The 72,089-nt window shown below is 41.0% G+C and overlaps 1 protein-coding gene across 2 annotated transcripts; it reads right to left on the bottom strand.

The window, feature by feature from the left end:
• Positions 1 to 20,558: 20,558 nt before the first annotated feature.
• Positions 20,559 to 61,597, bottom strand: ankrd50 (ankyrin repeat domain 50). 2 transcript variants are annotated; one of them, XM_080035780.1, is made up of 6 exons: positions 61,376 to 61,597; positions 58,860 to 59,991; positions 45,252 to 45,484; positions 23,239 to 26,468; positions 22,936 to 23,118; positions 20,559 to 22,282 (listed from the first exon to the last, which is right to left on the bottom strand). In XM_080035780.1, the coding sequence occupies exons 2-5, from the start codon at positions 59,366 to 59,368 to the stop codon at positions 22,939 to 22,941; spliced, it is 4,152 nt and encodes a 1,383-aa protein (XP_079891906.1). In that variant the 5' UTR covers positions 59,369 to 59,991; positions 61,376 to 61,597; the 3' UTR covers positions 20,559 to 22,282; positions 22,936 to 22,938. The 2 variants fall into 2 exon arrangements, with proteins under 2 accessions (XP_079891906.1, XP_079891905.1); XM_080035779.1 differs by having other exon boundaries at positions 22,936 to 26,468.
• Positions 61,598 to 72,089: the final 10,492 nt, after the last annotated feature.

The raw sequence follows: 72,089 nt of genomic DNA, 5'->3' as shown, positions 1-72,089 counted from the left end.
GACTTGTAGGTTTGAATGAGCAGCAATAGCCAGCAGGCAGAAAAAGCTAGAGCCAGCCTGTAGCTTTTTCTTAACAATAGCCACCATGGCCAAAAATTGTTATTACACATAGAATTGGTCCTTCATCCACGGTTATCTTACAATTATTTACTTGAATGACACTATCAGTAGACGACCTGGCAGCAAGGAGGAAGAGGGTTGTCTTCAAAATCATTCTTTTTTTACTATACAGTGCACTGCATTTACTGTCCACCATTCAATTTGAGTGTCGACATTTTGGGTGTGTAAATGTGTCCACTAAAAGATTTCACAATGGAAAAGAGTTGTGTTGATGCATTCACTACGTTTTGCTTACAAATTTGCTTAGACATTTTATAGATGTGAAAAGTACAGTTGTTCAACAGCTGTCAGTGAGGATGCAACATGATGATACATGTCATGTAAATATGAATGTCTTGCTCACTTTTGAGTTATTGTTCAAACATTAGGCTTCTTGCTGGTGCAAACATGTGTATTCTAAGCCAAACCTTAAAGTGCCTTTGTCAGCAAACTATGGCTTAGCAAACATATATTTTCCAGATGTTTTTCCCATGGCAAGTAAGATTCAAACACGTATTCAGACACTTTGCAATGTACTGCCATATCCAATATTTTACTGCAGGACAGTGACTCACTAGAGTACTGTATTATATACTGCTGTTCAATTTCATATCGACTGTTCAAAAGAAAGCTATTTGAAAAATGCTTGACATTTGCAGTAAGGAATGTTGCGGTCAGTGTTTTGTAGTGACTAATGCCATAGAAATCTGTTGTTTCACAGACACAGCTTGAATGGGAGTCCATCCCAGAGTAATGCTGGGAGCCCTCACTCACTGTGGGGCAGCTATGAAAGGTTACAGTGGACATGGCTCCACAGCATGAGTCACAACGAAAAGGGAAGCGTTCTTTAGGAAGTAGAAGATAATGTTGTAAATGTCTTTCTCTCTCTCTCTCTCTCTCTCTCTCTCTCTCTTGTCATTCCTCCAGCATGGGGGCCCATCCTTCCTAACCCCCTGTAAACACCCTGTAAACAGGCCACACTAGATCCAGTACTCTTCTGTTTATGACCAGACCTACAACAAAATGTGTGCTGTTTGTATCATGGGTTATGAAATAAATAGCTTAATTAAAAAGGGTTGAAAGGGGCTTTTTATTTGTTAACCTCTGGTGCTGCAATTCTACAACTTTTCAGACTTAAAGACAAAATGTTTTTAGTTTTTTTGTACGTCAGGATTAAATCACTGTGCATACTGTGAAAGTTGTCACTTGTAGTGACAAAACTAAGGAGAATTATCACTGCTCTACCAAACGTTTTAGCATCTTTCCACTCATTGGTTTTGCTATATGGCCTTTAATGTTACTGGTTTTGTTGATTCTCAATGGTCTTATCAACTCTGTTTCCAGCAGCAGACATTGTGCAGTGGCTGTTCCACTTGTCCTTACTGGCTCAGATGAATGAATTCCTCCTAGTGCAGTCAACTAAATGAACTTGGATAAGGTGTTGGAAGAAGATAGTCTCAAGTGTTGAATGCAAACACAATTTCCCACCTACAACTCACTTCTCACTTTTCTATTAAAATGTCACACTACTTTTCTACCTTGGATGACATTTCCAGTTTAAGAATTGATGAAATCTTGCATCAGCTTTCAAGACCAGATACAAGATTTTGGGGGCTTTGAGCAGCCTCCCTATAAATTGGTAAGAGTCTTTGATCTGTTTGATCAAGACAAACTCTGAGCTTAGCAGTTTAAGGCTAGGTATTCTTTTGTGAGGGCACCGATTTAAAAGATGAAATAAGATTAAGAGCAATGCTGCAAGTGCATACCTCTCATGGCATTCGTAATTTGTGTTTTCTTCTAAAAACTACAATTCCATACTACTATTTCATAAATCTCATCAGAAATGAATGTAATCTCATTCAACAATTTCCTTTTAATAAGTAATCTCCAGAATTTCAAGAAATTCCTTGGAACAATCAAAGGAAACAGTCAAAGACAATTTTAGAAATACATGGCCATGACGCTAAACTAAAAAAGGGTTTGCATGTTACATGGTATATTTTCTGCAGTGTCTGTCTTTTACTTCAGAGCACAACGTCGACGGCTGGGTGGGAACAGACGACAAAGCATTGCACCGGCTCCTAGCCAACAGCCTCGAGCACCCACTTCTCTCTCCCAACCCCCACCGCCATAATTGCAGGGCCCTTGCATCCATAAACCAAAATGGCTTCCATCCACAATGATGCTGTTTGATTACATGAAAGGGTTTAGTTGTATAAGCATTGAAGTAGTCAGGAAAAAGAGGAAGAAGAAGGAACAAAAGGGCAAGGGTACTCCTTTAAAACTGAGATGGATTGGCAAAACAGAAAGAATCTGATATAAGAAAGGATGGATATGCTATAGATAGACAGATCGGTAGACCAGGGATGGATAGATCGGTGGATAAAAAATGGATGCATGACTGGATGGATGAAATAATAGATATAAAGACAGAAAAATAGATGTTGGATGATAGATAGATAGATAGATAGATAGATAGATAGATAGATAGATAGATATATAGATAGATAGATAGATAGATAGATGGTCGTGTGCCTGTGTCCTCCTAACATGCACACCCACTGCAGACAGTTCATGTGCTTGCAGACAAAGAAGACAAATAGGAACCAGGAGCTCCCAGCAGCTCGGGGTGTAAGCTGTCCAGGCTCCCCTGCTGTGTGCCCCTCCTTCCTGTCCGGAGCTAACTGGCGCGGGGTGCTAACAAGTCAAGCCTCCCCTTTCATCTGGGTCTGAGAGGGAGGGAGTGAGGGGGGAAGGTGCTGATTGTGGGTGGATTTGTGTGTGTGTTAGAGAGAGAGAGGGTGTGTGTGTGTGTGTGTGTGTGTGTGTGTGTGTGTGTGTGTGTGTGTGTGTGTGTGTGTGTGTGAGTGATTGTGTGTGTGCATTGGTGGAGTGAGAGAGGTTTAGGCAGCCGGGCTTGCATCCGCTGATAGTCATGAAATATGTATAGACACCGTGCCCCAGCCGGCCCATAATTGATCAGAGGACGCCATTAACCGCGGCAAAGCCCAGTTCGGCTGCACCTGTGAACCCCCACCCCCCATCCTAGTGATCCTCCCCATCCTCAGCCCTGTCTTTAACGAGCTGTATGGCCATCAGACAGACAGACAGAGAATGAGGGAGATTAATGAACCCAACACGCCCACCCCCAGAAGCTCAGTCACAGCCAAAAGTAATCATTTTACTGTCAACCTAGCATTCTGTTATAAGCATACTGTTGTGTTGCTTTCATGCATGCAAGCTTGACACTTGCAAATATTTGCAGCAGGAGGGTAAACATTAAGTATACTATCATATTTATGACAGACAGCACTATCAATATTGAAACCATTAAGCCGTCAGTGAAACCTCAACTGCCACACCTGTTCCTTTAAGGATGGATTGCTCTTTAAGGACCTTTTCGGCTAACCTGTGATCGGTTACCTCACTAATGCTGGGTGAGGAAAATGTCCCTGGAAAAGAGCCATCTGGAACAGCTTCCATTTTAATTTACACCCAGCTGACACGTTCCACCCTAAAGCGACTCGCCGTACAAACACTGCAATGGTGGTGCTTCAGTGCTCTTTGCTAAGGGCCACTTCATCAGGCCATGTTGATATTTATGGACAGGTTGGTTGTTGATAGGCAAGAAGGACAGTTAGAGATAGCTTTAAAAAAAAAGAGAACTGGGGAATTGAACTGAGATTAATAGATAAAACACTCCCGGTTTTATCATTGCAGTAGCATAGATTACAGATAAAGCAATAAAAAAAGCAATGAACGCTATAAAAAACAATGAAAGGCTCTCGAAATGATTCATCCACCTCGTTGAAAATGACATACAGTATTGACATGTCGATGTTACATTATAGATTATTTCGCTAAATGATGGCAACAGTCTCCATGCACAGACATTACAGAAAAGTCACACGCTTCTCAGGAAATACTCAGGATAAGTAGATACCAATGATTAGTGGTGCTCACAGATGGGTTCTTTCTTTCAGTCAGCTCATCAGATATGAGATGTAATACCAGCTATTGAGGGAAATTCAATTTGCAAGTCCAGTGGAGAAATGTTTTCCCATCAAGCAAAACAGTGGACTACACTGAATAATATACTTGCACACTGCCCCATTGAAATGCTTAAAGTATTACTGTTCTCTGTGTATGACTAGTACAGTATTTTCATCAAAGTATTTTCATCGGCCAAAATGCTGCTGCACTTATCTGCAACATGAGTGTGTTTCCCTCCAAATTACCATGTGAAGTTACAATATTCGTAGTGTGTGTGTGTGTGTGTGTGTGTGTGTGTGTGTGTGTGCAGGACTAGTGGGGGATGGTAACTAAGGAAGCCTGTGCAACACGTTTGGACAGCCGCTGAAAGGATATTGATTGGCTAAGAAATTATTTAACCCCCGAGGTTCAGAAGAGGCTGTTGCTGTGCTCTATCCATTGATAACTAATGTAAAGAACAGGCATAACTAATGTGTGTGAAAAAAAAAACGTAGTTAACATTGCTTTCCTCGCACAGGAAACTGCTTTGGTAAAGGGTGCCTCTCGCTATTTTCCTTGTATTTTATACGTACGATGGCTGTCGAGCTCCAGTCCCTTCTTTTTGGAGACACTGATGAAATGTAATTTAAAGCTTGCACGTTCCTTTACCAGCAGTTTAGCCTACACAAGTTATTTAGTTTTCCACCACATTTCCTTTATATTTTCCATGTTAACAGATTGTTTGTGTGTGGCTGAATTGTTCAATGAATCCGTTATTATTTAAGAACGTATTCACTAAATAGAGATTAAAACTAATTTGTGCATTTGAGTTACCCCTGATACCTGTTGGCCTCCATACTGCTCTCAGGTGATAGTGCCACCATGTTACTCAGCTGCAGAGTTATATTTTTGACACTTGTTCTGATGATATGAGTGGGCCTACAGCTTCAATCAATATGTTTGTCTCTGTTTTAATTCACTGACAGTCATGTGTGAGCAAAGTGATCCTCTGGTTTTCTAAGTAAGGCTTTCAGATGTTGCTGTATACTCCATAGCCCTGTCCGATTGCAAGCTGAGTACAGGCTTCATATTGCTCCCTGTTTGTTTATTAGTATTCTGGAGATTAAAGGCCATCGCCCAGTGCATCTGTTCCTCTCATTCCGATTCCTCAGCCGTGAAATAAAACGTATTAACAGTATGAAGCCTGCATACAAACTGCGTCTTTTGGATGACAAATGTTGCGAGGTGTTTGGAGATCAGATCACTTAGAAAAAGTTTCATCCAGACCATGAGCATAGCTTATTTTAACTTATTGTATTCAAGGTGCCTGTCATCTGTCCCTTATGATATGCTATGCAGTGAGTTAAGTGCACTCCAAATGAGGGTTTAAGACATAATGTTAACCTAATTGTTGTGGACTTTAACTGCATTTAGTGTTATCTAACATAAAGAGAATGCCGGCTACACAATGTCCTTTAATGACTTCCTGTGGTAGTACAAGGCCAGTTGGATGTCATTGTTTTAACAAAGCATGTTGTACAGTATAACCTGCTCAACATGTTGTACTGTATGACCTATATTCTCTTGCACCCACTAGTGCCAAGTTCCCTCATGCCAGGAAACACAATGGCACTGGTGCAATTAATCAATCAAAAAGACATTGAGCGACAGACATGAAGCTTCGACACAGGTCATTGATTTGAATATAGGAAGTGAGCGAGTGATCACGGTCCAGTGTTTTTTTTCTTTGCACAGCACAGTGATTCTTAACATACACTACAAGCATGGATAAGCTGAATGAATGAGGTACTTTCTCTGTCCACCAGTTACCCTGCATTAACAACAACAACACAAAACTATTAACAATATAATAATTTGAATATCCACCCTAAATAACCTAAACCATACGAGTGGTGGTGTAGAAGCCATAGAAGCATACTGTAAACATTTCAATAAGAACACATCTCTTGACAACCACAAATGCAGATTGGACTTTAGTATGAAACAATAGAAGACACGGAACATAGAATAATGTAGGTGGTTTCATTTATTTCACATTTTCCCCCCAAATTTGTAGAGAATGAATCACAATTGCTGCCATTTAGAGCTGTATTTTCTCTATTCATCGTCCAGTTTTGACATTTCAATGACCCATGTCTCATTAAGAATTCTCTGATGCTCACTATTCATTCGCCCTCCGTGCGAGCTGAGCAGTAAATTGCTTCAGGGGTGTTGATGTGCAAGAAGAGCTGGCCGTCTTAATGGGGGACATGAGTGGGTGGTCAGCTCTCTGAGGGTCTTCTGCAACCCCCTACCTTGCTGTAATGACTCATTCGGTTCAGCTTTGCTGGTGTTTTGTATGGTATATTGAAACATGACCAGAACAGGTATCAGGTGTCTATTATATGCCCTTTAATCAAGAGCTGCAAAGTTGTTAATAACTATCAGCCAATGATATTACTACTATGTAGAAATTATGTTGCAGCTTTAATGCAAAATGACACCTGATTTTTGACGGAAGACGGATAGGTGTCATTAGGGCTGGGCGATATGGACCAAATCTTATATAACGATAGGTAATTTTATATCATGATATGGATATATATCACGATATAGTATTTTTCCTTAAAATTCAATGGATTACAATAACCGTAATGAACTTTAATCACATTAGATTATTTTCATATTTTGCTTGGAACTTAAATTTCCATACAAAATACCACACCAGTCTGGCTTTAGTCAGTCAGCGCAAAATAAAAATGACAGCATCAACCAAAGAGCCTACATTTTCCAATTGATAGTAGCCTATATCAAAATAATGAAAGACTTGAATTTTCCTGCAGTATTTGCTCATCTTCATTTAAAAAAGCTGTCAAAATTAACTAATGAGCAAATGTCTGGTAATACTTTAACTCCAGCTTCAACACAAATAATATTTTCAAGTTTGACATGTTTTAAAGTTACATAAAACCAGCCTTGCTGGCTGTCTCCAACAATAACAGCACGGGGGTGAAGCCCCGAGTAGGCTAAAGATGTAATTATTAGCCAGCTAGCTCACGAGAGCTAACCCATGTAGTTTGCGGCTTAAAACAAGCCAACTCTGCGTCACAACAACAGCACGCTGAAGCAGCAAGCAAGTTTCCTTTGCCCGATGACATTTTTGACCGTTAAAACCAGCTGCTCTGCCACCGTGACACGGAGTTGGTTTGTTAACTGTAGTCATGGCGTACCGGAGCTAGAGCTAGGCTGTGTTCGGAAAGCCATACTAACATCCTACTCATACTCATTTTGACTTCAATTTGAGTATGTGACGGTTGGGTATGCGAGTTTGGGTATGCGAGAAATTCCCGGATGAGTACTAACTTCCGGGAAGATTTTGGGTATGAATCGATTGTATACTTTTCCTACTCAACCGCCCCACAATGCACTGGGTCAATTCTACCCGCCCAGGAAAATGAAATATTTTCGAGCAAGTTGCTAGGCAACGACATTGTTTGGGGTCCGCGATCTGACAACTGTACGTGCAGTCATTCATAAACTCTTACAATAGATAAGAGATGAAGATAAATACCTAACAACATTAGAGTTACTAAGTGAAATGAGTGAAGTGAGTCTGATAGTGGAGAGAGATTAGAACAGATCGCTGTTCCACACACCGCGGCTCGTCCAGCTCAACTGACAGACAGCTGAGTGCTGTCTGATGAGCCGGACAGAGAGCGTCGGAGGGATCCTCCGCCTCAAAACATAATTATAAAACGAGGTCCAAAACACAGATGATGAACACAGGACTGTAAAAATCTAGTTCAATATCTAACCTGTAGAGGGCGGTTATACGCTAAACAGCGTCTAAACTGCCTGAATTTTACAAGAAGAAGAAGAAATTCTTCATTACTTGAGTATACTTCAACTGAAAACGTTTCGACGCACCTCGCATACACAATCGATCTTTGAGTAGACAGTATGCAGTATATAGATGGTGAGTAGGATGTAGGACGCTAGTATGGCTTTCCGAACACAGCCCTAGACAGCTAGAGCAACAGATGAGGCTTCTTCTGTTGCGGGTAGAGAAGCTGTATTGCAGCCCAGAACTCTGCTGCAGAGCCCCTGTGTGGCGCGGCGGTGTAACTGCAGTGTAACTATAGGGACTCGGAGGGACAGCTGCCTCCCGCTCCATCTATGCTCCCGCCACATGAACTTTTTTTCTCCGCGATATAAACGGTATGGCCAAATCTCTCCTGGTAGACACTTTCATATCGTCCACGATATGATATCGTCATATCGCCCAGCCCTAGGTGTCATATTTACTAAAGGTGAACTTTTCTGAGTCATTCCTGCCCTTTTGTAACGCATCCTTTTACTTTTGTCTATGGCAGTCCAATCCCTTCAGACATAAATATTTAAAAATGGGTCAAATGCGTAATTCTGTTGACTTTGAAAACGGCTTTTCATGTTGCAATTTTTTTGGAAACTTTACTCAACATGAAACAATGTTGTATTTGCAGCAGCGGCCACATTCACTGAATGAATATTATTATTTTTGCAACATTGCAAAGTATGTCGCACGGCTTCTGCCTTTGGCACTTCCAGACTACTGTCATTATTTTCAGCACCATAGGTTGCTTGGCAGGAAACATAAACATACAGTAGGTCAATTTATCTGTGAAAACAAATTGCTGCTTCAGGGCTTAAACAGCAGCAGTTTTAGCTGACAGTTAACTGTCTGTTCAGCAACTTTCAGTAATTACATAGAAACTGACAGTTAGACCGTTTACAAGGTTTGCACCTGAAAGTAATACAGACAGACACATGTATATTTATTATAGCTTGCAAATAAGGTGTTTCTCATTATGAATTGCTATTTTTATTACGACAAAACGTGATACCAATGCTCTTGTAAACATTGTTTACTCACACAAGTCTACTGAGGAAGATAACAACGGCTGTTTTAGTGTGACATGCAATTATACAGCTATTTTGTTGGATATGCTGGTTGGTCAGAAAAAACACAGGATTAAGCTAGGCTTTGCAGAGGACCAGTCAAAGAGTCATGTTTGGTTGAGGAATAGACGTGAGTTGGGAAGCTGCTTTTGGGGCACACTATTCAAAGTTGATTTTCACTCTAGAGTGTGTCCACATCATTCAATAATTTAATTGATTATGAAGCCATTAACTCAAAATCAAATTGTTTTTTAATATGTTTTATATTAAAAAAACTAGTACAATAACCTCTACCCGTTCGGTGAAGTCATTTATCTTTACCAAAAGAAAAATATATTTGGAAAGCCGACTTTTTCTCCATAAAGAAGATATTTAGATTTTAATATTTAACAACTGAGAAATGTTTTGGATACATTCATTCACCTCTCTCACTTGCATAATAAATTGAATGCTAAAACTCAGTCTCATAAAATGAACACCGGCAAACAAGAAATAAGAATTGAACAAATTTAATTATGTTACTGATTTGCATTGCAGTCTTAAAAACTACACAAGTGGCTACCTTTGCAAACAGAACATTTTCAGGCTATACATTTGTAGCATCCTTCAATTTCAGGACAATGTCCTCTACTATCAATGATATCGAGGCTTGACATCCATTCCAGGAGACAACTTGCTGTCTGCTCGTTCAAAAATCTCTGAGTGCATACATTGTAGTAAACAGAAAGGAAATGAAGGGCAGGATCTTTCCTGTAGTTTCATTTATATGGTAATCTGTTTTTGGACCTTGGTTAGAATTTGAGTGATTCCAGCATAAGGTTTGATAACGCATTCAGCTGGACATATCCTGATGGCAGTGGAAAGGCTATACATCCTTGTAACATAGCAGCAATCTATCAACTGGTTTGGCAGCATGTCGGCCCTCCAGTCTCCATAACCGTTCCATTTCTTAAGAAGACTACCTGTAAAATATGTGTTGAATATAGAGCAGTTGTGGTAAACCTTTATCATAAATCCGCAAGACAAAGTAGCTATTTGCCCGTGTAAGATTGACTCTTGCTTTCAATCCAGTAACTCACAAACTGTACTTGGCAAATGTGGGGGAAGGAAGGCTGGTAACAAAATGTTTCACAAGCTACTAATGCAAAACGCATGCTTGTTGCAAGCCGCATAAAGAGTGGCATGATGGATGGAAGCTATTGTCTGACAGCAAACAAGTAAAATGGCTTTGGATTGTGGTGTTTGCTGCTTTCGAAACATAGCATATTTAAAAATACAATCTGACATTGCCATTCCTAGAGCCTGCTGTGATAAAACCACCGTCTTTGGTTACATGAACAAAATTAAAAAAACGTGATAAATTGATATTTATAGTTCAGCCCCAATTACTTATAAGAGTAAAAGTCTATCCCGCATATTAAAGAATCCATCAGGGGAGGAACTCTTAGATGTCCTCCTCCTTCATTCTGCTGATAAGTCCATCTGGCTACATCACCAGCTCTCCTTCCCCACTCATCGACAGAGCCTCCCCTAGCTGCAGTAGTTCCTAATGAGGTCAGACTCCTGCCTGCTCGGCTGCCCCGATCAGCAATATGCGTGTCATTCTGTGTGAGTGTACGAGAGAAGAAGGGGTAAAGCACGTCGAACAAAGAGAGACTCACAATAAGACAGAGTGAGTGAGTGTGTGCGTGTGTGACTTTGAGGGAGAGAAAAGAAGGGGATAAAGCAAGTGTGTGAGAGTGTGTTTGTGTGTGTGTGTTTGTGTGTGTGTAGGGGGTGTTCTCTCTGACATACGGGTTAGTGTTAATGAGAAGAGGGTGACAGAGGGATGTGAGTGGAAGTGCAGGGCTGCCAGGTCAGGCCCTACTTCACATTTGGAGTGGAGGGGGGCAGTTTTGAAAAGTCATGCACTGGTTGTGCTGAATAGCAGCTACTTTCAGGTTTGGTGTCTCACACAAAAGCTAGTCCAGGGATTTGAATGGCGCTAAGTGAATGTCGGCTGGCGCCGAATACGTGCACACACTGAATGTTCGGATTTTCATGTAGGCTAAACACAATCAGCACACATCATTAGATTGTCCGTGCATGACGTTTTCACATGTTTTCTACAGCATGCATTCTCACCTTTATAATGAAGGCCTACGTTATGACAACACCCTACTTAATGTCATCCCGAGCAAGCGCAGAGCGCACGGCATGTCAGTAGTCGGCCTGGTGTGTTCTTCGCACTTCCATGTCGGGGAGAATGGAGCTGACTGAATCGGCAGACTCAATTTTCTGGCGACGGTCGGTAGGCGGCCCGGTGTGTCCTGGCCTTAACACCTACACGAGCTAGAGACTATGTAAGATGCAAAAATTCCCTTCTTTTAGGTTGCTAAAACATTTTTTAACCTGATTTGCCTATAAAGAATAGGCTTATATTATTTGCGCAGAAAAATATTTTAAAAAATACCATAAGTGACATTTACGAGTGATGACAGCCATTACAATGACTGTGTGACACCATAGGCTACCTCTGTTTCTGTGTCCCACTTTCATAGACGGGTTACATTTAAGCATGCATAAGTGTTCTGGACACCTTCTCCTAGTGGTGTTCGATAATAGTGCAGCCTGCTATAAAACAAGAAGTAGCCATTTTGCAGTGTCAGTCTATAGCCGTATCCCATTCGAGGGGCCGCAGCCTACGAAGGCTGCATTTGAAGACCGATTGCGTCATAGCGGCGCGCAAAGGCTTGTCCCATTTGGAAGGCTTGTCCCATTTGGAAGGCTCCTTCATATGCGGCCGAGAAATGCAGCCTTCGTTTCACGGTTTTGAAGGGTCCAACAGATGTATCCTTCGCGGCCCAACATATCCCAAGATTCATTGCGTTTTTTTCAGAGATGGCATAAAATAAAATAACAAATAACAAAACAGCAACGTGTTGCTCCATCTTCTTAACTTTTATCTTCCTTTCTTTTTTTCTTGTACTTTTTTTTCTTTTCGTCTGGTAGGCAACTTCTTTTTCTTTTTTCCTCCGTTGACAAGGCTGTCTCCGTTGGCAGCAATCAGGGTTGCTAGGCAGCACAGAAGCGGCGAGTCGTCACGCAAGGTACATTTCCTTTTATTCTTGTGTTACAGTTTTACAATATACAACTTCAGTAAACGCACTCAATACAGAATCCCGTTCTCCTCGAGTCATTTGAAGTTCATGTTTAACAGACTGGATAGCTGGATGTTCATCTAGTGAGAACTGTACAATAAGCTACATGCTTCCTACAGGCACTGTACCAGTTCAACCAATTAATCAAAAGTAACACAAAACATATTAAACATATCAATAACATGTTGCTATGCCAAGACCCTAGCAATGCAAGGTCAAAGGACGAATAGGGCCACACCACTTTATGAGGCTGCAATAAGGCCCAGTGCTTTGATATCAGCAGGCCATAAATGGCAACATGCCCCCCCCCCCCCCCCCCAGAATTTGATCCCTCAGTCTCAAACACTGTTGCGCTGTATCATATGAATTGTGAAAACTAATATCTGGTAAGATCTTGAGACTAACTGCCTAAAAACATCTGCTGCAGAAGTCAAATCAGGTCAAATCCGTTAAGCAATCGTGACAAAACACACATTTAAATACTGGCAGAAGCAAGACGGGAAAAACAGATCACAAAATTGAAGCCAAAGCTCAGAGACTGTGGCAATTTTTTTCCACACATTCATGCACAAAACACAGTTGAACAGCATCCAGTAATATCATGTGGCATCCTAGACTAAGCCTGCCTTGTCATTTGAATATTTCTCCCCTGCTCTGTGCATCAGTGGAACTCGGACTAAGTCTTTGTTTAGTCTTTACTGTTCTCCATCTGTCCCCGGGCCCCGATACACCCAAGACTTTGATTCGGTTGACTAACTGTGTGTGTGTGTGTGTGTGTGTGTGTGTGTGTGTGTGTGTGTGTGTGTGTGTGTGTGTGTGTGCGTGCGTGCGTGCGTGCGTGCGTGCGTGCGTGCGTGCGTGCGTGCGTGCGTGCGTGCGTGCGTGCGTGCGTGTGTGCAACAGAAACAGCGGCGCAGCAGGGTTTTGTCCTGAGATGAACTCTGCAGCAGTGGAGATGGCTGCTCGCTGCTGCCAGAGGGAAGAAACAGAGGGAGCCAGACCAAAGAGGCAGGGGAGGGCATAAAACAGACAAAGAAAAAAAGAGCGACAGAGAGGGCGGACATGATAAATAACAGTAAGGAGAGAAGTCTAAAAGAGACAGAGAGAGAGCAATAATGGAATAAACGGCAGTTGAGTGAGTGACATGGGGAGAGAGAATGAGCCACTTAGAGGCAGAGCAACAGGAAAAATATGAAGTGGCAAAATGAAAGACAGGAACATATGGATACAAGGGTTCAAAGGGAGCACAACAAAGCCAATAATAGAGACAGGGAAATGAAAAGCAAGCGGGGAAAAGGCAAACCGGCAAAACAATAAGAAACACTGAGGATAGAGTTTGTAACAGTCACAGTCATTGGAGGTAGCACCACTAGGTGGCGCCTCCCTTTGTTTAATGCAAAGTATAATGTTGGACATGAAGAAGAGTATATGCACCTCTGCTCCACCACGAGTGACGGTTTTATTGTGTACTAATTTGGTGTAGCAACCTCGGCCAATGTTCTTCAATGCAGTAACGCCGTAGAGAAATAGCTTGATATGGTTGATGTTTTAAATAAAAGTCCCTTGCGGAAAATCCCACGTATTGCCTGCCTAATCCTTCAGCTAACTGGTTGCTACTGCTACGACCAGCCATAACGTTCAACTACACCAGCCCACATTACAAGTTATGGAAAAAAGGAAAAAAAAGAGAATGACAGAATTAATCATATACATAAATACAGCGATGGAGCGTGAGAGAAAAATAAAAGACAGAGTGAAAAACTAAATCAGTGATCAGGGGGAGAAAGAAAGTGACGGGAAGAAAGATTGTAAGCAAGTCATACAATATATGAAAGAAAAACCAAGAAGCCAAGTATAGCGAAAAAGAGCCAGTGGTGAGAGGGAGTGAGAGAGAACAAACCTTTGCCAACAATGAAATTTTCTCAACTCCCAGCGATAATAGCTCTGCATAATAAGCCGACTTAGCAGCTCAGTACCAGTAAAACACCCAGGTGGTGCTCACTTTTCTCAGCTTGATGGGCAAAAGCTGTGTTCCAAGCCAATCTGCTTCTCATTGTTCTATTTGTCCTGTACTCATAATGCTCGGCTACAGTAACACAGGAAAGGAAGGGGCTGTGGGGGGTTTCACAGGTTGCCAAGGGGTTTGATACCCCAGGACACAATGTGCCGTTTAGATGCCTGGTTTTGATAAATCTTCCCGAATTTTGCTAAAATATTACCTGCAAATCAGTTTTCAATATGTAAGGCACTTTAAGCTTCTCAACAACAACAAAGACATTTAAGATGTACATGAGCAATTATGACGAAATATTCTTTGCAGATGACACTACATTTCTATACAAATACCAACACAACTAAACACTCGAACATGGTTTAAAACAGTAAAACATATATAATTGTACACTTCACATGCCTCTCTATACACTGTTACTTTTTGAATAGTTATATATTTAAAAAAAAGTATCTGCCTACACATATCTCAGAATTCAAAAAAGAAAATTGAGTCCGATACGAAATCACACAGAAACGTATTGCAATAAAATACATCGTCTTACCTTACATTTACAGTATATTGCAATATAAGTGAGAAAAGCACATGTGGTCAGCAGGGCTGCCTTTACCTGCCACTAGGCCCTGGGGTTGAGAGGTTTCGTAGGCCCCCCCGGGCGGCGGTCTTACAATACAGATGCGTTAAAGCCATGTTTGTCTACACCACAATATCTCTATTGATGAAATACTAAATCACTTAAAGGGATAGTTTGGAATTTTGGACATAGGGCCTGATTCCCAAGTTAGCCTGAGTGTTATTTATCATTGGAGACAGTTTTCAACACATTTCATTCAGTCCTTCTAGTTGCAGAGTTTGCTCGTGCTAGGCTAGTGCACGGGATTGGGGTCAAGCAGAGCTGCTACTAAAACAGTCTTACCCACTCCACAGTACACCCGAGGCTAATCAATAATAACGCTAGACTACAGATGTAAATGTCTGTGTTGATAGAATAATGTTAGAAATAAAAACAACCTTGCATATTGCATTTTGAGAGACTTGGTGTGTCTCAGCAGCAGTGTTTATGCGGCAGCGGCAGACTGATACCTAGGTTACCGGATCTATAATAGATATTTCACCTGCCGCTGTCATTGCTACAGACGCAGAGTAGCCTACAGTGCACAAAGGAATTTTATTAGCCTATTTAATAAACAAGATATGGCCACGTTTGGAGGACTTAGCGATGCGTCTGCTTTTGAAGATGATTATGAGGAATTTGTTGTATCCACCGAACCGTACCTGTACGAGCCGGAATACACTGATGAAGAACTGAGAGAGATGGATGCTCAAAGGGCAGAAAGAGAAAGAGTGTCTATAGAGACATCCCCCGCTGGAGCTGCAGTAGAGGACCGGGACAGAACAACGGGAGTTTGCTATTAGCCCAGCCAGGTACCTGTAGCTATACCATTAGTTAACGTTGTCACTCTCCAAAATGCACGTCATCATCAATCTATCAGTAGGCTAACATTATGAAAGGGGCAAGCTTTATTAGCTAGAGTAGCCTACCAAACGTTATTACCTGTTCATCAGTGCCTGTTGGTGTAGCAGCTCTGCTTGACCCCAATCCCGTGCGCTAGTCTAGCACGAGCAAACTCTGCAACTAGAAGGACTGAATGAAATGTGTTGAAAACTGTCTCCAATGATAAATAACACTCAGGCTAACTTGGGAATCAGGCCCTATGTCCAAAATTCCAAACTATCCCTTTAAGGTAACATGTACTTAAACCCCTTCCTGGTCTAATGACTTAACCAAACACACATGGTTGGTTACAGTGTTTTTCCAAGTTATTGAGGAGACAGCGGTGGGGACCCAGGACCTTCTAGGGGGGTCCGGGGGCATGCCCCCCCCGGAAGAAAAGTTTGAACCTTTTAAAGTAGAATGCATCAATCTGGTGCACTTTGAGAAGAAAACTAAGGCTAAATCAACTGCGTCCTATGTGAGCTTTTTTCTGGAATCATTTGGAGACACAGAAATACCAAAAAGTAGAAACAAAAATATACAGGTTTAAAAAATCCATTCAGTCAGCATTCCATTCTTTTTTTAAATAATCCCTTATCCCAAAGCTACTTCTCTCTTTGAATTCTTCGTTTTGTTTTTAATGGCTCAACTCAATATAGGCCCTTGATCTGCGTCAATGTTATAAAATAACAAAAATGTACTGGTGAATGATAGGCCCCTTGATCTTGACACCACCCCCCTATGAAGATTAGGGGCCTATCATGAGCCAGTCAATAATTTATTGTTTTAAATGACAATGTTCGGGGCCTTCTTAGATCAGGGGCCTACATTAAGACAGTACAAAAAGAAAAAGAAAAAAGCCTGTGCATAAAGGTGGTCAGATATCTTCAGTTCCAAATTCCATGTGCTCTCTACGTCTTTTGGAAATTGTTAGGATCAAGACAAACTTTGGAAAATTTGAGTTTTATAATGTTGTCCTTGGAATAACAATCAGAATACTATTGGACTCTGCACACTTGGTTACTCATATTTTTCCTCTGTCGTTGAAACCTTGCCACTAGCCTAATGTGACTGTTTTGATTTTTTTTAGTTTTCATTTTAACTTGCAAACTTTTTTTATATTCATCATTATTTTTTTAGAACCTAGCAAAGTTTGTTTGCTGTGAGTTTCCCTCTTACAGGACCCTGCTTCGTCTGACAGATTCCACTCTCCTTCATATCGTTCCTGTGAGGTGCAAACCTCATAACTCCAATAAAGGGTTGAATTAGAGGATTATATGCTCCATAGGTTGGGAAAGTTCTCTCACCTCTTGGGCTTTTGAAACATGTACAAATAAACTGCAGATTCAAAACTGGACTGTTAGTCAAGCAGTAAAACCTGTTTATTTTGAATGTTTTAAAGTTCCTCCAAAGCTAACATTTTGGAGATACAAGGTGTGTATCTGAATGTGACGGACAGAAAAAGCATGAAGGTATGAAATACTGAGCTCTGTGGTTTACAGGCAGCTGCCTTTGTCTCACAGCAGAATATTTTGGTCTGTGGAGCTATACAGCCCTATCATTGTGTAGAGCTTTGGTCCATTTATTGTCCTTGGCTTCACCCATAATGATTAATGACGACAACGCTGCTCTCCCGCACACTCAAAAAAACAGGTGTTTCAGTGTTTTCTCTCCCCAGAGACAGGCATTTTGACTTCAGAGTTTACTGTCAGGTGTTTTGCTTATCCTGTTCGGTGAAAGTGGAACACCTGTGTGCATGTCGGGCCACTGTGTTGAGCTTCAAAGAAGAAAGTTGATGAAAGCTTTTCATCCCCGGTCCTCGATGAGAGACTGCTGGGATTACGTAAACAGGCAACAAAGAGATATACAGTTTGTATAATCTCTATTTCTCCAGCTTTGTTGGCCATGAGTTACTTCATTGTTGTTGAGCGGAGGCAGGCTTTTTTCTAAAATTTGAATTCAACTTCTGCTGCACTGCAACAGATAGGAGGGTAAAGTTTGAAAAGAGAAACATATTCCTTTTGAAGAATCTGTATTCATGAAAGTGCATTCAGTCCTTTGGATAGGCCTAAGAGCTGCTTATGAAAACAGATACGCTCAAGCAGGTCTGTTGTTAAGCCATGTTTCCCTGAAGGGCTCATGAATACCCCTGTCCCAAACTGCTGTGCATTGACACAAATGCAGACTAGAATACCCTTGTTCAAATCAAACGCTCCATGTTTGAATCGTTGCCAGTAAAGAGTATGCATGCAGCAGGCTGCCACAGCAACTTCTGAAACCAACTTTGCGATTACTGCTACTCTATCTATCTATCTATCTATCTATCTATCTATCTATCTATCTATCTATCTATCTATCTATCTATCTATCTATCTATCTATCTATCTATCTATCTATCTATCTATCTATCTATCTATCTATCTATCTATCTATCTAAATATACAACCTTTGCTTAACAGCAGCCACTTTGGCTAGAAGTAGCATTTGGTATCTCTTGGATAAATTAAGGTCATCAATAAAGAAAAGGAAACACTGATTAACCCTAACTTTTAAGTCCTGTGAAAACAACATACAAGTTAGTAAATATAGCAGCAAATGTATTTAAAGCCTCTTTCCAAGTCAAAGGAATCCAACTACAACATGAATTTCCATCCAACGTCCTTAAATTGCAGTTGTTTCCCCTTCTGAATTGCCAAGTAATTGCTGTAAGTTTGTATGGGGGAAAACAAATCACCTTTTCAGCTAACAGTTTGAAAGACTCTCCTCAGCTGGCAACTCCAGTCAATCTAATTTCAAACCCAGTACGATGAAGGGCTCTGCATGGTTGCACTTGTGTCATTATAAAAATGGGCCGACATATTTAAATACCCCTTTGTTAAATTGTCTCCACAAGTCTGCCACTTGGCTGCCTTCTCACCAAATCACTGCTGGCATTGATGTGCAGAAGTTGACTATTTTTGCTTGTACAAAGGCCAGTTTCCAAGAACAGCAATTAACACTGGGAGAATATAAAGGGCCTGAAAAGTACTCATGCACTTTCGTACAGTCTCACTCAAGCACTACCTTTATACACTCATAGTTATATAATTTGTTAGATGTGCAAATGAACGAGGATAATATATTTATTTAATCAATGTTAATTGTGTAATATATTTATTCAAATAAACCTGTGTTCATCTCAGTTGGACAGTGTTCCCTAGTGTTACCAAATGATGGATACGATTGAAAAAGAAACATTAAAACAATCATCTCTCTAGAGAAACAAGAGTTGTGGAGCACACAATACCATTCATAAAGTTGCATGAATAAGCTAGATGATGGTAAAGTGTTACCACTAGATTTGAAAATGCATCTTAGCTATTGCATTTTCTAACAACTAAAAACTGAATTTATTAAAAGCCTTCTCTGAAATCTCCAGGTCTAACACTGTGGTCTAATAGGCTTGGCAGAAAGGATCATTTATCAGTGTCTACTGACAACATCTGCACTCTGCGATGATGAGCTTTACCGAAACACATCATGTGCAAGCGCATAGCAAGGCGCCAGACACACAGACCTGTCACAACTGCAAAGATATATTTTCAATGTCTGCAGTCTTGTAAATATATTTCTTCCCGAGGTAAGCTGGGGAATGTTGTTTTCTCCCACAAGGACACAAGAGTCAACAGCATTTTTTGATTGGATAATTACCTTGAGCCATTTTAGAGCCATAACAAAGCAGCTGATTTTACTCAGTAGTTTCTGCCAGTTGGAGCTGAAAAGTGCTAATCAGAAAAACACTTTTGTTTAAGTGTTTCTATGTGGAATTAAAAGCTGCATACATATGGCTCTCGATGGCACATAGATCAAGGCCATTGGGTTTAAGGTTTGGTCTGGAACGAGTCGGCCACAACTGTCGCCATGTTGTGTGTATTGCATGGGAGCTTGTTAGCACTGTATCCAAAACAAAGGCATGGGTGGGGAAGAACCAGATGTGGCCATTGGCAGATCGTTCACAAGGAGATTCTCCAAGCTTGGACAGTACATACTACATGACATCAGCACCAGATGGTTTACTCATTAACACCCACCCTCTCATTACATACAGTAAAGACGGTGTGCTGAAAGTCCAGAAATCTTGTTTCCACTTTAGCAGCTCTGGCACATTTCTTCATGAAATGTTGGATGATGTATATGAAGCTTGATGTGTCATTGTATTTGAAACACTGTTGAAGTAAGTTCTTAAAATGATATGTAGGCCTATCTATTTTGCATTTGAACAACGTATATGATTTACATCAATGACAACCAAGTAATTCAATATACAAAGTATGTTATGCAGTGAGATTTCTTAAAATGTGTATTACAACCTAAAACCTTCATCTTTGTTTTTGATTAGTCTTGCAGCTCCTGTTTGACTGAAATGAACTGAATGAACCGGAGGGAAGGGGGGCGGTGATAGCACTTGGCTCGCTCGTGTGTTCCACTTCAGCTTGATCCATGTGTTGTGATGCCTGCAGTGTCCTGGTTTGGCCCTCCACCATGAAATGACCAACAGTGAGGTAGGTATTAACAGCATAGCTTGTGGTTGTGAAGCATAAATGCCGGGAAAAAAAACACTTTGGTGGATATAATGGGCCGATGGATGCAAAACAATAAAAAAGGGAAAACTGAGATGGGAATATCTGTGAGGAAAAATGAATCAGTCACTGCACTTTGATTTCCAGAAGTTGCCAATCCCATCATGAATTTAAGAATATTTTGCCCTTATAAAAATGTAATTCAGTATAACTGTATAGCGGTCCTCCTGACTAATGTCAAGGCCATAGACTGACATTTGTTTATTGAACCCTTAATTCTGTGTATTCTGTTTATATCTAGCTTCATTTGTGGTTGAAGAAATGTGCAAAATATTTCATTTTCAGCAGTAAAGCAAATATGTTTATTAAGCACTTTAATATACATCAGAAAATTCCACTTCATATAATACAGGAATTATTTTTTAAATGAAAATTGAATGTACATGGTAAGCTATTTACAATCCAATCAGACAGTCAAATCAAAGATGAAAGACAAAACACAGTTAAGACGAACAAGATAACTGCTTAGAAAGACTATACAGTTTGTTTTCCAACATCGTTTCTAGACCCGACCCTGCCTTGAATCCTTCTGTTGACCCTTAATGGCATTTGTTTGAGTTACTGTAGCACTGTAGTACTGAGGAGCTTCCACTAGGGCTTGTGCATGCAAAGGTTTCTACTCCCCCTGATCCCAGTTCTTGGCAAAAAATAGCTCAGTGTTGACAGTATGAAAAACCTGCAAAAATATGACACAGCCTGTAAATGCTAACGCAGCTCCATACAGTTCATGAGAAACAGATGTTTTGGTTCCCTCTGCGTCACAGTCGAGCACCTCCTCCCCTCCATCTCCCCTGGGGGTTAAGTCCTGTTCATCTGATATTCAGCTTCTCACAGGGAAGAAGTGCGACAGAGTTCTGTCGTTTCAACTTTGGCTTTACAACTCTGCATTTCAAACATCATTCACAACTATGAGTTGTCATAATGGCTGAACCCCTTTGAGCTGCTTTGTGTCATGCCCCTGAAAAATCCAGTAGGAGTTACTGGAAATTAACCGCATGACAAGAAGGAAACAAAGCTTGAATTTTGTTTCTTGCATTGCAGTAGGTTATACATGTAACAGCGGACAAAAGCATTTCTTTAATTCACCACTTTCAATTGACGTCGCTGCATTTAGCACCAAACCTTTGCTGACAGTACACAACGGGTTATTTAAATATTTTTTTATGCACAGAAAAACACACAAGCAACCAAAGAATCCCATAGGGACAAAATTAACTTTTTTTTTTACATTTAAAAAAAACTTCCCTCTTTCTTAGGTATTTGTAATAATACACAAAAGCACAAAGCCAACAAAATAGGGAGTCCAAAATAACTGCAAGCAACTTCAGATCACAGCACCATGGTAGAGCGTAATGCAACACAAAATGCAGCAAAAGTGGCTTTTTTCCAAAAATAAATATGCTTGTATATACGCGTGAAGTAAACTGCAATAGCTATTAACACATTACACACAACATAGGTTTAGCACACAGATCAAAGTTAACACAGATTATTTGGGGTCTCTAGAAAGGCAGACTATCAATGCGCTTAAATTCATACCATGGCATCAGTTACTGTTATGACCTCTGGTTTGTGACAATGTACTCTGTGGTACATTGATGTCAGTGTGGAAAAAGTAGACAAAACAAACAAAATATAAAATAATAAAAAAGCATTGGTATGTTTATCTCAAACAATTAATTTGATAAAACATGGATGGGATACAAAGTGAATAGAACAAATGCATGTCTGTCATTTTACTCATAAAAGTGCAAACACTGTTTATTAAATAGCATTACATTAAATTAAAATGGTAGTTTGCATGAATACACAAAGAAGGCTGTAACAGATGTAGGCACATTGATGTATCAGTTCACATAAGCCTTAGGCAGCAATCAACAATCATCCCAGATATGATTTTGAGGTCTCCCACCAAGGAAAAAAAAATCCGGTTTCTATTATGCAAATGAAAACAGTTGCTTTGGCACATTCCCTCCAATGTCTGCATGACGAATGGCATTCAATACATCTGAAACAGTACAGGAATGATTTGTGTTAATGTTTTGTTTGGAATGGAAAGTCTGCTTATTAAGACTAAACATTCTTCATGCATGTCTGATTACTGTAAATCCAACTAATGATGGTTGTGTGAGTGCAATCCAGTATCAACTAAAAGTCAGCTATTAGCCATTGTATTTAAAGGAGAATTAAGTGATATGGTCCTTTTAGCTAACTTCCTGTCAGTGACTGCTGTTAACAGTCCCCTACCTCGTCCATACGTCACCACCACATGAACTCGCAGCTGTCTTCGTCAGATAATGCCGCGATGGAGAGCAGCGAGTCATTTTTCACAGGCACAGATACCTGCTTTTTTATAGCGCTCTGTCTCCTGATTGGATAAAAGCGAGCATGATACTCAAATTTTATCTGGCAATTACTACAAAGCTGAATGACTGGGAGACCTGTGTTATAAGCTGTGCATACTTTTTAAATGATTGCTGTTATGAATATAGAGGGATTTAACACGTATCAAAACAAAACAATATCACTTACTTCTCCTTTAAACAGACAATCCTTGTATACGTGTTTTCATCCTGACCTCAATTTCAACTTTGAGACAAATGCTTGATGTCTTTCAACAAGAGAAAATACAGGAGAACTATTTTGAAAATTATCTCTTACCAGCTATAATGGAGTCTCCTTTTTGTAGTTAAACCCAGGGTCTGATCCTTCAATCTGCAGTTTCAGGGCTTGTTTAAGGCTAAACTCGGTGTCCCCTATGGGATAGTTCTCTAGAACATCATGGTGGCCTCTGTTCTGTGCAGTCCGAGGAACTGATACCCTACTCAGGAAAACCTGATTACCCTGTAGATGATAATTGGGGTTAGTCATGATGCCATTCCTCTTCTTCTCAGAACAGCTCTGCTGCTGAATAAATAATTGATCTTGGCCTTGCCCCCTTTCCTGCTGAATTGAACCACCAACCATGATTTTGCAATGGGGATCCTTCACTGCAATGTTGGCTACTGACTTGTTGAGGGCTATCCTCTTGTCAAACTGTGTCATTTCGTACTCAAGAACCTGACCTTGGGTTGAGCTGCTGTTCTTGAGTTTTTTCTTGTCCCCCAGTGCTCCTTTACTATTTGATGTCCCACTTCCCTTTATTGACTTGAGACTAGGTTTTAACTGTGACCAGTCAAAGTCATTGGCTGGAGATGATGGCTGCTGACCAATGGACTTCGTCGTAGATGAAGGGGATACAATAGACTGTCTGCTACGGCTGCGAGGCAGTGAGTGCTGTTGGATTTGTTCTGTGAATGTTAGTCCATGAAAACTGTCAATTGGCACAGTCTGTGCTGTGGCTGTGGATGATGTGGTTCTCAAGGAGGAGTTCTTTGAACTCTTGAGGGAATTATTTGAAAGGGAAGATTTCTGCCTATCTACTGTGGAATCGGGTGATTCTGATGGCGAACTGAATGCATGGACAGGTCCATTGGGCAGACCACGCCCTGATGACTGCAAATCACCTGCCCCGGTGCTGCCAGAGCTACTGGATTTAATAGTGAGAGACTGCATTTTACCAGTCACAGCCAATGGTTTTTTATCTTCCATTGTGTGTACTGGGGAGGGATTAGAGCCATTAAGAGTTGTGGCCCCATACTTTTCCAGAAGTTTTATGATCATTGAATGGCCACCTTTTGCTGCCACTCTCATTGCTGTGCGTCCAAACTGATCAGCGTGATTGGGGTCGGCACCATTTTCAAGAAGTATTTGCACAACATCAATGTGACCCTCTTGAGCCGCTATTCCTAGTGCTGTTGCTCCCTGGTTGCACGTATGATCCACATGTGTGCCGTTATCTATCAAAAACTGCACAACCTTTGTGTGTCCTTGCCATGCAGCAGACTGGAGGGCAGATCGCTTCTCATTGTCACAGGCGTTCACATCTGCGTGATAGTTGATCAGCAGTCTCACCATTTCAACATGCCCTTGCCAGCAGGACACATGCAGGGCTGTTCTTCCCTCAGTGTCACAAGCTTCCACATTTGCTCCATTTTCCACAAAAAACTCTGTCATGGCCAGCTGATTTTCAAGTGCCAATATGTAGAGTGTTGGGCGTCCATCTGCATCTTTGCAATCTATATCAGCACTGTGGCTCAGCAGCAGTTCAACAATATCCCTGTGGCCTTCTAGTGCAGCCACCCTGAGAGAATTCCTCCCATCATATCCCCTCTCGTCAATGCATGACTTGTTTTCCAGAAGAATTTGCACACAGTCATAATGTCCCTCTTGTGCAGCTAATATCAGCGGTATTCTACCATCGTTATCTACCTCTGTGCAACGAGCACCTTGCTCAATTAGGGCATCGCACACTTGGCGGTGGCCCTCAAATGAGGCCATATGAAGCGGGGTCCAGCCTGCATCATCTCTGTGATTTTCATCCAGACCTCTGTCCAGCAGAGTTCTGACCACCTCGACATTACCCTGAGCAGATGCAATGCTTAGTACAGTCCTTCCCTCGCTGTCAATGCTATCAACAGCAGCCCCCCAGAAAAGTAATGTGTTGACAACAGAGGCATGGCCCATTGATGCAGCAGCAAGCAGGGGAGTGCGACCATTGTTGTCTGTGTGATCCACATCAGCCCCACCTTCCAAAAGCAGATCAACCACATCCACATGTCCTTCATAGCCCGCGACAAGGAGAGGAGTCATGCAGTCTTTATCACAGTGGTCAACCTCTGCTCCCCTTTCAATCAGAAGGCTCACAACAGAAGCGTGGCCTTTACTGGCAGGAACACAGAGAGCAGCGACTGAGAGGGCAGTCCTTCCATCGACATCTTCATGATTAACTTCGGCCCCATGGTCCAACAGGTGCTCAACAATTTCTCTGTGTCCCATGTATGCTGCAGCAATGAGAGCTGTTCTTCCTTCATTGTCTGCCTTGTTGACCTCAGCCCCATGCTGCAGAAGGTTTAAAACAATGTCTTCATGGCCTCCCCAGGCAGCAGCTCTCAAAGCAGTTCTACCATCAGCATCAGCACAGTCCACTTTGGCACCAGCATAAAGCAGAGCAGAAACCACCTCTGAATGTCCACCCCAAGCTGCTGAGCGCAAGGCTGTCCATCCATCATGATCTGTGTGGTTTATGTTGGCCTCACAACCAATTAAGCAGTTGACCACTTTCGTATGGCCCTGTCTGGCAGCAAGAGTAAGTGCTGTTTGTCCATGGTTGTCTTCTAGTTCCATGTTTGCCCCTCTAGATATGAGCAGGTTGACCACATCAAGGTTTCCACTGTACGCAGCGTTAGCCAGCAGAGTTCTTCCACTGGAGTCACACTGGTTCACAGATGACCCATTGTCAAGTAATGTCCGTATTGAGTCTTCTCTTTCCAGGGCCTGTTGTACAATACATGACGCATGGTCATCCTCGTTGTTAACATGAGCTCCAGCTTTGACCAAAAGTTGCAGGACCTCCTGTTCTCTGGGTATGGAAGTGTTCAAAGAGTCTTTAGCAGGAGTCCCATTCCAAACCATCCAAAGAGCCAGATTAAATGGCTCAATCTGAAGATTTGAATTGACAAGGTGAAGTGCAAATTCCTGCACTTCGAGTGGTTTGAGTTGCTTTGCTCGGCAAGTGTAACTCATTGCCAACATCCTATGTCCCTCTGCTGCATTACACAAATACTTCTGGGTGCAATGCTTAACATCCAGTAGCCACTCTGCAAAACTGTAGTGAAAAAGTATTTTAGTGCTTCCCAGGCCTTCAACCAACAATTTGGAGAGAATGTCCATCTTTTTCTGAAACTCTTCCATGGTCAGTGTCATGTTTTTTGTCCAGACGGCATGGTACAGCTCCTTGACTGTGAGTGGCCTGCAAGTTGCCAGGATAACATTAAGGATAGGCTGGACTTTGGCAAACTGTTTTCTGACAAATAGTCTCTGGCAGAGCCACAGGTAGAGACCATTGAGAGTTCCAGGTATGTCCCGGATCTCACGAAGCATGATGAAGTTCTCCACTACGCCATCCAGCACACGCTCCAAGTAGAGGAAGCAACCACTGCTTTTGATGTGAAGCTGGTTGAGCATCTCAGCTGTCTCCTTGGTCAGGTGCTGCCTCAGGGCCTCCTCCTGGTCCAGCCGGTGAAGGATGTACTGTTGGACATCCTTGACGATGTAAGCCTTGCGCAGATCATCAAGGCTGATTTTGCGGAATCCTGAAAGAAAATAAATGGACATTAGAGGAGTCTGTTGACAAACGGATAATATGTAGAAGTCATCAAGCGGCTAAAACAAGTTTTAAGAAAAATGTATAAATACCTGAATGAAAAATATGTATTACACAGTAGCGTTACACAGTACCCCTTGAGTTATTATGTTGAGTCTGACTTAATTAATTTCTAGTATTTATCCACTGATTTTGTAACTTAGGAAATGAAATGTAGCTCAACCTAATTATTGAAAGACATCCAATAGTTAACAGTAATGCAGTGTTAAAGACAAAACCCTTCCAGAGGAATTGAGAACACTACCCCTCTGGCTGCTGGAAGCAGAAAAGATCAGCAGAAGTTTGAAATCTGTTTAACCCTGAACAAAAACTAAATCGTAGCAATCAGAAACTATACTGTGTTTGATGCAGAAACAATGGCATAAACAGCAACAGGGTGTACATGTGTTTGGATAAAAAGAGCAATAATTTGAGTAAATGACTTTGGGGTACTGTTACATCCAAATGTATGTATACTAATAACAAGAAGAACTAAAAAGTTCCAAAACCAGTACCAACCGAAAGCCTTAAAGAAAGATAACTACGCGTACAACATATATGTAATTCCTTGCAACACTTAAGTTCATCAATTGACTGTACAGCCTATTCACACTTTATCAGTAGGAGAAAATTTGCAGTTGTGTGCTACATGCTCACAGCACAGACCTTTAGAAATCCTTCCAAAAGAAAAAAGATGAATGAATGACATTTACTAGGAATTCCTCTCAGAGACATGTAGAGAGGGATCCATTATGGCCTCAGCTAATGCATTAAGTGCATTAAGTGAATTTCCCCCATGCTAAAACAATCTATTCATGGTCTGTGTGGACTGCAGCCAGAGGGCAAAGAGAGTATTTCTGCATACTTATATTTACAGTTCCCATGATTCTTTGGTGATTTGCTGTCCCAGTAACCCAGAGGCACTCTCAGGGTTATTGACGTGCTGCATTTTTCAAAGACTAACGGTCTTCCTACTATGGGAAAAGCAGTTGTTGTTCTTTCATTTAAAAAAAAAGGGGGGGGGGAGTACATGCATGGATGGATGTGGACTAATACACACTGACCTTTTTAAAGTAAGGTAATTCAAGTTTTGAATTTTAAAGGCATCTCATTAATGACTGAACATTTGATGTACTGAATAAGAAAATACTGTTCAAAAGTTTTGTTGAAAGCATCGACAAAATTGAGCACCTGGGCCTTTCATCTTCAACTGTTATTTGGTATCTTTTGATTATACAAAGAAAACTTAGAAAAGGATGTGAAATCTTACTCCTTGCAGGGCCAGCGTTCATTGCACCTGGAGTCCAGATAACAAACCTGATGACTTTAACAAGAGTTCCCAAGCAGGAACTGACAGTTTGGACAACAAATTCGGGTAAACAGAAGGAGCTGTGGGTTTTCTTTCTCATCAGCTTCTCAGTTTGTTTAAGATAAGCAAGCCTCCAGTAACTGCCTCACAACAATCTGCGTTTGCTTTGTCCTTGAGGCCTTTCTTACACTCCAAACTGTAAAATGGACAAATTAAGGCATTTACAACCCAGATACTGACTATGTTTAATTATATAGCTTGATAGTTAACTATAGTAAACTGGAAGGACTGATTTTGATTCTCATAATTCTCACAACTTCCACTCTTTGATCCGACTTTGTTCTAAGTACAAATTACAACAATAAAGCATTTGTGAAAACTGTAACAAAAGCTGATACATGTAAACACAAAATCTAATTTGAAAAAAACTCCATATTTCTCTTTTTCTGAATACTCATGTCAATAAATGTAGATGTTATTGTATAAGACAAGCTGTAAAGTATCAATCTCAACTATTGTACTATTTAATTGCCCAGTTATTGCAAAAACTCAATGACCCTGACCCACTTTCAGTCCGTCATTGTTTTCAGTGACATTTTCCACCCTCCCTCCACCCTCCTTTGCCAGCTCTATGAGCCCCTGTACCAACTCCCGCTGTAGTGCTGGAGACATCACTTTACAAGAAACAGATACAGGATAATCATGCATAGAAGCTATAGGTAAGTAATGTAAAAACACTCAAGCACTTCTGCCTTTGAGTACTGTTAACCATTAAACATTTTGTGAATATTAGTCACCATGAGTCATTATGAGTAACAGATTATTTTAAGTTTATATCAAAAGATACAAAAACACTTGGAAGTACCACATTATCCTAATGTACACTACTGTTCTTAGTGTCCTCCTTAGTCTTATGGCTCGAATTTCAAACATTAAACATACAGCCTATTGTGCATACATCTGAGAATGTCTCACTCCTCCTCTCCTGATTTTCTTTGGCCTTTAGATTAATGTCAAGTTCTTAGTGTTTTCTGTTGTTAGCTTGAAGGCCAGATGTGGTGGTGTACATGCTTCCTTCCCCCCTAATTGGTATTTTACAAATCTGCTTTTCAGGCTAACACACAAGCACAAATGCCTCATTCAACATAGGCACATACTATTTTGTTTGCATTACAATTTATGTTAAAGATCCACTGTGATCCCCTGCCTATCTGTGTGACTCTCTGATGCTCTTACGTCACAGACTGGTCCTCCTACTCCTTCTGGACCCAATCCTTCTTTGGACATTCTGGGTTTGTTCCAGTTTTGACAGGAAACCAGCTGGCTGAGAGGGGGAAGAGGCCAATAAAGGGGAAAAAACAAGTAAAAAAAAGTAAAACAGGGAGAAAAGGGGACCCAAAAGCAAAAGTTTTTTCACTCAGCCAGCGACTTCAACAAAGTGTGTAATTTAAAATGTTGTTTTGGTGTCGATTTGTTCTATTTACAGAGGGACTATGAAAAAAAATTCTGGAGATGTAACTCTACCATGAATATTTCTCTAAGGGGAACAAAAGCAAAAATGCTCCTGTGCTGTAGTTCATGATAAACAGTTTTTCCTACATTCCATGGTAGCTGACACACCAATTATTTAGGTACTATTAAGGTACAGCAACTAGGGAAGCTGGAAGAGAAGACCGACATTTGACTGCAGCCACCATGAAATATAGCACTTGGCCTGGATTAACAAAAGCCTTCTTTTTTTTTATAAAGAATGGAAATCTATTTATATGTGCAAGAAATAAAACAATCGATTAGGAAAGGACACACCAAAAATACCTCTTATTTTAGTTACTGCACTTACAATTTCCACTTTAGTCATCACTTCCAAAGGCTCAGATGTCGACTGTGAAGTCATGGCATTATTACCAATCATACTCTTGCAGATAAATCACTCAAACAATGCCATCCAACATGTGGTTGATGACTGTGGTGAAACATGAACTACTATTAAAGTACTACAAATGTTCAAATTCCTTCCAAGAGCCATTTTCTTCTTTTTCAAAACCCAATAGTTATGAAGGCCTTGGTTTTGCATCATTATATGTGAGCTACACAAACTGTAGCTGAGTATTGTTAGTGCTCAGGCTATGTATGAGGGGATGGTTCAGAGTCTGAACAAAAGCGACTGCTAAACAAGCAACAAATGACACATTCATCAGAGGGATGCAGCTCCCGACTACAGGCCTCTGAGCCAGCTGCTGCTCGTTACAGAACTGGATACCAGCCACAAGAGACAGAGCCCCGTGTACAAAAGAGGGACTGTTTGCCTTCTAGATTAATTTTTCAGATGACAAATGAGGCCGCGTGTGCATGAGTTGAGGAGTAAGAGGACCAAGCTCATCAAACGGGACTTCAGAATGGCAGTGTCTCGCACGTTCTTTGCGAGACACCATCTTAGGTCATCTGATCCATAAAGAAAACAGAAACCCAAGCCTCGCTTCCCTCTCCTCAGGCTCTCCAGTAAACCCGTGCTCCACTAACGTCTGTTAGACAGCTGCAGCGTTCCCGGCTCCAAAAAAACACAAGAGCGCCAACCTCCTAAACACAAGTATGTGGACGAGAGTCAGCTCCAACGATCTGCAAACAACAGTCCTTTGAAAAGAGCACTGTTATTTAAGCTTTGAGAAATAGTGTTACGTTCCTCGTTTTACATACACGCTCTAATTTCTACTCTAACAAGGCGAATGGAGATACAACTTTCCCTTTGATGTTGGATAAATGTGGCTTACTCACAAGGGAGAAAAGACAAAGCCGGGCCCCGAGAAGCGTTGACTAATGGGGCACTAATTCAACTGTGAAAAGATAACTTGTTGCAGGAGAAAATCATTTCAGATTAGCAGCTACACTTTACGTGCACTGTATATATCCTGCTGTACGACCACCAGACGAGTCACTGAAAGTGTTACACTGTAGCAATTAATCTATGTGATGCTAGAGGCAAAGCACAACAAAACACTCATGCCCAAACACGCCTCTTGCTGAATTTCTGATGGGATGTAAAAGGGCTTTTCCAGTCAAACCTGTTGTGGTGCAACTGAATGGGCGAATGAGGTGAAGGGTTGGGCAAACATGAATACATCTGAAACACTATGCCTTTTTCAAACATGAAATACTTAACATTGCTGGCTTCATCTATCCAAGTGGCATCTTGTCATTCAGACATGTGACTTTCGCTCACAATAATGTTCCTGGCAACGTTATTCAGACATGGCATGACAGGACAGGACAGAGAAAACAGCACAGCGTTAAAGCAAGGATAAATATAATTTTCTGTTCAATCAGGCTGTGTCACCAATTTACTTTTAAACTTAAGAGGGTCTTTACAGCAAGGCTCAGCTTTAGAGGTGCATGCTGATAAAGCCATCAAAGCACCTGCACAAAGACATAGATTATATGAACGTCTAAGCAGAACACAACAGATGTTAAAGATAAATGTTGCTGTATTTTTGATTTTGAATGGCAGCAGCTCATTAAGATGATGACTGATGAAGAGACTGAGTCATAAGGCTGTGCACCTGGTCCTACGTGTATGCATACACTCACTGTATTCCATAATGGAGCTCTTAGAGCGGTCACTATATATCATGGAGCTTCTTGCAGCTGCACAGATGACTGAAAATTTCATCCAACTGAAGAAAAATTCCAAAAGAGGAATGAAATAACAGAGTGTTAAGCCAGGAATAGACTGATCAAGCAGAACCAACCGTACATACATAGTATGAACTTCTTTCAAACGGTCCATTGACCGATTTCTGAAGTTAGGGTTATAAGGTAGAGCATGTAATAATCCAAAAATCCCTCGATTTGTGCTATATGGTCCATTCCATGTTCTGCCTTTAAGTTTAATAGGTTAGGTTATATGTCTTTAATGTCGTAAAAGGGTTCCGCAATGATATAATATATTAATAAAAGTAGCCTTTTCTTCAACTTAAAACAATTTATTTAGGACAATACACGTTTAGTCTTCAAAGTAACAGTGGGTGATTTTTAGACCTGGAGCTGGAGCTCCCTGCACCACACAGCATCACATTTCCTCAATTCCTGTTTCCTATGATTTAGTTCCTTATTACACCAATTGACCTGCCGACGACCTCATTTAGCCCTACCAGCACATGTTTCCACTCACCTGCACAATAAACTACTCAGTGTAGTATGCCAGTTGTGCTGTATTCGCTATCAATTCAAATAAAGCATTACCTGCTATAATCATGCTATGCCAGGGAGGTCTGGAACTATTAGAGAAAGATTTCACATCCAAATGTCCAGATAACAGTTCACAAGGAAAGCTGTGGCAGCAGGTACTTGCAAAGTCATCCTTGGCATGCAGGTCTATAAGCAGTGTGTTATAAAAAAATCCCCGTCTTGTCTGAGGCCTTTGCCCCTCAGACAAGACGTGCCAAGAATTCCACAGCATTTATTCTGACTAAAGTTAAATTAAGACTTAATTGAAATACCCTTCAATTAAAAAGGAGAAACTGACAAGTCAGGGTCTGTATTTGAAAATTAAAATCTCAAGTCTATAAAAATGTGGCAGGGGCATGCCACATACCGAAGGGCATCACCTCAGGAGGAAAGAGGCCAGTCCGCCGTGTTCAGAATCATGTTACTGCAGTGCAGCACCCAAGGTGTTACAGATACAGACACGGTAGACCTGTAATTTGCCTGGCTGTCAGACTGCATGGTGGTAAATTATAGTGTTCAGCGAGGATTATGGTCTTCAACTCATCCAAAGTGAGGCTCAACATGCAGCCTCACAGACGACAACTCATACATGAATATGGACATAAATCAGCTCGTCTAACTAAGCCAATTTCTAGAAAGGGGTAGGTAAGCTAATTAAATATGTTGTCCTTGCTCTTTTAACACAGGCTTCAAGACACAGAGACAATCAATACTGAAAACTCTTGAGAGGACAGAGGGATTTTATTATGTTTGGCAGCATGAGGCATTTGTCGAATGTGCTTTTTGGTTTAGTGTTGTGCATTTAGTTTCTCGCAAAAACGTGTTCAAATTGGTTTTAACACTCATCAAAGTGTTATATAATGAATTCATTTCCAGCTCAAAGAGTGCCTCGCCTTCCCCTTTCAGCACAGAAAATAGTTCTTGGCATGTAACCTCTCATAAAATCAACAATTGTATTTCATGATGAAGTTTCAAATTATTCTGTTGCATTCATACAAATACACATCCAATCGTCTAAATGACGCCGCAAAATGGCATTTACTTAGGGAGTCAGTAAGCAGAGCCATCGTTGTCTGACTTCGGGGAGCATTCCACAGTGCAGAAGAAATAAACCATCCGCGCTGCTTTACGACTGTGTTTGTGTTGTCAGTCGGCCAGAAGATCTCGCGGTCCCTCCAGTGAGGTCTCACATTTGACCAAAGAGAACGTATGTATACACAAAAAACACATCCAGGGAGATGTTAAGAGTTTTGTTGACCTTTTTGTACAGGAAGGACCATGGCCCTGTGTCAGATTCAGCCGCAGGCCTCGGGACAAAGGGCTGCTCAGAGGGTTGGAAGAGAGGTGAATACTTTAAACAGGGCTGCTCTTTTCATTTGTGATCATTGGTGGTAAATCAGTTCTGTCTCTTGGCAGGTTGGGTAAAGAAAGCTCCATTCACAGGCAGGGCGGAGGTGCAAGATGTGGTTCAAGTCCTTGCCAGAGTGGGCTGCCCTCTCTCTTTAAAGAGATGCAGAATACAGGAAACAAAAACAGAGACCTTCCCTAGAGTCACACACTTTCCATAGAGTGTAGCCTTTATTATACAATAGCTGTGGAATTTGTAATCACTTATGTGAGTACTGTGTGGGGTATTGAAGAGGACCTGGTTATTGCTTTTGAGTAGGACTGTCAGTGAATGTGTCATCTTAGGAAGGAAATGAGTAAACCCCCATCAAAGTGCCTCACAGGAAGAGCGACATTAAACATTCCTCAGACTGAGCCAGGAATATAACCATCATGAGCTATGAATATACCTGTCTTAATGGAAATATTCCTTGCATTTATGTTTTGTTTTTTTGCATATGTGTTTTGCTGGTACACCCTCAACACATGGGACCGACAGAAAGAACTAAGAGTAAAATTGGGAAATAAAGAGAATAATGTATTTTATGACATGTAATGTTTTTAGACTAGATTGATTTGCACTAAAACTGCAGAGCAGGAATGCATTTATTTAAGGTTAACTTTTATCTTTCACTGCTCCTGGAGCACACCCATATGATATGAATATACCTATTGGCACTGCAGTTGATAAATCCATGCCTTACTCATCCTACCTCATCCCTCGCTCATGCTGGCTTTCCTCTCAAAATCCTAAGTAGAGCTCTCACAAGGTTTTGTTTCATGTTTCCTTAAAACTGGACTGTGTCATCATCATCTACCTGGTCCTATATTCAGGTGTGAGTCACAACATTCTTCCACGCCGAGTGACAATACTCGGCTCACTCTGATCTAAACATGCTATTTACCTCTATAGCAATCTGTTATGATAGCCAGATTTTATAAGAGATAAATAAGTGTTTTTATCTCTTTATGTATTTACATGACTGTGATCTGTTATTTGGTAGCAAATTGTTGGCAGATGACAATAAATTACAGAAGAGAGATGATGCATGATTTCCCCTGTTAATCTTTTAGATATTTGAATGTGTCGGCCCTTATTTAAAGTTTATCTCGGCAGGCATCAGTTTAAGAGTTAAAATATACATTTAAAAGATTAATGTCCATGTAAATTAGGGCTGGCTGATAAATTGAAATTCAATTTCGATTACGATTTTGGCTTCCCTCGATCATGAAAACAATATAATCGTAATAAAACGATCATTGTGTCGCACGCCGTGTCTTGTGTGATGGTAAATGCAGCGAACCCTCCTGTGTGCACTTCGCTCTGCCCCGCCCCCGCCCGAACACTTTCAGCGATTGCAGTGTAATGGTTTATTCAGCATAAAGTTAAAGTACTCGCCCAAGAGACTGATGTTATATCGAAACACAAAAGCCTTGCGCGAGCGAAATAGCGAGTTGCCAGTTGAAACTCTGTGACGGTGGGTAACGGCGTCATTGTGCGCTAGTGTGAGCCGCCGCACAGAAAATACCTGTGGCTTTACGGCTAAAATTAACTCGAGATATCCTGCCCGTTAACGTTGTTGATGTGGAAGGCTTCCGCGATCGGATTGCATTTCTTGAGCCTGGATACACAGAGCCATGTCGCCAAACTGACAGCGCGACTAGAGAAAATATACAGTGAGCCGCCTCCCTCCGTTAGTTTCAGTCTACAGCCAAACAAATTACAATAACCACCATGGACATCGTTTAAATAAAGCCTCTTGTATTTATGATCATAAGGGCTTTGATGCAAATTCTGAAGTCCGAATATTACGTTGGCAGCTGCTGTGCAGTTTTTTTTCAGCAACTCAACCTGCACTGTAAAAAAGGCAATAAGTTGATCTTTTTGTAGATTCATACCTCCTCAACTTTAAATAAATGAGTTGTTCACAATCACATCCCTAGTAAAATATTAAATTTACTTAGATTGGAAGGTTTCACTGTTTATTTATTTAGGGTGGCTTTTTAGTTGTAGGCTATGTTTGAGGAGCACATTTGGGAGTTTAATTTATGCATAATTTATGTTGAAATAATTGACAGAATTTTCATTTTGGGCATCCCTACAGTGAATCGTCTTTAATAATCGTGATTACAATATCAATCAAAATAATCGTGATTATAATTGTTGCCATAATCGAGCAGCCCTAATGTAAATGTACCTACTGGAACACCAAGAAATTTGCATACTTTTGATTACAGAACATATCAGTATCATATTAATATCAGAGTTGAAGTTGGTCAGTGTGTGGACTTGCTGGGCATGTATGTGCCGCAATCTGTGCACCAAGAACTAAGAATCATTCAATCTCTTTCTGACAAATAATTATTGAAACACTTTTTAGACATACACTCATTTACTTTACGCTACCTGATAGGACAGTGCCACTGCCAGGGTTCGACATAACCAATGGCCCGCTGGCCCGGGGCCAGTAAAATCATATGCAGGGCAAGTTGATTGGCCAGTCACTGTCCCGCCCGGGCCAGTAACGGCCTATCACAGTTCAGTATCTTTTTGTAGACTAGCCTACATCATGGTTCATTGAAATGCGCGTTGAGAGTCGTAATGAAAGCAGTGTTTATCAATATAATAAACATAATATATAATATCTTTTTTAATGAAAGGCCAGTGGACAAACGATGTGTGGGCGTTTTGACAGGCGGAGCAACAAGCGGGCGCACTCTCGCTCCGTTGGCAGAGCTTCTACTGTCCGCCTGCGAGTCGACAAATCAATCGACTTGCTTTGCCCCCTTTTTTTCTTCCCACAGCACAGGTTGAGGTACAGAAAATGAAGTGATAACTGCGCTTTTCCTTTAGCTGCCGCCGTAATGTTACAGTATTTGCATCAAAGCCCCAATGGTAATACAAATGAGAGGCTTTATTTAAACGCTGTGAATGCGTCTCCGGTGATTGTGTCGGTTGTAGACAGAAACTGGACAGTTCCTATAGTCGCGCAGTTTGTCTGCCGACATGGCTCTGTGTTTTCATGATCTACAATCAGATCGCGGAAGTCTTTCCCAGTGAAATCGCTAACGGGGAGAATATCCCCGGTTATTATTTTAGCCACAAACCCCGCAGTTCTTCTGCGCGGCGGCTCACTCGCTCACTCACTGGCGAGATCTCACGGTGAAACGCTGCTTTGCTCGGACGAAGTCATTGTGTGTTTCTAAGGTGATTTAACATCATAGCCTTAGACCAGAGTTTAACATTATGCTGCATATTTTGCACTGCATTGTTTTTTATCAATAGTTTGAAAAAATGGTCCCACACCGGACTCTTAATGTGAAGCTGACACTTCATGTAGAAGTGACACTCCTGCAGCGCGCTCACGACCAGACGTGAACTTGCATGCACAGTGAAATCTCCCATTAAAAAAAAACGGCATAACCTTCTGATTTTCGGATTTCTATTTTTTACGTCAACTTGAGCGCAATGTTTGAACATGATTTCTGCAGGTGAACTATTCATTAAACTGCCCAAATTCAAGAATAAAAACTATCATCAAACTTCTGGACTTTAAAATACTGACCGACTCTTTCCACATACTTTCAGTTGTAGGCTTCAAATTCAATATGTTTGCCTGGTTTTATATTATGTGTATGAGCAATATCAATATTTCATATCATTAACTAAAAGAAAAATAACCAAATCTAAAGGGAATATCTATGATGTTACAGTATAGATATTCCCTTTAGATTTGGTTATTTTTCTAATATAGGTATTATAATTATTCACACTAAATTATGAAGAAGAAAAAAAGTGTGTGCAGGGCCAGTGAAAATGTACATGGGGCCAGTAAAACTCAGATCCACTGGCCCGGCGGGCCAGTAGGAAAAAAAGTTATGTTGAACCCTGACTGCCTTTAAATACTTACTACTTGAGAAAGAGTGATTTTGATAAGCAAACACCATAAACAATATTGGGCAGATGGCAGCCATTAAAGTGCACTGATGCCATCACAGGCTAAAAAGATCACACACTAGGCTGGATCAAACCCAATGAAGGGATTATGAATACAATGAGTCTGTAATTATTTGAATAGAGGCCATAAGGAAAGTGACATTTTTTAAAAAGAATGCAAAAAAACACAAAGGATAAAAAAAAATCTGTTTGGTATAACATAATGGAGCTGAAAAGTTCCAAAATCTTCACTTGTATCACTGAGTCTTGTACGACTAAGAAAGTAATGAGAGGCTGAGTTATAAGCTGTTGAGAAAAAAAAATACATGTCTGAGAGGCTGTTTCTATTTAAACGCCCAACCCCCTGTCTCCCACCTTCATCCCGCCCTCTCTTTTCCCTTTCCCTTGCTCTCCATTCTGCCAGAGGCCTTGTTAAATTGGCACAGATTCTACCAGGCTCCCAACCAAAATCGCTGCCTAAGTGTTTCCACTCTGCTACCCCTATCATGGCCCTACAGTAGCGGAGCACACAGAGGGGGTATGCACAACAGAAGCAAGCTTTTTCCTCCATTGGCCTGATGTCACGATGGACAGCAGGAAGCAAACACTCATATGTAACTACAATACTTTTTCTAAGCACAACCCTATGCTTATTTACATCTCAAGACAGAATGTTCTAGTCCACTTCATAGATAATACATGAAGACTGAGGCTTAATCAAAACTAAATGATCATATAATGCGAGTCAGCCGGTGGGATACACTGCAAAATTCTTTTACTCCTCCTCACACACAAAGCAGTCTTTGTTTGTGAGGCTTTGGCCGAGCGGATGCGAGCGAAAGGCATTCTGCTGCAGGAGTCAGAATGCCTCTTTCTTCCTGCTCGGTCTCAGAGGTGTTGAAAACTTCCCAGAGCACATTCCACACTGAGACAGACACGAGGAATAACAGTTGAGCAAGGAAGCAATAATTCAGATTTGTTGCTCCTAGGGGAACCAGTCATCTCTTCTAGAAAAAAAAAACATTCCAACTGATGAAGATAGTATGTGTCAGAGTCAAGTGAAATCAATGACAACTGATAATCCTTTCAGGAATCCTCAAAGCATGGCAAAGGACTTCTGGTCAAGAAACTTTTCTGTGAAACGACCTTCTGGTTATGGTCATTCTGCAAACTTTATTGACACTATATTCACACAACCACAAAGATCCCATCACCACAGACCAGAGTATACTGGGAAAGCCACATAACCTTCACCCCAGAAAAAATAGGCTGCTCATATGAAATAGGGGTTGGCTTTGCACCGAGCATGAAAGTGGAGTCTGTTGGCAGGTCACTGCCATCCCTGACTCGTAAACAATAAGGGAGGTATTCTTAAGGGACATTTGGCCTCATTTTGATATTCCTTTGGTCTATTTTTAGGTCCAGTGCCGCATGAATAAGGACTACTCGCACAGCTGTATTCATAATAAGGCACAGCAGCAAACGCAGGACAAAGTGTTTGAATGTGTGTGTGTCTATATCCGTCTGTGTGTTAGGGGGAAAAAAAGCCAGTGTAACAGAAGAATTTCCAGTGTTGAACTAAAAGCGGAAAACTGAATGTAGACAAAACAAAGACGCTGCTAAAAGCACCAGCAGAGGAGAAAGGTCAGGGCTTATTGAAGGTCTGTGAGAGTATCTCAATGCACAAACTCAACAGGATACAAAGAAACGCTGAAATAATGAAAGCAGTCAATCTAGAACAACATGTTCACATACAGAAGGTGATGGAGGCAATTCTAAAATAAAAAAGGGGTAAAAAAATGACACGTGTCCTTCACTCCTTTCAAATGGGGGGCATCACATCTGATGTGAGAGAGGCTTTGTTCCACTGTTCAAAAGAAGACTAGCTTTTTAGAACCAATTGCTGGGCATTTGGAATAAAAAGCATGACAAAAGCTTGACCATCATCAAAGAGGCGCAATAAGAGTCAGACCGAAAAAAAAGACAGATGACTGCTGTTTATCAGATTGCTCCAAGATGAGACATTTCTTTCATATCATATCAAAAACAAAGAGAACAGACAGCAAGTCATTTCAGGAGAAGAAGGCAAAAAGGCTTATCAGAACTCTCAGAGACACTCTGAAGTAAGTAACAGATACAAATGTGCCATTAGTATTTTCATCACTGTCATATATGATTAAACATTCCCCTAGTGACTAGGGCTGGCCCGAATGCCATTTTTCAGGCTTCGAGTATTCGTTGGTTTTTCCGAGCGAATATTCGGATATTCGTTCCAGAAAAACACACCATCAAACCAACATTAATAATGCCAATGTACTCACTGAAACCGAGTGTGTGAGCCGAGACAGCAAGCTGCGTGGGTAGTTGATGCTTTAATAACTTTCGAACGGTAGTACAGTCAGAGTTCCTTACTTTTTCCCCGTGGAGGCAAACTAGGAGGCTGAATAGCATGGCTGAATGTAAACAAACAGCCGAGCTAAGCTAACGTTAGCATTACGTCAAGCATTACATTTCCTTCCGAAATCGCGCTAATGTTGTGGTAGCCTATAGAGTTATTAGGAACACAATCTATTCTTCCTCCATCTCTCTCTCCCGCCTGCGCTTGGTGCCGCTTTTAGTTTGCCTCACTCTGGTAACATTATGTAGCCTACTACAGCTGATATCACCGGTTGCGCTTTGAAAGGGCAACTGCCAACTAGGTCAAAGTTCAAATAATTAGATAATATATTTTAAATGAACGTCTAATTTGTATTTTACAATTGTTTTATAACTTGTATATCCAAATATTATTTGCTGACAAAATATACTGCAGTTTGAGCTACCTTTCCAATAATAATAAAAAATAAAAAATAAAAGAATATCCCGAATACTGAATTGAGCTCCGAATACTAATTTAACAAACGAATACTCGGATATTCGAATAATTCGGGCCAGCCCTACTAGTGACTCCAATGTCGACTTAATGTGCAACTACAAATAAAATGGGACGATTTAGATCTATGATTCGGGGACGGACACAGCACGGTAGACACACACAAGATAAACCAGAAAAAAACGTTAGATGCAAACTGCTGCTGAAAGGAAATAGAATATAAAACGTTTTTGTCCATCTTGTGCTGTCTGTGGGATAAAAGTTTTGTAAAGTGCTGTGAGGATGCTTTATACTACATTCTAGAGCTGGCCCGAATACTATTTTACAGGCTTCGAATATTTGTGAGATTTTCCGAGCGAATATTCGAGTACTCGTTCTAAAAAAACACTCCATCAAAACCAACATTAATAATCCAAATGTACACCCTGAAACCGAGTGTGTGAGCCGAGCATAGGGCTGGGCAATATGACGATATCATATCGTGAACGATATGAAAGTGTCTACCGGGAGAGATTTGGCCATACCGTTTATATCGCGGAGAAAAAAAGTTCATGTGGCGGGAGCATGGATAGAGCGGGAGGCAGCTGTCCCTCCGAGTCCCTAACAGTTACACTGCAGTTACACCGCCGCGCCACACGGAGGCTCTGCAGCAGAGTTCTGGGCTGTAAGGGCGCACTCACACTAGTGCCGTTTGCCTGTTCCGTGCTCAGCACGATTCAGCACGATTCCCCCCCCTCCCCACTCCCCCCGCAGGCCCGTGCTCACACTGCTCGTGGCCTGGGCACACTTGCACCTTGCCTACGTCACCGTGCACGTTTAGGATTTGGAGCTTAGTCTACTTGTAGGCTATACGACTGTTTGTGAATATTTTCATCCGGCCAAATTTGCATCAAATATTCCACTTCCACATTAGAGCAACGAGAATCCTTAAGCTATTGTTTTTTTTTAAATGTAGTCTTGACGTAATAGGTCGCGGTGAACAGTCTCATATTTGTGCAGCACGCTGTTTATTATTAATATAACGGCCCGTCATCAGACCATATGTATCCGGATGGTTTTGTACACATCGATCGCTCCATCAAATCCAAGTCAGAACTTTTTGTATGGGCAGAGATCGTTTTTTTAAGTGTCTTTATAAAGTTTCTTGTTAAACCTTAGTGTAGGCTACTGTTTCCTTATCACCGGGCCGCGGTGTGTTGTTTTGGGTGCGTCTCCACCGCCATGCGTAAATGCAGTTATGACAGCTGACGGGAGGAAAAAGAAAAAAAATCATCTGACGAACGTGAGTAAACACAAAAACCTTTTTGCTGTGCTTTCTGAGCCGACCTAATTAGCTCTCTCCCTCTTTTATTAGCCCACACCTAGGCTTACACACACGTTAATTCTCACACATTATAGCTACAAGTCCAAGTGGTGGGCAATTCTGGTGCCGACTAGTAAGGCAGCGGACGTTAACGGACAATGCATCCTTAATAAATTCACGTCAGGAACGCCGCCTGTGCGCTTGCTTGTGCGCGTGTCATCTCATTAGCATCTGTACTTTGGCCACGGCACACCTCTCCCAGGTGTGCCGTGGCCAAGGGGCTGTTCCGTGCTGGAATACGGATGGCGTGGTCACACTAGCCAAACGTTCTAGACTTTAGTATGCTAATGAGCTTTGGCACGGGGCCGCGGCCCTAGTGTGAGTGGCCCCTAATACAGCTTCTCTACCCTCAACAGGAGAAGCCTCATCTGTTGCTCTAGCTGTCTAGCTCCGGTGCGCGGTCACTACACTTAACAAACCAACTCCGTGTCACGGTGGCAGAGCAGCTGGTATTAACGGTCAAAAATGTCATCGGGCAAAGGAAACTTGCTGCTGTGTGCGGCGCTTCAGCGTGCTGTTGCCGTGACGCAGAGTTGGCTTGTTTTAAGCCGCAAACTACATGGGTTAGCTCTCGTGAGCTAGCTGGCTAATAATGACATCTTTAGCATCTACTCAGGGCTTACCTTTAAAACATGTCAAACTTGAAAATATTATTTGTGTTGAAGCTGGAGTGAAAGTATTACCAGACATTTGCTCATTAGTTAATTTTGACAGCTTTTTTAAATGAAGATGAGCAAATACTGCAGGAAAATTCAAGTCTTTCATTATTTTGATATAGGCTATCAATTGGAAAATGTAGGCTCTTTGGTTGATGCTGTCATTTTTATTTTGCACTGACTGACTAAAGCCAGACTGGTGTGGTATTTTGCACCAGTTTTTCTTTTGTATAGAAATTTAAGTTTCAAGCAAAAATTATCTAATGTGATTAAAGTTCAGTACGGTTATTGTAATCCATTGAAAAATACTATATCGTGATATATATCCATATCGTGATATAACATTACCTATATCGTGATATAAGATTTGGTCCATATCGCCCAGCCCTAGCCGAGCATAGATAGTAAATAATATGGATGTAGCATCCGGGTTGACCTCAGTTATTCACACGGCATCCAATAATCCTGGTTTGTGCGCGTCGCCATTTTGTGAGATTTTTACTCCGCCTCACGTCGGGGGGAGGGAGATAGCTGACGTATACCTCCGAGGCAAAGTGAGGGACAACGGGTGGAGAGCTGTCACTCAAGAGATCGCGCCAATACATTTTAACCTCCAAAAGAATAAAAACTAGCGTGGTCCAAACAAATTCACCCCCCTCAGTGTTGTCATGGAGATATGACCTAAACATACAGACTAAAATGGTTTTGTGGACCAGGCTGTAAATAGGTTTAATAAGACTTTGAAAACGGCTTGTCTAACAAGTGAGTCAAAGAAAAATGGCTCAGTCTTGGTACCATCCCCCAGTGGCACTTCCTGGTTACTACAGTTGTGGTCACTTCCTTATTGGATGCTGGTAAAAATCGCTGAGGTTGGGGCTTGGAGCCGAGACAGTAAGCTGCGTAATTTGTTGATACTTTAATAACTTTCGAACGGTAATAAAGTCGGAGTTCCTTACTTTTGGAAGCGAACAGCTGTTGTTCCGTTCCAAATCAGCTGTCCTCTGTGTCATTACAGGAGCTTTTCAATTCCTCCTGGAACATGCATCTTTTGGGGGATTTATAAATCCATACAAAGGTCCAATATTGATAGTCTTTTGTGTCCATATTATATCCATTATTGACCACGTATTCCCATGATGCAAGCAAGTCAGTGTTGATGATGGACTATAGCAGCACTGCATTACGAACGTAAACAAACAGCTAAGGTAAGGTAACGTTAGCATTAGGCTACTTTCCTTCCAAAATCACGCTAATGTTGTGATGAGTTAAGAGGAACACATAATCTATTCTTCCTCCATCTCTCTCTCCCTACTGCGCTTGGTGCCGCTTTAGTTTGCCTCGCTCTGGTAACATCACGTAGCCTACTACAGCTGATACCACCGGTTGCGCTTTGAAACGTCAGCGGCCAACTAGGTCAAAGTTCAAATAATCCGATAATATATTTTAAATTAAAGTCTAATTTGTATTTTACAATTGTTGTATAACTTGTGTATCTAATCATTATTTGCTGACAAAATATGTTGCAGTTTGAGGTGCTTTTGCAAAAAAATATTGAAAACAATATTTTTAGAAAAAATAAATAAATAAATAAAAGAATATTCCAAATACTGAATTGAGCTCCGAATACAAATTTATTAAACAAATACTCGGATATTCGAATAATTCGGGCCAGCCGAAAAAATCCAGAATCTAATTTGCCACTGGCACCTTGAAAGCTTTGATGCTGGAGGAAAGCGTGGGTGGGCATGTCTCTGCGATTGTGTAGTGGCCAGCTTGCATCACAGTTGGTGTGTTGAATTAGATTCAAGACGCCCACCATAGACTTAAAGTGTGTTCTGGTGTCATAAGCTAAATACTGGTCAAACTTGGATTTGCCATGCAGGCACCAAATACCAGGCAGGAACATTAAAAAATTATAACATTTGAAATGTGTGTACATTCACATTATATCTAAACGCCTTTACTGAGCATAATATACCTGACAAAGACAATTCAAAACAATATCCTAGATATCTTCCGGGGTTCCTGATTGGCTACCTGTGGTGCTGCTCTACCCAATACACAATCTTATAGAAATCTTGCAATGCCCCCAACAAGAAATGCCAAATTGTAAACTTACTAATAAAATACAGTACATAATTGTATTAGAATTAGTTGAGACACTTACTGTACTATATTGGTATGGGCACTGCTTACATCATTTATAAAGGGTAGGAAAGAACAAAAATGTGTTGCTCGTTCAGCCTTGAACCTAACATCATGCATCTTCTGAGTGGGGAGTAGCACAGAAGTGATTGCTTGGAGTGCTGCGATTAGTGGGATATAACGTAATGCTTTGAAAGAGGCGAGCCGAGGGGTTGAGATGCTCCTACATTCACTGGTTTTTGGAAGGCAGAGAGCGCAGAAACAGCAGTACCAGTCTGCGGAGGAGACTTCCTCCCACACAGTCAGGTTCTTGATTAATCTGATGCCAGCTCGTCAGCAGGCTGCTAGTAGCCTGACAAGGACATAATAGCATCTGGTATGGAACTGTGTCCTAAGACATCAAGGAAGCGCTGCAACTCTTACATAGGTCTGCCATGATGACCGTAATCTTTTTGGGCATGCCATGATGTAAGCAAGGCTTTTGCATAGGTTCTATTCAAAAGAAGAAACAGATTGCTGCAGGCTTTGTTTGTAACCACATTATCATGTGAAACCTATCATCTTAAACACAGAAATAGCTGCCGTTGAGCAAACAACCATGGAGTGGTACTGGGCACTGGCAGGTCTAAACATTGTCTCATCTATCAAAATGTCTCTTAAACATCAGCGCAGTTCAATTCTTGTGATTAAGGCATCACGGTTATGTTGACAATGATGTATTGATTTAGAAAAAGAAATAAAAACACAAGTATGACACCTTAAATCACTTTTGGGTATAACTTCTTCACTTACAGAAAATAATGACCTTAATGGAAAAAACAAGAGATAAGCCGTGACTGTTTACCTGTAAAGAGTTTAGTGATGGCCTTGTTCTGTCGCCGCGCGGAGCAGATGAGTAGCAGCCAGGGAGGCAGGAACTCGTGGTGACTGGCCAGGAGCTCGGCGATGGTCCTGGGGGAGCCCGGAGGGGATCTCTGCTCGCCCTCACCCAGCTGACAGCCTTCGTCGATGGAGTCCACCATCAGGAAAAGAGACTGCTGCGGAGGCTTCACACTCAGGAGAGGCAAGAGGACACATCTGATGACAGAGAAAGAGAAAGGCAAAAATGTGAACATGTTGTCATCTCTTTATCAACTGTATTTGACTTAGAGAATGGGTAATACGAGTAATACGATTTGGTTAATAAAAAACCTTTCTGTGGTTGAGATAATTCCCATACAGACTGTAAAAGATAATATTTTATTTTTTAAATCCTTAATGGGGAGCAATGCAATGCAGTGAAAATACATGTGTAACTTCTCAACAAAAATTGGCAAATACTAATTTTTCTATAAACATCCTTGTGTGGAGCACACACTTAAGTTGCAGGAAAAGCGTTTTGAATGAAACAGTTTTACCCTGTTAATTGTCATTTTGTCCAGAAGCACATGATTTGATTTAAAATGCAGTCAAATACAACAACTGCAATCTGAGAGCATTACCTATTGGGCAGTTGTTACTTTATGATCATATAACCTTTATTCACTCAAACCAATCACACTCTCGCTGTAATCTGTTTGTTGAATGCCCAAGGTGATCTTCTAACAGTTTGAAATGCAAGGCTGCCCAGATGCTATTTAAGAGACTCTAATAAAAGACTGCATGTTGAGTCCATACCATATCATGATGATCCTGAAAACATTTCACCATGGATTCAATCATATTTCACAATCTGAGACGCAACACAGCCACCGCAGCAAGACACAGTCACTGTGAACGAGAGCTAGGGCTGGCCCGAATACCATTTTTCAGGCTTCGAATATTCGTTGGTTTTTCCGAGCGAATATTCGAATATTCGTTCCAGAAAAACACACTATCAAAAACAACATAAAAAAAAAAAAAAAAAAAATATTAATTTTTTTTTTTTTAATAAAAAAAAAAAAAAAACGTTAATAATCCCTATATACTCCCTGGAACCGATTTTGACAGTATCTGCATATTTTGTTGAAGATTTACGCGCTCGGAGGTGAAGTAATGGATGCGCTATGACACTTAGTGATGTAATATCCTCCTAAATGAGCAATACTACTACTACAATATTACTAACTTTTATATCCAAATATAAAATAATTTGATGACATTATATTGCAGTACTAGCTTCTTGCAAAAAAAAAATTTAAAAAAAAAGAAATTTGAAAAAAAAAAAAAAAAAAACGACGCTCCGAATACTAATTTAAGCTCCGAATACTAATTTTCCGAACAAGTATTCGAATATTCGAATAATTCGGGCCAGCCCTAACGAGAGCATGTTTTTCCTGAGGCTTTTCATTCCCAGTTCATCAGTCTCAATTGGCAAATTGTGTAGGCGTTTTAAATGTCTCCATCCAACCCAAATTGCATCCATTAGCAGGCCCACTGCGGATGATTTGAGCTCACAGAAACATCCAGAGCAAATACAGTAATGTATAATTCAGCTGGCGTTTTTGTGTGACAGAACATTCTGCCCATGAGCTAAATGTTCAGCCTTCAGATTATATCAAAGAAGCGGAGAGAAAGGTCTTTGCCACTAAACATGCAAGATGTTTTCCAAGGGACATCTCAACAATTTTACCAACAAAACAAATATTGATGCTTGAATAAGAAGCGTTATTAAAACCAGCCCTGGAGCACTCAGTGATAAAGCAAACACGATGTAGCATTCTGGATCAAGCATCACATCAATACTCAGCCAAGAGCAGAAACAAATCTAACGAGTTTAAATGCTACATTAACCTTGTATCGATGCCAAACTGCAAGCAAGTCATGGAATCTTCTTGCTCTTACTTTGTAAATATTACTGTGATGTATTTTACTGTGACATCACAGTAATATTTACAAAGTACGTTTTTTTTAACCCTATATTTCTCTTTCTGTGATGTCACGAGAAAGAGAAATATAGGGTTAAAAAAACACTCTTTCTGCCTTTTCGCAGGCTAGGATGAACCGATTTACATTTTTTTTGCACATTTATACTACATAGGATCTCAGAATTCAATACACCTTCATATTCAAACCGGTGAAGTAGGCCTTTAAGTTTGTGCTGACAAAATCTCTGTTTCACTGTAATTGCCACCAACACGTTGTAACCAGACATAACACTTCGGTTTGGGAAAATTACATTTCCCAAATTACTTCCAGCTCATCCGGCTGCGAAAAAGGATATGCAGATTTCATATCAGTGACATTTTAATCTTGGTCTAGGTGAATTAAACAATTGAAAAGCGGTTGAACAAATCAATTAATTGAGGTGAAAACTTGATTCAAGAGTAGACACAGCTTCAGGGCATCTGAGGCTTTTTCACGGGCAGCTGTTGCACAGATAAGATCGGTCAGCTTCCTGATGATGGGACTCTTCAAATACCACTCTTCCTTAATGGAAGTGACTCTGGTTGTAAGCTTTGTCATAAAACACTAAAATACTGTTTTAATGAGACTTCTTTCTGGATGCTCAACAGCCTGTCACTAAGCTTGTGGCTGGAAGCTATTCCAATTTAAGCATCTACCATTTTAGCCCCAAGTTCATTATCCTTAAGCACATGGGAGGAGCAATGTCTGGGGTGAAGGTCTGTGTGCTTTCAGTCCAAAGTCCTGGGACATACAGGAGGAGAAGCCATTTAACAATGACTTCCCCTTGCTTATTATGGCGCCAGTACTGACAGTTATTTTGGCTTCCAAAAAAAGAAGTAACATGCAACGATGCAAATTAAAACCCATACTTGATTGGAAGAGAAGCTGCAAGCAAGGATTATTTAAATGTATTAAGATGCCATATATGTTTTCTAGTAAGCCTATTCTTTTCAGTGTGGAGAATGGTCTGAAAGTAGCAACATATTCTTATCACAAGGTCCCATTACCAAAGGAACTGTTTTTGCCAGAACGATCCCAAACCTAAAAGACATTCACTTTATGTTTAGAAAATTAAGAATTCACACTTTTAAGAAGAATTTCCAAAACATTTCAGAGGTATTTGGAAGTGTGGGATTTAAATTTTTGAGATTGTTGTTGTGAACTTTTCTATAAACCGACTGGTCACTTCAGCACTAAAGGTAATCCCTCAAAAATGAAGCTTTTCCACTGGACACATAGGTATTCCAAACTTTTTCCAGGCAATTTCAAACCCTCCACAGGAAAGAGAGCAGCAGAAAGGCTCTCCAACCTTCAAGCTCTGTTGTGATGTTGCTCAGCCTTTTAAAAACACAGTCAATCACTCCTTCTGATGACTGCGGACCACAGAGAACCTGCAGTGCCATCTGGGAGCCTTGCCAAAAGGAATGTCCATCCACAGGGGTGAGTGTGTGCGCGTGTGTGTGTGTGTGTGGGTGCGTGCGTGCGTGAATGACTATGTTGGAGTCCATGTTGCCTACTGAGACAATCAAATCCACAGTGACAGCAAGTGTGCAAAACAAAGAAGCATTCTTCTCTCACAATTCAACTACTTTCAGGCTGTCAAAGAGTCAAAAGACAAGGGCTGCAGACAAAGAAAACTCCAAGGGATACTGGAGAAGGAGAGAAAATAAGCTTAGGAAAAGCTGATTTTGTTTGCAAGAGGAACCTGCAGCATACCTTGGTCGGAAAATTAAAAGTAATTATGCCATACACAGTGGTGGTCTTTGGACATTTGTACCAACTATTTGGGTTCTCGCTCAAGTCCTCAACATGCTAGAGTTGATGCCAATTGCTTTTTGAGAAAAGAAAAAGGGGAAGAAAGGGGGATGTGAAATGCATCTAATGTGCTCACCATCTGTCGTGTTGTGTTCACATAACGACAGTGGCCACTGCTCCCACCACAGTGCAAAGTCAAGTTTTCAATGTGACGTTTAGTAAAGATGTCGGGCCGGGAGGGCGGCACTGGGCACAGAGCCAGCACCTTACAAATTTACAAAGCTCATTTTATAGAGCGGGCGCAGTGCCTTGAATTCATGCCACATATCTAAACTGCACCACACTCCCATAAACACTGACCAGGACACAGCAACAGCTCTAGAAAACAAGAGGGAGAAATATACTATTCATGTGCGGCCTTGGCATTGCTCTATTGATGGAAAAAAGGGGCCAACTAGTGAGTGGAGCGCTCATCTTCATACAGATCACCACACCGAGAGATACTGACAAATCTTTCCCACCATGATAAGTAGTAAACTGGAGAGGCCTTTTCATTAGAATAACCCCCTTCTCATCAATTACTATCGAGTCCATTTGGAGGAGGCCAACTCAGTGTCTTTGCAAATCAGGAGAGCTTACGGCCACGGAGCTAAACGACAACAGCTGACTCATGCAACGGATCATCCATAGTGACAGGGGACTATCTCCCAGATTCATCTCACGCACCTTCTTATACAATTCTCAAATTATGCATAACATCGCTGCAATCATCTTGTTCAAAGTAATCACACTGATGAGGACAATAAGAGTGACTGAGAGCAAACTATTCTGAACAGCTATGGCTCAGCCACTTTAAACTGTCCTACAGTATGCTCTTGTTCTTCTCCATCTGTAAAACATCTCACTTACAGTTGTATCTGATTCGACACTCCAAAGCCATTACAGTTTTTTGCAATATGGCAACAAGCTCATTAAAGCATTTTGTTGTAATGCTTTTAACAAATCATAGGATTGATGCAGCATGGTGACACTGGGGGAAGACTGCATGTAAGCTGCAGACACACATATTCACATTAATTAGTGCCGAGATCCTTTCATTACACAGATAACCCTCTGAGGATGACAACCTTGCAGCAGTAAATTAGATATTCTTCAAAAATACAGTATTAGACATTCTAATAATTTGTTCAAAACGACTGATAGAATAAGGTGGCAGTGTTTAATAAAGTCCTTATTAAGCTTTTTCCCTTGACTTAATGCTACTCTGCCCACATTTCATATCGCCGTGAGTTTATGCTACAGTTCTTAGCTCGAATAGCGGCTTGGCTCCGATCCGTTGCTTGGTATGTTGGTCCCATGTAAATCATCTGGATGGATTCCAATGGAAATGTGTACATGCATGGATGGTCCCCATGGAAGATCCCCTAAGACTTTGTTGATCACCTGTCTGATAAATACCGTACCATCATTCAAGTCAAAATTGACCCAAAACTAAGGTCATTCCTATCACTCTCAGCTCTACTTTGTCAATAGCTAATTAGCATATGCTAATATGCTAATGCAACAGTAGTAAGTAGTACACCTACCTTGAATTGTAGGTCTTAGTTTGTACTTATTTAAAACATATTGTAAAATATCAAAAAGGTGCATTGATTGTTCAAACTGTAAGGATTCAAATTCTACAATATGTTATTGAACCCTGACCCTAACACATTGGACACTGCCACTATTGAAACTGTCTGGGTATAAAAATCCAAGTTCTGGTGTGGCTGGCTGTGAAATGGAAACTTAATTTTTTTTTTTTTTATAATTTTGGACTTGTTACCGAATCTCAGAGCAGCCCCACTCTCTCAGAGCTGACACTCTCACACATGGTCCACTTCAGGCCACAACTCTGCCAGTCAGTGATGACGAAGCAGGTGTTTAACAGCTGGACCAACAGCAGACTACCATATAATAGGACATCAGCGAAGAACTCCAACCACTTCCAAATGGTCCTCTTAAGCATTTAAAAAGTGCTTATTTCTGCCGTTCTATAAACATACTGCACAATACAAGAATGTGTTCGGCTTAATAGATTTCACACAATCAATTCTATGCTGGATCCCAAGCAGAGAAATGCCTCCAGCTGCTTGAGAAAATATGTCCTGGAGACTGCTTGGTCAGAGGGACGTAAAGAGCGTGTGAGAGGCAAATTTTGACACACAACTGCTTCTTTTGCACACAAGCCCAAAATGGTTCCACATAACTGGCCCTTACTAATGTCCTCACATTAACAAACTAAAGAGATATCTTCTTGACAAAGTCTTTTAATCTTGGTGATTATAAACGCTCAGTCATGGGGCTGGTCACACACAGCTATGACATTATTTTTGAATAAATTTTAATTTTTTTGGGGGGGTTGCATCCGTGTGTGTTGTCCATCTTGAAATCAAATGTACTCCCCACCCTTCAACAAAAGACTTTCGCTGTTTGAAAGTATACATCTCTTGACATGTAATTTTAAGTCAATTAATAATCAAAAGATTCTAAATACACCAAATTCTAATTAAAAAAAGTTCAAATCCAGCCCATTTAATCATAATTTAGCATCCAAAACTCGGCCTATTAATGCTTTTCGAAAGTGTGATTATCCTACTGCACACCTCTCTGCTGGCATAGATAAGATAACCATTTAAAATCCCCAGGCTCTTTCCAACCCTGACGAGGTGTGCATTCCTGGCCAGCTATCCAATACTCTCAAAGGAATCTGAAATTTCATCCTTTTCATCCCCCATCCCCTTCTCCCCAAAGTCAGTGCCTCCAAAACACACTCTGCCCTCCTCCTGCTATCCTGAAACACTAATTCCACATGTGCAAAGGCCTCAACACATTATAACACTCAGTTCAAATGGATTTTAACATGGGACAGGTAACTCTATAGTAGTCCAGTAGACAGGATTTACGTGGGTTCAACAGATTTCTGGTAACAAAAGGCAGCAGTGTGTGCCGTCACACAGACGGGATGAACAGGTCATAAGAAAACAATCTTTAAATGAATATTTAATGAAAAGCCCTGAAAACATTTTCTGACAATCTGCATTTTACCATGAGTGACAGGAAACCACACAAAATAAATCTGCCAATTTAAAACAGTGGATATTTCACTAAAGGGATTTCTTTGTGTCCTTGGTTTCCTCACTGATTTCAGGTGGGCGGATACAGTTGGAAAAAGGTGATGTCATATATTTAGTTAAGCAGTATTTTAATCAAAACGTGATGACAGGTGTGGGTTTGTTTAGCTCATTGTTCCCCAGTGATGTGTTCAGCCAAAGACTTGAAATTACATAAAATGGACATTTTGACTTATTTTTTGCCTATAGTTTCAACAATGTCCTTCTACCTGTAAAGTAGAGTATGCCATGTTTGTTGTTTGTTTTGTCTTTTGTTTTTGTATTCACCGTTTTGAAAATCCCAAAATAAAGTACTTAAAATTACATAAAATGTTTTAAACGTCAACATAAAAATATCTTTATCCTTGTGTTTTGCGCCGTTGCTCCAGCAAACCGTCTCCCTTCACCCCGAGTCAATCAGCCCCTCCCCTGCATGTACACACTCGCACTTCAGCCTCTCATACACAAACACAAGGCTGTTGCAAGTGAGCGCATCTCACAGCGAGGAACCCAGGTCATGAGAGGCAGAGACGTTGAATGAAACTCTCTTTAAACAGCTCTGCTCTCATCCATTTTATAACATGCCTCAAACTAAGTATAAGTAAATAAGTAAGGTTAACTACTGCTGTGAAGTGAGTTTTTAAGTTGGATATTCTACATTCATCAGTGCCATCCTCCCGCAAAAAGAAGCAAGAGGACAGTTAACACACTCACCTTATTAATACCTTAATACAAAATAATTACATTTTCCACGTTACGTGACCTACTGCCAACATATTCCTAGACACCGTAGGGGTCGCGGTCCCCTGGTTAAAGACCACAGGTGTAAAGTTCCCTAAGAGCTATACAAGCTTGGGCTCGGCATATAGTGTTTATTTATTGAGTGGGATGACAATAATATGAATGAGTTATGAGTTATGTATGCCCACACAAGCACGTAGGCATGTCCACAGACACACACAAACAAACCTCTGCATAAACACACCATGCGCCGGCAGTGTGGAGACAGCGGCTAGCCACAGATTGCTGAGTCATCATTGCAGCCGCACACCAGCGCTGCCGTTTCTCCTCATCTGCTCAACTGGAGTCCATGCGTCACACTGGGAGCTTTTTTTTTGTTTCTAATCTGCAGTGAGTTTTCCACAGCCGTGCACCACATGAAAGGCACGGGGGCCGCTTTCATTTAACGTCCCTTAAGCCCAATAAGCAGGGCCGCCCAATGTGTAACAGTCAAAAAGTCAACACAAAAGCGAAGAAAAAAAAAGCCCACAGAATTCCCTTTGCTAACTTAATAAAAAAAAATGTCTTCCTCTGTTTTACTTGAAACTGCAATGTGCCCCAATTTGAAATGTGTTAAAAAAAATCAGACACGGATAGGTAGCACATTGGGGAAATTACTGTTTTCTATTACATATTATTTGAGGGTTGCTATTAGGTCAAAATGTAAAAATGTAAAAAAAACTTTTGAAAAACTCAAACAATATGAATGATCACTGGAGGCCACAAGACTAGATCTGGGGCCTGTTTCAGGTAGCTGGTTTTGAGGCAACCCAGAGTTTGTTCGCTCTGAGTTGGTGGAAACTCTGGGTTTTCCGTTTCAGGTAGCAGGTTCAGTGCAACCGAGAGTCAGTTACTGCGGCAACATACGCCGTGGGTCTAACCTGCTCGGGAGGTGGTTAGACCTACCCGAGTTTGTTTTCACTTTACGCTGCAGCTCCGACTGAAGAAAGAGTGTCACTGTCACACGCGTCCCTGTACAGTTTGAAGCAAAATCACTCTATAGAAATCTCCATCGGGATGTTTTTATCATTTCCTGATGATTTTACGTTTGACCAATCATTTATCTGATCAGCCTTGTTCTCAGCCCTCGGTCCGTTCATATAGGCGGCCACCTTACACATCGTGACATGCTCTACATTCAGATTAATAAACCTATTTGTATTGTATGTTTTTTAACGTCTGTGTCACTGAACAGATTTATGTCAGGTGGATTCATGTAACGCTGCGGCTGCACGCGATCGTTACAGTTCACTTCTGCGATCCTAAAGTCACAGACGAGCCTCGTTAAATAGCCTAATATGAATATAAAAAATATATAATAATGTAAACTGTGATCACTTGAGGAAAATGGATCTGGTAATAAATCAATCAGGCTCTTCAATGGAAACTGTCACCTAATGTGTCTTGACGTTAATGTCTTTCACTCCCCATTTAAAAGAAGCGACAGTCTGTTCTGTTTGCTGCACAGGAGGCTATTAGACTATAGCTTGCCAACATATTATACAGCAAATATAAAACACTGTCAGCAGCAATGCTGTGCCGCGCCAGCTTTATTACTTTACAGCTGATATGCGTAACTTTTTAAAATAGACTATGGCTTCTCATACGGAAGCGAAATGATTCTCTTGACAAAAAATGTTTGCTCTGTTTTTTTTTCTGAATTGCCGAGGAGATTAGATCAGAGTTATGAGACAATATCCCGTTAATTCTTCTCCATAGGCTTCCATAGGCTCATTCGTTAATATTTCTAACTCTAGTGGGAGGAGCGGAGATTTCTTTTTTTCTTTTTTGAGAAGTGGAGAAGTGGGAGGATCAATCATTTGTTTCTTCTGTTTCCATGGTGAATCATGTTATCAGCGATCCATTGACGATGGCTTTTATGCACACGCTCCACCCAGAGTGAACACGCTCAGAGTTGATAAACCCAACGCTGATCCACTGTTCTGAAACCGAAAACCCAGAGTTGCTTATCAACCCTGCGCTCTGAGTTGACCAACTCAGAGCGCAGGGTTAAACCCAGAGTATGTAAAACCAGCTACCTGAAACAGGCCCCTGACCATGGCTTCTGTTTTGGTTCATGTCACTACCACAAAAATATCAACAGTTCTTTGAGACAAAGCAAAAAGGCAAAGTTTTACAAAGGATTGTTGGATGTATCTGCCAGAAAATCAACAATTTTGACCGTCTTGTACAAACATATCTGAACTGCGTCTTCCACGGGGGCACCGGGGGAATATAATACTGCCTAGAAACCGCAAGTCTTGTTCACAAATTTGAGCCACGTCGTTCATCATTTCTGAAGTCCGTGCCCTTTACAAAGAAATAGGAACTTGTCCAGCTGCAATTCAGGCTTAACTCGTGACTCAGTGGCGACCAACCCGACAACAGATCCACATAAGGTCAAACCTAAACTAAAAGGCGGCTTTGTCAAATCAGCAAAAAAGAAGAAAAAAAAAAAAACCTGTTGCCTTTAGTTTGACCCACATGCCTGGGTTAACTCCACAGTTTGTTTGAAGCCAGCGCTTTTTTCCAGAAAGGAGAACGTGAGGCATGTTGGATTGCAAGAGGCACGCGGGTTGTTTCAAACTAACAAATTCATTTGAAAATGGAGGACTGCAGTCAAAACATGACAGTGGCCTTTGATAAAGCTAGGACAGTGACTGATGAGACATCGGAATGTGCGTGTGCCTCAGTCCACAAGTACAATACTAGAAGATACACTGCGACCCAAGTGTCAAACTCTTCAGATAGTACTAATGGCAATTCATGTGTACCATCAAAGCAGTCAGTGTACCACAAGTGTCAAGTTTATTGTCTGGACTCTAACAGGACTTCAGCCTATATGGATAGACTTGAAGCAGAAGAAAGGCAAAGTGAAACTGCCCCTTTTTTCCTAGAGAACTGTGGCTCATGGCCTTTGCTGGAAGGAATATCAATTCTTGCTGATGCATCACATTACTTTCACAGCGCGTAATATAAAAATGCAGTCTAGTTAGGCTGGGTTATGTGGCTGGAATCAATAATAGTAAGTTTTCTATTAAATAATAAAATTAAGACTGCAGCTATCAATTCTTGCCTCTTCCGATTCATTACATGCATAGTTTTTGTTCCTAAAACGTGAGCCAACACACGACAAGGCCATGGTGATATCATATAGTTCCAACATATTTTCACATTGGAAAAGCTGGAACCAGTAAACATGTCAGATGGAAATATTTTACTTTTCTGTTTTATCTGACATCTTGTTTCTAGCTCCTTTAAGTTACATTGTAGATTCAAATGATAAAACCTGTGTGGTAAACTTCTTAAATAGAATGCAATGCCACATATATATGATAGTTTATTTGCTCAATGTATTCACAGTTTGCTGGTGGATACCGATGATTACTGCTATAACTATACTATGTTGTCCCAACGTCTGGTTAGCTGCGGCCGGAGATGTACAAATGGGAGAAGCAATGATCAGGTTGCAGAGATTTGACGTAAACCTGTGTCTCTCAACCAGTGTCCATGTATCAACACAGGACTGGGGATTACTATCAACAAACACACTTGTTTGTCTTTGACTAGGCTAAAGAATTTTACAGGGCCTCTTGCATTCACTCACTAGCGAACATTTACAATCGCAGCTGGAGGGGGGGTTGGGGAGGCGTCAAAATCTCCCCGAAATGTTGTGTTAAACAAGAGCCTTTACTAAATGAAACTTGTATAACTTTTATTGACTAAAGTACAACCGTGAATCTCTCCCATCACCTTGAGGTATGAATGCACTTCTCTGAGTTTTTATCCCTGATATAAATGTGTGCTTATTATGTCGGCCTAACAAGAAAGTTTTTTTTTAATGATACTGCAAAATACAGGCAACAACACTGCTGGATTCTTCAAGCCAGATAGCATCTAGAACAACAGGGGAGCCGTTCAGATTATTTGTTTACAACTGTGCCTGAAATGCTTTTACGCCTGAGATGACGATAAGGCATTCACCGAAGTGCTTATCTGGCTCACAAAACAGAAAGAAAGAAAGAAAGAAAGAAAGAAAGAAAGAAAGAAAGAAAGAAAGAAAGAAAGAAAGAAAGAAAGAAAGAAAGAAAGAAAGAAAGAAAGAAAGAAAGAAAATACAGGAGGAGATGATAAGCCTTGTGTCTTTTGTTGTCCACAGATTTAGGGCCTGAGGTTTTTTTACGTGCTACGGAATATTTGCTTCACGAGGCAAAGCTGTGCAAATATGACCGGCTGCAAATGACCCTCAACATCCGCGACACAGAACAGAGTTGAAGTGAGAAGTCGGTCCCTGCTGGGTTCAGTGTCTTGTTTATGTCCCTAACGATAACCTGCCGTTTATCTGAGAGGGTCAAACTGAAGTCAGAGTCATCGGTAGAGGCCGCATGATTACGAGCAGATGACAAGAGCGCTCACTTCCTTGGGAACGAGTGTGTTGAAAAAAAGAAAAGGCGGCGGGTGGAGCTGTTGACTGGCAAGCGCTTTAAAAAATGATTTACCTCACTGAACGTTTGACCTACTTTTTCCCCCATGTGTGTGATGTTGAGATGCAATAAGCATCACCAGATGGCCAGACAAGAAGCGTGAGGGTGTGTGTTCAGTGCTGCATTCCAGCCGGTGTTGCACAGACTGCCTGACCTATAGTGTGTACAGAAGACATGCGAGTAACCCGCATACACACATGCTCACGCGCAGCTCCTCTTAAAAGCCTCTACCTACAATAACAGTCCATCTTGATCGTGTTACATGCCCGGGCAGGAAGTCCACAAGCCTACTGTACTTCAGTTTCACATGTGCACCTCATCTTTCTGCACTGCATTCTGTCAGGCACGCAGGTCGGTCTGTCGGTCGCTGTTCAAAGTAGCTCCTTCCATGCGAGTCTTGGGCCACCTGAGCTCGGGCTGCATGCAACTTATAAATATCTGACCTTTCTTGGTTCAGAAGCTGAGCAGGGACGGCCCCACCCAGCATGCCACACCAGGGGGGAAAATCAACACAACCATGACATCAAATAAGTGGAGAGGCTGCTAAAGGGGCGGAGCTAAGCTGTGAGTGTGAGCAGGGGGGAGGGGTGCTTCAGGGTCATGAGGTGGAGAGGGTAGGAGCATTTTACATTTCTAGGCAAACCAGAATCCTAGATTTCAACATCACCTGTCCAGTACCCATCAAAGACGGTATCAGATTTCAATATTCTAAATGAAATGTCACAAATAATGAGCATGTATCACAAGGAGCAAGGGATATGCAAGATATCAGTCCTACAAGTCCTGGAATTACCAGGTAATTACTTTAATTCATTGTTCACTCAATGCAATGTCAGATAATAGTTAAAGTTGCCCAAAGAAGCATCTGCAAAAAATGCTTGCTTTGCGCAACAACCAGTCAAACAATACATACACAACTATATTCAGTTGATAATGATCAAACTGAGAAAAGCAGTAAGCTATTAAATTGTTTGCATGATAAATACCATAAACAATGAACTTGTGCAAATTGTGATTCATTAGTCCATCATGGATGAATGTCTTATCACATTATAAACTTAAACGAGTCAGCGATTCTGGAGAACACTTGTTCTCAACCAGCATGTTGCTAGCTACGTTGGGCCCCTTTGTTTACATACCCATTTAAATAGCATAGGTTGTGTATTAACATTGGATTTTTTTCCAGCGCACTCTCACAGTACGGACAGGTTGCAGATGGTGAGGAGATATTCACTGATTTTGACAGAAAGTGATTTTGACAGAATTCAGAATCCACCTTTAACGGATGATTTGCTTCTCTATCAGTAAGGGTGTTAATCAGTGAAATATTCCGGTATCTACAGTGATAGCAGAAGCAAGAAAAAAGGTGGTGAAAGGAGATGCCCTACTACTTGTGTGTGCTGGCTTCATCCTTACCTCTTGAAAGCTTCCGTGGGGTTCCTCTCACACTCTCCGGGCTGCAAAGTGCCCTGCACAGCTGGGTCACGCACCTTCTCCTCATACCCCGGCAGCAGCCCGCTGCGGCAGATCTGAGCCACCAGACCTCGGATGAATCCGCCGATGCACAGCGTGTCCGAGTCGTCCGCCCGGCAGAAGTGGAAAGCCAGGCTGTGCTGCTGCAGACCCCGCTGTGTTCCCTGAGCTGACGAGGGCCACAGCAGCTCTGTGCACAGTGCAGTCTTCCCGCTTCCCGGCCCCCCCACCAGCAACACCCCCCAGGAGCTCCCTGACTTGGCAGACCCTTTGGTCAGGGTTCCGGGGTTGAACGCCCCCCCGCTGGGCGCCTGCGGGGGCTGCTTACTGGGAGTGCTGCCGGTCACTCCACCGAGGTTGTTGGTTTTCTCCTGGAGGCAATGCTGGATCTTATGGAAGACCCACTCCCGGCAGTAAAAGCGCTTCCCCTGCAGCAAACTGGTTTGGGCCATTTTGATATAGTGCCGCTGTTCCACCTAGTCCTCCTCTTCATAGGGGTCCCTTCATTGTCCCCCCCTACGTTTTCAACTCCAACGAAGGCCAGCGGCAAATTGGAACATCCATTTTGTCAGGCTGAAAGCGTGGCTCTCTCAGTAAACAGGTTGCAGACTAGACGTTCCTTGGTGTCGCAAAGAAGCCAAAGTGAACACCACTTGAGTGAAAGCAAGAGAAAGAAGCAGAGCTGCTGCAGATGGCAGGAAAGCAGTCAGGCTATGGTTCAGTTAAATAATATCTAGGTCAATATAAAATAAAAAGGAAATCAAAAATGAGACTCAAACCATAGATTTTCCACCAACTTTTTCCACAGCTTCCCCACAGGTTGAACTGAGTGCTCCTTGTTATTATGAGTGTGTTGCTTTAGCATGGCGCTGGGCATGGCAGGGCACCCGGCTCTTGAGTGCATCCACTGGCAAACCCGAGCCGCCGCCGCTTGATACAATTAGCCATGGGAGTAGCTGATATATTTCCGCTGATGCATTTCAGATGCTACCGGGGTTGAGTAAAGCGCGTTTCCATTACATTAACATCGAAGAGACTGCCAGAGTCAATTTCTCCAATAACATGAGCTCCTTCCCTGGAAAAAGAGACAGAAATAAAGGCTAGGATTAGGACACATTTCAAATACAGCAGTATGCTTCATGCTAATGCACAATTATGAACCACCTCACTCAAGGAGATGTGTGCCATTGACAGGCTTGGAGCCAGGGATGAAGTACACAACTCAAACGTGAGGAAACAAACCACCAACATAAACAGATCCACCATGAAAACTGCAACCGTTTGCCACTGCCAATTGTGATGCTGGTTACCGTTAGATATATTCCAACCTTCCAAACAAGGGTTAACTCTATCCCTGCAGCTACAAAATGAGCAACACGTTGGATTTCTGCGCTTTAATCCTCCACAACCCACATCAACGCCTGCCTACCTGCAAATAAATGATTTGCAGGGGTTTGTCTAGTTTCCCAAGTCCATCTACACACACACCCACCCCCTCTTCCTATGTGCCTTTAAATCCCAAAGAGTCCATATCCGCCCTGCACTGGCGGGGGATGTCCAAATGAGGACACCCCCACCGCCCCAAATCCTACAGGGGTCGTTTACAAAGGTGGAAGTGGGAAGTAATGCCACCTTTAAAAAGGGGTTTACCAGCTTTTTATGGTGACAGACAAATCTTAAATCCAATCCAGAGTAGTTGTGAATAGGAAATGGTATTAGGTTCCGTAATGATGGATCTTCTTAAGGGGGCATCAAATGAAGGCTGCTCTTGAATTGATTCCTGTTGCTTTTAAACGAATTGTGGCAGTTTAACCACCTTTTTGTTTTGCCCTTCATCATCACTGCCTACTACTGCTTCTCTAGATTGGAGCTAGTGCAAATATTACCCAGCCTCTCCAGCCAAGAAAACACTCACACTCTCTCTCTCTCTACCACAAACACACACACTAACAGTCTTGCTAGTTAGGCTACTTTGTAACGCTGCCAAATAACAAGGTTTTAAGCGGGCTGCGATACATTTCCACCTTTCCATTTCTCTGCGTCGCTCCCTGCCTCAACACAATGCTTAGCTACCAAATACATTTTAAAATATCAGTGGCCAGTTGCGTTTCCAGGCAGAAGGCGACAGTCTATCAGAGCAAACGACACGAATTCACTCTAGTGAATGAAAAGGCAGCACGAGTCTTTTGTATGGCCACACAAATCTCACCCATTTCAGATGGGATACAATTGAATGTACACCTATGAGGGCTTTAAAAAAAAGCCTGTCCAGACAAGATAACAGTTAAAAGCTTTGGGGAGGGAAACCCCCAACCAAAATAAACGTCACATGTAGCCGTTGTTACTGCAGTCTACCAAAACTGTTCCTTAAACTTCCATTTTGCCAATTGTGGAGCGTTTCGTCGCTTTCTCCTACAGTTTCAAACGTCTATCTCATCTCCAAACGGTTTCCCCCTCACCTCTTGCCGATTCCCCTTGGTGTTTTTTGTTTTGTTTTTGGAGATGGGGAGTGTTGCTGTGTCCGAAGTCAGCACCTTTTCTGTCCACGTTCGACAACCGCTCCAGATAAACCATTCGACCGTTTACTCCGCTGTAATTCAAAGCCCAAACGTTTGCACTAGAGCGACGTTCCTGTCTTTCTTTGACTCGGTCTTCTCCGTCGGTGTCGGCTCCTCCTGCTGCCCGACGCAGCTACACAGTGAGCCGACTGACTCTCCGCCTCCTCCAACACTCTCCATTGCATGCAGAGCACACTCACACTAATGAGCGCGCAAGGTCTTATGGGACATGGAGTTCTACTCTCTTCTCTCATTATTAAAATATGATTTGGTGATACATTCTTTTCCTAATAATTTTTTTTTAAAGATAGGATCATGCATACACTGTAAATATATGTATTTAATATCAACACATTGTATATAGCCTAACCAACAATGTTTCCCTCATTAAGCATTGCCTAAAAGTAGGCTTGGCTAGTTACTTATTATTCCTAACCTATAGATAGGCATATCTGTTGCTTTTTGACATGATTTTTTTTTTCAGAGCAGTATAGCAATATAGTTGTGTGCTTAGCCTATGTAAACGACATAAAAGAAGCAAGTCAGGTGTCAAAGATGCATATTATATTATAATGTAATTAGTACATTGTTATATATCCACAAAGGACATTCCATTTAGTTGAGTTAGAATGCAGAATTCAATGTAAAATAAATAAAATAATAATGCAAATAATAATAATATGACATTTTTGTTTTGTCTTTCTATTAAAAAACAAGTAATTATATTATTATAGTATAAACTAAAGACAACATGTGCAAAACATAGTTTTTAATCATTTAGTTATTAGTTTAGTTGCTTTTTTTAACACAGGCTAAAGCAAAACAAATTAAAAATAGGGTTAGGGTTAGGACTGGATTGACTGATACGTAACATGCATGTCACAACACTCCACACAGTTATTTCTCTGTCTTTGAACATATACAATCCTGCTACTAAAATAAAGTATTAAAATCAGCACCAAACACTTTCCTACTGTTAAGAGGGCTGTAAACTATAGTTGATGAAGGTGTTCAGAAAGCACTGTAGATTGGACATTGGACAGCCGAGAAGGAACCTACTTTTAATCAATGATGTTTCTTTGCTGACAAGTTATCAGTTAAGCTTTACAACAGGTCTGACCACATTTGTTGTCTATGCTATTAAATAAATGTCTGCTGCATACTGGAACAGCCCTTGCTATTAATGCATCCCTTTATACCTTTACAATTAATTATTGTAAAGCTTTAATTAGGAATAAAAAAAACTCCCAGGTTGTTCCTTTCCATGGTCCAGCCGTTATGTGGGATGCGTTTCAAAGCTGGCAGCTGACACGCCAGATGTTGTCAATCGTTAGTGAGCAGCAGGCAAGAGTGTGTTTTGGAATTTACTTCTGACAATAATTTGAGGAGGCTTTCCGTTATTTTGCAGCCTGAAGACATAGGCTGATTATACATAACTTTATTTGGCAATCTATGAGTATAACACCCATAGACTTCTGCGGATTTATTTGGTAATGAGATATACCAGCAACAATTAGAAGTGCATGCAAGTCTTGTCTCATTCTTTCCCCAGGTTGTGTTGCATCACATCCCACCCGAAACAAAAACAATTGTTTGTTTTTTAAATTAAAATGGAATTCAAGGAAAACACTTTGGCTCGCACTGTTTGCTGTGTGTTTTAAGCTGCAGCTGCCTGCAAAACATTAGGTACTTTCCTTTCCAGCAGGGATGCACATGGGGATTGCAGGTGTGTTTTGATCAAACGTGTGGCTGCTGATCTCAAAACTTATTTATCACTCCCCTTGGAATGACTACAGGGACTTCTTCCTTGATTTGCATTAGGTTGTAACAACAGTGTAACAGGCTGGTGCTCTCTGTGCTCACGTTAAGCTAACCCAGTGTTTTCCACTTCTTCAAGTCGTGTTTCCGCTGGTGCTGCCCTCTCTATTGTTGAGGTTAGAGTTTCATTTAGGTTAACATTAGTTTTCTGGTTAGAGATGATTGGTTGGGGTTAAAGCTGGGGTGGTGGATTTGGGGAGAAAATGGCAGTTGGGATAGAGATTCGAATCCAAATACCTCAACCGCTCCACTTGTTCTCTTTGGTCACTCCCTGACACGCTCTACACCAGGGCTATTAAATTAGTTTTGAATGGGGGCCGGTTGTAGCCTGGCTCCGCCCGCCCGCCTACTTCCGGCCAAATTTCATTTTCCCTTCAGTAGTCAGTCTGGGTGTACAGCGCATTTCCCAGATTCTCCGGAGAATCTACAGTCGTCCAATCAGCGAACAGAGCGAGTGGCTGAGAACGATGACGTCGAAGTCGCGCTCCAGTTTCAGTTGAATGCTGCGTTCCTTTATACTCGGAAGAAGGAGATTTTCGACTTGGTAGTTCCGAGTTCCGACCCGTCTGTCTTCCAGTGCATCTGCTCGCGAAAGTATGGACGCCTAAAACCTTTCTCGTCCAAATAACTAAACGTTAGGCTCTAACAAGTTACTGTTGCCAGGTACCGGTAGATTCATAGACTACAATATGTAGTGAAGTCGGAAATTTCCGAGTTCCCTGTCCAACTGGAACGCAGCGTCAAAAGCCGGCTCATGACACACGTGACGACCAAACGTGATGCGATTGGTTGGCTAATCCAGAGTGGCACTTGGCAGATCCAATAGTTTTAATCTTCGACAGACACCCGCCTCCAAGTGAGTGAACGTTTGCCAATTACAGCACTTCCAGACCTTCTGTACAAATGAAATGAAGTATGATGGTCTGGTTGGACCAGGCTAGGCCGGTTGGTGGAAATGATCCAAAATGAGGGGCCAGAAAAAAATGCTACTAATCAATAGCTACATATACTGTAAAACACTACAACGACATAGGAGTGCATATATTGTCTTTATTTTATCAAATAGAGTTCACCAGCTTATCAAAAAAAATCCCTATTTGATTAACATAGGCTGCCTGATTTAAGTGTTTAACAATCTTATCGGTTCAGGAAAACACAATAGGTTAACTCTTCAAACCTTGAACACTTATCAAAATACATAGAAATAAATGTACTCCAAGTGCAACAGCTTATCAAAATACAGGTAGGCCTATAGGTTTACTAAGAGTGCAACAGCTTATCAAAAAACATAGAAATAAATGTAGGCTACTCTAAGCGCAACACCTTAAAGTGTTTCCCCCCAAAAATGTGTTTGTCAAGGGGTCACTGTCCAGGGTCATGGGAGGCGCGGCGCAAATGTTGGCTGTATTTTGCTCAAAGATGCCAATGCACAGTACAGAAATACAACAACTGCTTATTTGAATACAAAAAAACTACAGACACTGACTTTACAGTTGTGCAATTTTGTTTGCTATGTGAAGGTACAAATTTTGTGCAAACATGCAGACAGTACAAAGCAAAGTTCTACTGGTGCAATACTATGCAGACACACTAAATACAAATAATGGACCATACACTTACATTGCGGTACAATCGCGTGCGCAAAGCTGCATACACAGAGCAGCTGATAAAGAAACGCTTGGAGACACATGTGCACATTTATTTACTGCAGATCGCGGCCTTTCGCACAGTTATGACCATGCAAAAGCACACATCGCGCGTGCTAGTACATTAATTGTGCACCACTGGGTCGGACGGTAGTCAAGGCGGGAGCCCGCGGGCCGCCTATTGAATAGCCCTGCTCTACACCAACAAAGTCGTGCCAAAGTGAATGGACAGTCCCAACAGCCAATAGGAACACAGAATCAGAGCCTTGCTCTGATTGGTCAAAGTGTACAGCTCATGTTAATGTTGACCAATCAGAAATCACATACCCCAGCTTTAAGGCTAAGGTTTGATTGTGATTAATCGAAGGGCGAACGGAAAATCGATGTGGAACCTGACTCAACAACTGACAGGGGGAAAAAAAACAAGCAATTAAAACTGTTCATAGACAAAAAGACTGAGAGAGAACATTACAAGGACATTATGTGTCTTTAATTAATTTTACAGCAACTACTTTTTTATCTGGCAAGTGTGAAAATTCAACATATGAGTGAACTATTCTCTGCCAACTTACTTGTTTTCCAACCAAAAATCTGATCTTGCATTACAAGCCTGAAGTGGCTGTAGCATTGTTACCATTTTTTTCTGGTTAGATCTAGGCAATCACAGCTCTTTATTAAGTAAGTAAGTAAGTAAGTAAAGTTTATTTATATAGCGCCTCTCGCAGACCAGGGTCACAAAGCGCTTCACATTAAAAAAACACAATAAAACGACACATATACAGAGTCTGTTACAAAGAAGAGTTTCCTAAGAACGTACAAAATATAATACTATACAATATAATTAAGGTTAGGGAAAAAGAGGGGTCCTTGATTAATTCATAAAAAGGTTGCAGTGACTTGAAAACGAGAAACAAAATGTGTAATAGAATTTAATGGAGATCATGATCCTTCAATAGCTATAAGCAAAGTGCTAAAAAAACACAATATACAATTTTTATTTCTAGGAAGCTGTATTAGGAAACTCTACAAAAGCATTAATGGGTGGTTGAACCCTCGACTGCTCCCTCACTTATGGAGTAAGCTAATTGTCTGACTGAAGTCTTGTCTGATGAAGCAGAATGACTGTCGACTGAGTCAGTGACTTAATCAGTGTTAAGTATTTCTGTGACTTACACAGCTTACAGGCTGGTTTAAAGAAGGCGAAAATGTGCTACTGTACCAACATGAGTTTCCAAGTGTATTAAGCCTGTGAAAGTTATTTATTATGAGCAACACATGAAGAAGGCAACGGGGCCTACCACAAGAATCAGGTTCAATGCTTGCCAATTAGTTGCACACAATTGAATACATTGCAGTTTGCAAATGTATCATTTGCAACAGGAAAGCATCAACTTAGGCTACCTGCCCTGTCATGGAATTTGTTTTAAAGCCTAGTTTTAAGAGCATTATCATTTAGTTCATTATTGTGCTCATATGGTGCTCATTCTGGAAAAAAGAGGACCAACTCTTTCCCTGTTGCCCCCTAATAGATATATATATTATATAGATACATACATATTATACGTATATACATATTTCCATGATATACAATACTATAGGCTACATCAGTACAAATATGTGTCCCTGTCACTGCATGTTTTGCTCTATGCTGAACTAAAAGATTCTCATGTTTAAAAATGTGGATACATTGTTTGAAGTTGTTTGAGAAGTATCTTATTGAAACCGTAATGCAAATATTGAAAAAAACCCTCACAGTAATAAGCCCAACTCAGATAAAGTCCACATAAACACCCAATTACTGAGTTACACAAACATATTAGAATAATATTATAGGAACATTAAAGTGATCTTTTTGTTAGGTCTAACAATGAGCGAAATAAGCACTCCATGGAGATAATAACAGTACTGGAAAAAAACAAAAAAAACTAAACCAATAATAGGAAATCTGCTTACCAGCTTCCCGTTATCAGTTCTGTAACAAATCAAGCTTGATTCCCTGCAGGGCTTTTAAACATAACAGTAAATAGTACACCAAAGGACTCACATCAGTGAACACTGTGAACTTCCCCTCACTAAAACCATAGAAAGGGCGGTTTTCATTCAGTTCTGACGGATGCGTGATCTGTGATGTTGGTGTTAACATGCAGAGTGGGGGAGCATGGAGGTGCCATCCATGGATGCACCGAGGAGATAAACAAATCCATTTATTGACCTGCCCTCCAGAGTTATCACACACACTGATCGATCTCACATGATGCTTCATCTGCTGATGCCTGGTCTTGTATTTCACATCGTTATCCAGGTTATTGCAATGCATGCCTATAAATTAGTTTTTTTTTCTCATTATACTTATCTGCTTCAAACGTCTTGTTTTACCCCGAGTCCAAAATCCAGATAAATGAAAGACTATCACCCAGAGAAACTGACTGGCAGATACATTTGAATCAGCAATGTTTTTGCTTGAGTAATTAAGAATAAATAGATAATTAATCAATGAAAACTGGTCTTGATTAGCTTTCAGACCATTCGGTGTGACAGTTTTAGCACTATTAATTAACTATTCCTTGAGGGATAATTATCGATTAATAAGGCTTCTTTTGTTGTTTACAGCATGTTGTTTATTCTCTGGACATCTGCAGTTCAATTGCAATAAGCAAAGCCATAGCAATAGCCATGATTTCAAACCACAGTTCTCAAAATGATTTGTTTATGTTAACATGAAGTTAAGTTTTAGGTTATTATCACCCTGCATAACTTAACTATTTATTACAATTTAGTTTCATAGAATAAGAATTTATTTAAATAAGTATAACCATTAGTCATAGGCTTAAAATAGTCCGGGCATATGTTTAGGCCATGTTGCACAAAGATACATATTGTGTGGCCAGTTCTTATAGAGTGCTCAGCAAAACACAAGTACTCTCCAATCTGCTGGCCATTTCACCATCAGCAGGAGCCAAGTAAAAAAGCTCTCTCTTCCCTACAGGAAAACTGCAAAGCTGTGTGTTGTTGTTTCTGCCATTATTTCACACACATATCACCGTGCACACCAATGTGCCAAATTCACATAATTACAGTATTATTCTTGGCCGATCTGGGACTAAATAGCAGTTGGACCAAGTCACAGTCCTCAGGAGGCTGGATCAGTATGAGTTGCCATCATCCTAAAACCCTCTTTTGTGAATATTCAGAAATATTCTCCACCTTGTTATTAACAGCGTGATGACGCACATTTGGTGATTAGGGTTTGGCTGGGGAACTCTAGGTTTGCTCTAGAAAATTGAGTTGGACTGGGCTGTGTCTTCTCAGCTTTGTGTCTCTTCTTCTCCCTGACTTGGCTGCTGCTCCAGACTGGTGTTACAAGTATAAGTGAGTAATGGATAGAAGTTATTTTGGTTGTCTAGAATGTGACTGCAACTATAGGGCTGGACTTGATTTGTTTTTGTTTTAGGGGTTGTTTAGTTATTAACTTTGGCATGTGTCTTTGTAAAACACTGTGGGGAGGATGTCTGCACTCACATTCTTCAAGCAGTACTCATGCAATAACTTTGGAAATCATGTGGATATCTTAGAGATCATTGTTGACTCTGTATGGTAATACATATTGGGTGTGGCATATTGTGTACAGTGGTGGTGCTGGATGAACAGCGACAACAGAAGCACAAAGACAAAAATAGTTGATGGAGGCAGCTATGAGAAGTGTTGTTGTAAAACCAGTTCCAAGGCAGCAGCCTCCAAAGGCTGAATAATAATGTCTGAAACTTCCAGCAACCAGATTTTACACACTGCCTCCAAAAGTACATTTGTTTTTGTATGTCTTGTTATAGGAGTAACAGTTAAAATCCAGAGGGATTGTTGTTTCCAATTATTCAGACCCGAGCAAGATAAGGGTGGGTTAATGTTTCAACTTGTACAATATTAGTGCAGGTAAGATATCAATGATTTTGGTTCTGACACCAAAGTACACCTTCCATACATTACTTTGAGAGTTATATATATTTTTTTATTATTTTGCTATAGCCACAACAGAAATTCATTTAAGTGTGATACCCAGCCCTATGCAGGAAGGATGATCCAGTGAAAGGAAAGGCAACCAGAATCTGCACACTGGATTAAAGCCTCTGGACTTGTTCCTACCAGGTCTTATTGTCTAACATGAAAAGGGTAGAGATCAAATAGCATGTTCAACTAAATGAGCAAAATCTTTGGAACATTTTTAACGAGACATTTACGATACAATGTCAAAAAACAAATAGGTTCATCACTATACCGGAAGAGAATACCCATTTTTTCTTGGCACAAATTTGGACTTATCGTGGCAAGAAAAAAACTAAAGAAACAAATGTCCTTACAAATGGCCCAGTGTTGTATCCCAGTACGCCAGCATGCATCCATAATACCACACTAATACTATAGTAAATGTGGGTGCATACACACGGGAGATGAATGTATGTGTGTGTCCTGACATGGGATTTCATCTTACAACAATATAATGAGGTGAGTAGACAATAAGGTTGGGGGAGGGGCCCCACTTTTAAAATTCAGTCACCACCTCTCAAAATGTCCTCAAGCGCACACGTCCCCGCAGGGCAAACACTGCATCATATGATGGGAATAACTTCTGGGCAATGACAAGCAAAATCAATATTTCACCACCCAGAATGATAATGTGGTAATAATGAACAATGAGGATGCTGACTGTGATAACTCATGCAGAAGCACTTCACTCAGTCTCTGAATAGAAGCTGAGTAAAACATAATTGGCAATCACGGAACCCAAAGCTACAAGCCTGCAAGCGCTAACACAGGATGGGGCAAGGCTGTCACTTGAAGGGTATTTCTGTATACACTGTGTATGTGTGTGTTTTTTTCGAGTGGGAATATATATCTGAGAACGTATGTCTGTGTGAATATGTGCTTGCTCATGAGACAAAAAGTGCAGAGAAAAATCTGATGCATGATCAATTTCTGTTACTGTGGGCGATAGTAAGTTGTTCGAAAACAGATGAAAACTGGCATGTACCTCGGTAGCATTCAAAGCTGATTAGTGTGTCCATTCATTTATTGGATAATATTTCATCAAAGTGTCTCACGGTTTGGGCACACATTCATTCATAATCCAATGATATGCTCTGCTTAAATGCAATGTAATGCTTTGCATGTCATCCGGCCAGGAACATCACGCACTTCAAAAATAATCTCTTATCAGTCTGTTATTGTTTTTGTCTAAAATTGAGTCCTTAAAATTAGATTTCCAACAAGTTAAAAATAATCATTTGTGCTTTTGTATGACTAACATGTGAAACAAATAACAACATTTTTGGATTTGGAAAGTGTTCCTGTTAAACAAAGATGTGTTCATTTTTAAATAGAAGTCTAGTGTACTATATGTCAGAATTTCAGCAATGCTGTTTAATGTTATTTTTCTGTAAATTCAAGCACAAATGAACTATTGAAGGTCTTAGCATCCTAACATAACATGTGCCCAGCAGTGTGCAGGCAGTTTCTAGTCCCTTGTCCATATTGACAGTTGGTTAAAATATTCAGACCCTATATTTCTTGCATTAGTTAAAAAAAAATGTGTTTAGAAATAATCTAGACAAACTGTAAGCGTTTTTTAGGTGTCCAGAACATAAGACTGCATTTCTTACATTATGATTTATTTCTCAAATAGATACTTGCTAAAATTTACTATAATGTATTTTTTTCCTGTCATCTGTGCCTGTTAATTAATACTGTAAATGTAGCTTATTTTCAAAATTCAGAATATGTTCTCTTTCTATTATGGCTGTAGAGCCCCTGTTGGCAAAAATAAAGATTTCATTTTTTTCCCGTCAGATTGGACAAGTCTTTCCTGCCCAGTATCCTCAGGCCTACACACAATTAGTTGACAGGCGAGCTGCGTGATTCATATGAGTGACCTCTCAGAAAATGAGGGAGCACTCTTGCCAATTTAAAGGCTACTGAGATGCGTGGCGGTGGAAAGCAGGAGATAATGTTATGTTTCACAGCACATCTTTCCTAAGATCAGGGAGATAGGGTGATAAGTATGTCAGGCGTTTGGCAGCATATTCAGATATATCCCTAGGGGGAAAATGTGATATGTCTGCAAGGAAGAAGTAACACAAATTGAAATGTCATGTTTTATAATGAAAAGTTCAAATGTTTTACAATCGGTGTATGATACTTTAGTCCATCGTCTGTTTCATCAATCTTGTGTTGACTTTTGCTCATATTGTGTAGACATGAGCAATACTGTTCCATTCATATGCTTTATGTGGTAGGCTACAATACCGGTATATTTTTACTTTGTGGAAGACATTCAAGAATGACATGTCGATATTTGGAAAGGAATGAAGCTTTTGTGATTTTGTGATTGAATAGCTGGCTTCCTCATTGAGGTAATGAAGCTAATTGATTTGACGGGATTAAATGGTAAAACGGAGACCACAGTTTCCAGCCTGTCTCCTGGCTATCAATTGTCCTTGATGGGTTTGTTTAAACATTTCCAACAATTTTTCGTAGCTATAACCAGGTTTACAGTAAGTTAACTAAACTGTTCTTGTCACTTGAGGGCAGAGGAACCAGCTGTTAATAAAGCATTGTGGGTTTGTAACAGGCCCGGTTCTAGAAAGTCAGACTTGGGTGGGCCTGTAGAAATTTTGGGGGGGCACACTGGGCAGGGAGACCGAAGATGCGAGCGCGCGCAGAGCGCGCGAGCCGGAATTTTTTGCCCTTGTAAGATATCTGCGTCTGCTTTTTGGCACCTTTACTGTGAATTGTGTAGAACACAATATGCAAATAAACTTTGAGTGTTGCTGTGTGGGAAATTTGATTCTTGGATGTTTTTTTTTCCAAAATGTTTATGAATAACATATAATATACATTATATACTACATAATGTATCTTTTTTTTTAATCGCAGTATTAACTGTAGGCAGCCTGAGCTGATTGAAGAGAACGCTTTGGGACTGGGCAACCTGGATGGTGGTAGTCCAGAGCTATATACTATACACACTATATAGATGTATAGTCTTTCCACTATTGCCTCCGATGTCCAGCTGGGTGAAAATAGTAGCCAGCCGAGGTCACGACCCTGCTAGGGGGGTCCGGGGGTATGACCCCCGGGGAGATTTTCTTTTGCCTTTTTAA

This window comes from Ammodytes marinus, assembly GCF_949987685.1.
Source record: "Ammodytes marinus genome assembly, chromosome: 10".
Lineage (NCBI taxonomy): Eukaryota > Metazoa > Chordata > Actinopteri > Uranoscopiformes > Ammodytidae > Ammodytes > Ammodytes marinus.
Note: the sequence above shows the minus strand (reverse complement) of the source record. Positions and strands in the feature narration are given on the sequence as shown.

Coding starts and splice junctions, on each gene's coding strand:
- ankrd50 (XM_080035779.1), bottom strand. CDS start 59,368: ATGGCCCAAACCAGTTTGCTGCAGGGGAAGCGCTTTTACTGCCGGGAG. Junction 45,485..58,859: donor CCCACGGAAGCTTTCAAGAG/GTAAGGATGAAG, acceptor CTCTGTCATCAG/ATGTGTCCTCTTGCCTCTCC. Junction 26,469..45,251: donor CATCACTAAACTCTTTACAG/GTAAACAGTCAC, acceptor ATTTTCTTTCAG/GATTCCGCAAAATCAGCCTT.